Consider the following 72,089-nt stretch of genomic DNA (forward strand, 5'->3'; position numbering starts at 1 on the left):
AGCAGTTGATATGCAGGACAGCATGTCCCAGCTGATCAGCGTGGAGACACGACTTCTGTGCAGCGGTGGGGGCAGCGGTCCCTAGCACTTGCGGTTGCCTAGCACTGGGAGGAAGTTAAAGCCACTTCCTCCCAGTTCTCTATGGTGCATTCACATGGGAAGGAGTGTACTGTACTGAAGGCCAGGTGGGTATGGCTCATGAAATGAAGGAAAAATTTAGATTGTTGTACCATTAGACATTCCCTGAAAATTAACCATAGTGTGTCTTCTTGAGGAAAAATGAATATAAGACAGTGTCTTATTTTCGGGGAAACACGGCAGTAGCGTCACTAGGGGGGGGGGCAGAGGGGGCCATGGCCCCCCCTATATCAGGCCGTGCCCCCCCTTGTGCCCCCCCAATTTAAAATAAACGAAGTCAGGGGTCGGCAACCCAGGGCACTCGTGCCACACTCATGGCATGTGGGGTCCACTTGAGTGGCATGCATGGTAGGATGATGCGGCCATAAGGGCTGGCCACATCACTGTGAGCAGGCCGTTGTGAGGTGAGACTCACTGCGCGCAGGCATTTCTCCTGCGTCCCCTACTCTTCCACACTAGAGGAGAGGAAAGAGAAGAAAACACCTCACCACTGCTAGTGCGTCTCCTCTGGGCCTTTCCCAGTCTGTGATGCTGTGTGTTGATAAAGGGGCCTTGGTGCTGGGCAGCTCCTCTGCCTGAATGATTACTCAAGAACCTACTGCTGTTGCTAGCAAGTTGTCTGCCGGGCAGAGTGAGGGAGAGAGGCCATTCATCTTCTCCCTTGTCAGCACTGAAAAGCCGACAGAGCCCACCACTGAGGAAGTTATCACAGTCAGGTTTCTTATTTTTCTTTCTGTATGGAGGGGATCTCTAAGTAGTTGTGGCTATGAGGTGAATTCATCCCTTTCCTGGCAGCACTTTTCTTGTCAGTAAGGTTTGATTCACCAAGTTTAACCCTTAGCTTGACAGGATCCTGAGTCATATCCTGTAATACTGAGCTGTACTCACTATTCTGCTGGTGAGGTCACTGTTTACATACATTACATTACTTATCCTGTACTGATTCTGAGTTATATCCTGTAATACTCTGGTGAGGTCACTGTGTACATATATTACATTACTTATCCTGTACTGATCCTGAGTTATATCTTGTATTATACTCCAGAGCTGCACTCACTATTCTGCTGGTGAGATAACTGTGTACATACATTACATTACTTATCCTGTACTGATCCTGAGTTATATCCTGTATTATACTCCAAAGCTGTACTCACTATTCTGTTGGAGGTGTCACTGTGTACATACGCTTAACTTTGCCATGCCATTTCAGTGTGCTCCGCTGACCGCTGCCTGCCAGAGCTGCCACTGACACAAGAAGAGTGAGAGAGCCTGCAGCAAGAACAGATTTGGAGGTATGGAAGTGCTCCTGCCACAACTATTAGGTAGAAGTGTAACTTTGTTGTAGACCCCTCTGTCTATCCCTGACCCCTCTGTTCTGCTGATGGAATCTATGTGTACAGCCAATCACTGCACAGTTCACATTCAGCTACGGGGACACAGTCATCTACATATATAGTTATTCCGGTATTATGGTGGGGTCTAATTCTGGGGTCTGTATTATGGTGGGGTCTGATTCTGGGGTCTGTATAAGGGGGACTAAGCAAATAACTTAAGGGGGGTTGAGCTAACAAGGGGGAATGAGCAAGTAAAGGGAGATGAATAAGTAAGGTAAGGGGGGCTGAGCAAGTAAGGGGGAAGCTGTAAGAGGGGGATGAGCAAATAGGGGGGGCTGAGCAAGTAAGGGGGGCTGAGCTAATAAGAGGGGGCTGAGCAAATAAGGGGGGGAAGGCTGAGTAAATAAGGGGGGCTGAGCAAATAAGGGGGGCTGAGCAAATAAGGGGGAAGCTGTAAGAGGGGGATGAGCAAATAAGGGGTGCTGAGCTAATTAGAGGGGGCTGAGCAAATAAGAGGGGGATGAGCAAGTAAGGAGGCTGAGCTAATAAGGGGGACTGAGCAAATAAGGGGGGCTGAGCAAGTGAGGGGGTTGAGCAAATAAGGGGGGAAGGCTGAGCATATAAGGGGGATGAGCAAGTAAGGTAGGGGGAGCTGAACAAGTAAGGAGGACTGAACTAATAAGCGGGGACTGAACAAATAAGGGGGAATGAGCTATTAGAGGAGGCTTAGCTAATAGGGGGCTGGGCTAGTAAGGGGGCTGGGCAAGTAAGGGGGAGCAGAGAACAGAGAAAGTAAGGAGGAGCATAGGAAGTAAGGGGGGACTGAGCAAGTAAGGGGGGTTGAGAAAACAGGGAAGGATGAGCAATTAAGGGGGGCTGAGCTAATAGGGGGCTTATCAAATAAGGGGGTGCTTAGCAAGTAAGGGGGGTTGAGCAAACAAGGGTGGCTGAGCAAGTAAGGAGCAGCAGGGGGCTGAGCAAGTAAGGGGAGCAGAGCAAGTAAGGGGGAGCAGAGCAAATAAGGGGGAGCAGAGCAAGTAAGGGGGGCTCAGCAAGTAAGGAGGGGGCTGAGCAAGTAAGGGGGGGCTGAGCAAGTAAGGAGGGGGCTAAGCAAGTAAGGAGGGGGCTGAGCAAGTTAGGAGGGGAATGAGCCAGTAAGGAGGGGGCTGAGCAAGTAAGGGGGGGCTGAGCAAGTGAGGGGGCTGAGCAAGCAAGGGGGGCTGAGCAAGTAAGGAGGGGGCTTAGCAAGTAAGGGGGCTGACAAGTAAGGGGGGCTGAGCAAGTAAGGAGGGGACTGAGCAAATAAGGGGGGCTGAGCAAGTAAGGGGGGCTGAGCAACTAAGGAGGGGGCTGAGCATGTAAGGGGGGGCTGAGCAAGTAAGGAGGGGGCTGAGCATGTAAGGGGGGTGAGCAAGTAAGGGGGAGCAGAGCAAGTATGGAGGGGTCTGAGCAAGTAAGGGGGTCTGAGCAAGTAAGGAGGGGGCTGAGCAAGTAAGGGGGAGCAGAGCAAGTAAGGGGGAGCAGAGCAAGTAAGGGAGACTGAGCAAGTAAAGGGGGACTGAGCAAGTAAGGAGAGGGCTGAGCAAGTAAGGAGGGGGCTGAGCAAGTAAGGGGGAGCAGAGCAAGTAAGGGGGAGCAGAGCAAGTAAGGAGAGGGCTGAGCAAGTAAGGAGGGGGCTGAGCAAGTAAGGGGGAGCAGAGCAAGTAAGGGGGAGCAGAGCAAGTAAGGAGGGGTGCTGAGCAAGAAATAGGGAGGGGGGCTGAGCAAGTAAGGAGGGGGCTGAGCAAGTAAGGAGGGGGCTGAGCAAGTAAGGGGGAGAAGAGCGAGTAAGGAGGGGGCTGAGCAAGTAAGGAGGGGGCTGAGCAAGTAAGGGGGGACTGAGCAAGTAAGGAGGGGGCTGAGCAAGTAAGGGGGAGCAGAGCAAGTAAGGAGGGGGCTGAGCAAGTAAGGGGGGGGCTGAGCAAGTAAGGAGGGGGCTGAGCAAGTAAGGGGGGGCTGAGCAAGTAAGGAGGGGGCTGAGCAAGTAAGGGGGGGCTGAGCAAGTAAGGAGGGGGCTGAGCAAGTAAGGAGGGGGCTGAGCAAGTAAGGGGGGCTGAGCAAGTGAGGGGGGCTGAAAAAGTAAGGGGGGCTGAGCAAGTAAGTGGGGGGCTGAGCAAGTAAGAGGGAGCAGAGCAAGTAGAGCATTGAGCAGAGCAAGTAAGGGGGGGGGGCTGAGAGCAGAGCAAGTAAAGGGGACCTGGGCAAGAAAGGGGGAGCAGAGCATGCAGACAATGCGGCTAGACCTTACCTACCTGAGATTGCAGAGGGAGACAGTGGAGCAGACAGTACGGCTACACATCATCTACCTGAGAGTGCAGTTTGCAGAGGGAGTCTGCAAAAATCTGGTTAATTTTTTTTAATTAAACATGTTCTGCACAGAGTGTGTGTGTGTGTATATGTGTATATATATATATATATATATACACACACACACGTTTTAAAATTGCCCCCCCCCCCCCCCCCACTTTTGTCACTGGCCCCCCATGTGCCCCCCCTAAATATGAATGCTGGAGACGCCACTGAAACACGATAGGAGTAGCAGGAGCATCTGGACCGACAGACAGCTCCCTTCGGCTGAGGTGGGGGAGCCTTGGCTGGCTCAAACAGGTGATGCAGCAGGCTGGATCACCGCATCGGAGCCACGGTTCTCCCAGGCCGCTTTATGGTGATGCTGCATATGTTAACGCAGGGCCGTGGTAGCAACATTGGGACCCAGGCCACGTTTCACCTTCTGCCGACACATCTTGCATGTGGCCAGGTTAGCATTCTCTGGATGCTTAATGAAAAACTGCCACACTGCCGAGTAGCTGATTTTCCCCCAAGCAGTCCGCACTGACTGACTGCTACTGCCGCCGACTCCAGGTACCCAAAGCAGGTGGTCTACCCCGGGCACATTTGGCTCCAGACTTCCCACTGCTGCCACTATGCTGACTCCCAACCATGATACCACCTTGCTGTCTCAGCTGCTGCCTCATGGGCAACCTGCAACCAACCCTCTTCTCCTGATGATAATGAAGCCCCTTCTGCACCCAGCTCCCAAGTGTGATTGGCTTCACCATCATTGAGTTGTGTATGAACGTCATTGATGTCCTCCTCAAGTTCCTCAACAGTGTCTGCTTCAGGAGCCTGAAGGATCACAACACCACCTCCCACGCCACTCTCCTCATCACTACTTGCCCGCCTAGCGGAGGAAGCAGCAGATGTCTCCTCCACTTCTTGGCTGGGCAGTAGCTGCTGACTGTCCTCTAGTAGATTGTCCTCACTAAATAGTGGACAGCATACAGTACTTCTGTAGGGGAAGGAACAGCATAGGACAGAGGCAACTGGAGGACAGGGACGGCTCCCGGGCCATGCCAACTGAGGGTTGTGGCTGAGGAACCCAACGACTGTTGACAGGGGATGTCAGATGTCACTTGGGATGAAGTGGATGACTGAGTTAACCAATCAATGACGGCAGATGGGTTGCTGGTCGAGACACGATCGCTAGCTGATACTGGGAGCTCAGGCCTCTCGCTGCGACTCCTGCTGCCACTTTCCCCTTGTCTGCAGGGACCTCTGCCTGCGCCTGATGAATTTAGGCCTCTGCCACTCCTCTTTGCATGTCCTGGCACTTCTCTGCCTGACATACTTATACACCAGCTGAGTGTGTATATGTTGCACTTATTATAGGAGGACAATACGCTCCACTACACTTTTAACTGTATTAGGCTACAAAAGCAGGTATGTAGTTTTGGCTAGTGTTGAGTGGCATAGGCCATATTCGAATTAGCGATATTTCGCGAATATATGGACGATTATTCGTCATATATTCGCTAAATTTGCATATTCGTAATATTCGTGTTTTATTTTCGCATACGCAAAAATTCGCCTATGCGAAAATTAGTATATGCGAAAATTTGCATATAAAAATTTACCATAAGCGAAAATTCACATATGCAAAAATTAACATATGCAAATTTTCGCATATGCGAAAATTCGCTCGCCAGTCTCACACAGTAGTATTAGAGCCTTCTTTACAGCACACAAGCTGGAAGCAGAGAGGGGTGATCACTGTGATGTGTACAGTGAAATAAAAACAAAAAACGAATATTCGTAATTACGAATATATAGTGCTATATTCCCGAATATTATAATATATAATATAAAATTCGTATTGCGAATATTCGCGAACAACACTAGTTTTGGCTGGCATTTCAGTGAAACTAGGCCGTGATAACTTTAACCGGAAAAAAATCGTACACCACGTAGGTGTATGTACAGTTTACACTTATGAGAGTAGGACAATACACTCAACTATGCTTAAAACTGTATTAGGCTACAAAAACAAGTGTTTAGCTTTGGCTGGCTTTTCACAGTAACTGGCTCAAATTAGCTTAACAGGAAAAAAAAAACAGTACACCACCGTAGGTGTACATACAGTTTACACTTATGAGAGGAGGACAATACACTCCACTACGCTTAAAACTGTATTAGGCTACAAAAACAAGTGTTTAGCTTTGGCTGGCTTTTCACAGTAACTGGCTCAAATTAGCTTAACAGGAAAAAAAAAAAACAGTACACCACCGTAGGTGTACATACAGTTTACACTTATGAGAGGAGGACAATACACTCCACTACGCTTAAAACTGTATTAGGCTAATAAGCAAGTGTGTAGCTTTGGATGGCCTTTCACAGTAACTGGCTCAAATTAGGTTAACAGGAAAAGAAATCGTACACCACGTATGTGTACATACAGTTTACACTTATGAGAGGAGGACAATACACTCCACTACGATTAAAACTGTATTAGGCTACAAAAGCAAGTGTGTAGCTTTGGATGGCCTTTCACAGTAACTGGCCCAAATTAGTTTAACAGGAAAAAAAAACGTACACCACGTATGTGTACATACAGTTTAAACTTATGAGAGGAGGACAATACACTCCACTACGCTTAAAACTGTATTAGGTTACAAAACAGGTGTGTAGCTTTAGCTGGCCTTTCACAGTAACTGGCTGAAATTGGTTGTTGTTAGTCTCGCTGAATGACCTCATACTTTTGAGATTGAAAGGGGTACTCCAGTGGAAAACTTTATTTTTTTAATCAACTGGTGCCACAAAGTTAAATAGATTTGTAAATTACTTCTATTCAAAAAATCTTCCAGTACTTATCAGCTGCTGAATACTACAGAGGAAATTATTTTAATTTTGGAAAACAGAGCTCTCTGCTGACATCACGAGCACAGTGCTCTCTGCTGACATCTTTGTCCATTTTAGGAACTGCCAGAGTAAAAGGAAATCCCCATAGCAAACATATGCTGCTTTGGTCAGTTCCTAAAATGGACAGATATGTCAGCAGAGAGCACTGTGCTCGTGATTCAGCAGAGAGCACTGTGTTCCAAAAAGAAATTAATTTCCTCTGTAGTATTCAGCAGCTAATAACTACTGGAAGGATTAAGATTTTTTTAATAGAAGTAATTTCTGGCACCAGTTGATTTAAACAAAAAAAAAAAAAAACAAAAAAAAAAAAACATTTTCCACTGGAGTACCCCTTTAAGCTTGGATATATGCTCTGACATTTTCCTTTAGAATTTACAGGTATGATTCAGAATTCTTGTTACATCAATGATGGCAAGCTATTCTGGCCTAGGTGGAGCAAAATAGGCCCAAACCATGCTACTATCACCATCACGTTTCACAGATGGTTTGTTTTTATGTTGGAATGCAGTGTTTTTCTACAAACGTAACACATTTAAACCCCCAAGGTCTCATTACAAAATTGTTCCTATAGCCTTCTGGCTAGTCCAGGTAATCTTTAGAAAACTGCAGGTAGGCAGCAGTGTTCTTTTCGGAGAGCAGCAGCTTTCTTCTTGCAGTCGTGTCATGCACACCAAGGTTTTTCAGTGCCCCTCTGATGTTGGACTTATGAGCATTAACATTAGCTAAATTGAGAACGGCCTTTATTTGCTCAGAGGCTACCCTGGTTTCCTTTGTGATTTTGTGGCTATTATACACCTTTGCCTTTGTTTTGATCTTTGTTAGTCAACCACTCTTGATAGGGTAATAAAAGTCTTCCATTTGTACATAATAGAGGACCTGGATTAAGCTGTGCCAGTGGTGCAAATCCTCAAAAGTCGTGCATTTTTGCACAGAAATGGTGCTGTTTGCTCAAAAGGATATGAGGGTTTGCGCTGCTCGCACCAAGTGACAGGGAAGGAGGCTGCAGAAGAGCAGAAAGATTTCACTTCATGTCTCCTGTGGCCGCAGCTGCGCATGGGTAAAAGATTTTCCAGTGGGGGTGGATGTTTTATTTTACAAAAACACACCTTTGGGAAATAAGACAAGTTGCCCACTCACACCCGATTGTCATCCTATTGATTAAAAACATCTGACTGTAATTTCACCTTTATATTATCTGCTGATCCTAAAGGTTCACTTACTTTTGTAACTTACAGATATGTGATATTGGATCATTTTCCTCAATAAATATATGACCAGGTCTGATATTTTTTTATCTACTTTTAGGACTAGTGGCCACCTCTGTCCATGTTAATGGCGTACACCGCCCCTAGACATCTTATCCCCTATCCAAAGGATCCAGCGTCAGGACCCCCGCGATCTTGGCTGCGGCACCCCAGACATGGATAGGAGAGAAGATGTCTAGGGGTGGAGTAGCCCTTTAAGAACTGTCTAAAGCAGGAGAAGTTTGCTCTGGGGATTTGCTCACACATTGGACAGTTCCAAACATGGACAGAGGTGGCTACAGGGATGCAGGGAGCACTGTGTTGGATGGTAAAGAATGTCATGACTTCCTCTAGGGCAAACAGCAGCTGAAAAGTATTGGAAGGCATGAAGTTTCTAACAGGAGGTAATTTACAAATCTGCATACATTTCTGGCACGAGTTGATTTGAAAACATTTTTCTTTCCTCCGGAGTACCACTTTAATTACCCCTGCCTTGAAGCTGCAGATAAATTGAACACTTACTATTAGATTTCTTTACCGATTACAACTGATCACTGGGGGTTCCACTAGGGCATAGTTTATTGTCGAGGGATTCATTTAGTCCAAAGCTGAGAATTGCTGTAATGAACTATTTTATGGCTACAGAGTTTGCCTGCATAAACTTTAATTTAATCATTTAGTCTTAGTTGCATGCTGTTTGTTCCTCTTTTCATTTTGCAGCTTTATCAGACATCCTAATACAACAACAATGTGCTTGGCAAGCCATAATTCAAAGTAAAATTTAATTACACAGAGTATAATCCCTGTTCACTTAGGGTATTACTGTTCTTTGAACAGTTTACCACAGAGACCCAGTGATTCTCTTTGCTCTTATCTGTTTGTGCTTGTAATAATCCTGCTAATTGAACTGTACAAATAAACCTCTTGCAGTAAACCAGGGGCTGTAATAACCCACACACTAATGTGGATTAGACGTACACTAACTGAGAAGGAGTCAGTGTTGTTTCCATAGAACGCTTCCGTCTGTTGCGATTAGGTGAGTAGCGCCATAAACTATTAATAGACTGTCCCACTAAATTAGTGCTTAGGTAATTACTAGGCATTAAACACTACTGCACATGATTACAGCGCTGTGGGGTGAACATAAGGACATAAACTCCCAACAATGCACTATAAAGGTCAGTCATGCTCAAAAGGAATAATAAAATGACTAATAAAAATCAGTGTGGGTCACTTTTTAATACTTCATTTTGGTATGATGAAGAACTGGAGTAACTGTAGGACCCAAAGTTTACATAGGCCATAAAACATTTATAGGTACAGTATCCATTCACATTTGTTCTGGTCATCTGAACTCATAATACATATACAATTTGACAGCTTGTGAGTAATGATATTTAACCAGTGCATTACAGGAAACCTGTCAACAGATCTATTTTGTGCACAGGGGCATTGCCACATTGCACATTTGCCCATGGAAAGCCAACCCATGGGTTTTATAATTGAAGGTATAGTCACATTTGGCAGATCTGTTGCAGACATTTTCATCTGAAGGGAATTGTTATGGCAACAAGTACTTGGATTTCTGCAAGCCCCATTCAGAAAAAATGAGACTGTTGCAGAACTTTCTGCCACAAAATGCAGCCAGTCCCAGCCCATATTGTATACATTTACCGTATATACTCGAGTATAAGCCGACCCGAATATAAGCCGAGGCCCCTAATTTTACCCCAAAAATCCAAGAAAAGTTATTGACTTAACTATAAGCCTAGGGTGGGAAATACATCATCCCCCATGTAATCATCCAGACCCCTGTCATCATCCCCCCCCTTCATCTTCACCCCGTGTCAATCCCTTCATCAGTGGACATCAACCTGCGGACCTCCAGATGTTGCAAAACTACAACCCCCAGCATGCCCGGACAGCCATTGGCTGTCCAGGCATGCTGGGTGTTGTAGTTTTGAAACCTCTGGAGGTCTGCAGGTTGAAGACCACTGCGTCTTTCGTCATCATCCAGCCCCCCCCCCCTTTGTTTTGTACTCACCTCCCTTCGGCGGGACGTTAGGGTGAGCTGGTCCGGGCCATCTATGCTGCAGGGACCGTCCGGTGGGGATGGTTAGTCGTTGTGGGCTGTCCATTTTCACCGGGGGGGGGCCTATTTTCCACGCTTCGGCCCCAGAGTAGTAATGTTGCCTTGACGACGACGCACAGGGATGTTGCGCATGAACGTCCCTGTGCGTCATCGTCAAGGCAACTTCACTACTCCGGGGCTGGGGCCGAAGTGCGGAGAAAATGGACAGCCCGCAACGACTAACCATCCCCACCGGACGGTCCCTGCAGCATAGATGGCCTGGACCAGCTCACCCTAACGTCCCGCCGAGGGTAGGTGAGTACAAAACAAAGGGGGGGGGGGGCTGGATGATGACGAAGGCCACAGTGGTCTTCAACCTGCGGACCTCCAGAGGTTTCAAAAGTTGGGAGTTGTAGTTTTGCAACATCTGGAGGTCCGCAGGTTGAAGATCACTGATGAAGGGATTGACAGGCGTTCACTCGAGTATAAGCCAAGGGCGGTGTTTACAGCACGAAAAATCGTTCTGAAAAACTCGGCTTATACTCGAGTATATACGGTATATTATCCATGCCAGAAAAACACAAGATGTCAAAGGAGGACCCATTAACTTGCTGCTGAGAGTAACTGTGATACTTTAGTTTCAGTGAAATCAGAAATAGTATAAGACACATAGACTAGACATGTGCAATTCGGTTCGGCACGAATGTCAAATTTACCGAATTTTGCCGTTTTCGTGCATTTGGGCCATTCCGAATGCACGAAAAATGTTTTTTTATATTTCTGAATGGCAACGATAAAACGAATAAATGCCGCATCTAAAGGGTTAATAGTGCGCGGCATCGCGATCAGTGGCCCTGCGTTATAGAATGGGAGCGGACTTAGGACGTACCGGTACGTACTTGGTCCTTAACAGGTTAATAGGTATTATGTATAAAGTGAAACCTCTGCAAAAGACATCCTCTTTGAGAAAGCCACCCCCTTACTCAGTGCAAATTTTCTGTGACAGATTTCTTATGCATTCTTTGAGAAGACATAAAGTGTATTGTGTGTAACAACTGTCCTGAACTGGTTTTGTGAAGTGTTTTTTGTCATATGTCAGCAACCCGGCAATATGCCTAAAGGAATATCTTGTTTAGAAAACACACTAGAGAAAAATAACTTAAACATAGTCGCATTGCTCAGTGCACCCTTAAAGGGTATTCCAGGCCAAAACTTTTTTTTATATATCAACTGGCTCCGGAAAATTAAACAGATTTGTAAATGACTTCTATTAAAAAATCTTAATCCTTCCAATAGTTATTAGCTTCTGAAGTTGAGTTGTTGTTTTCTGTCTAACTGCTCTCTGATGACTTACGTCCCGGGAGCTGTGCAGTTCCTATGGGGATATTCTCCCATCATGGACAGCTCCCGGGTATGTAACATCATCATTGAGCAATTAGACAGAAAACTTCAGAAGCTAACAACTATTGGAAGGTTTAAGATTTTTTAATAGAAGTAATTTTCAAATCTGTTTAACTTTCCGGAGCCAGTTGATATATATATAAAAAGGTTTTGCCTGGAATACCCCTTTAAGACCTTTTCCAGCCAGCACCTACTTTGTAAAACTTATATAATGTTGACGTAATTGAGAACTGTTATAGTTAGCCTGGCATGATAGGCATGTGAAAGGGTTGAGAGGTTTGCGAGCATGAACTGACTAAATCACTATCTGGACATTGCATGGCACTGTTAACCCGTTCAGGACATTAGACATAAATTTATGCCCTTGCTACGTGGACCTTAACACTCCAGTGCGTGCTTGCTTGAAAGAGGGGAGTGATGGGTCAGTAGCCAGACACTCACTACAATCCTGCTGCTTACCGTCATTAACCTTTTAGACTCTGTGATTAATTCCAATCAAGGCATCTAAAGTATTAAATGCCACCTACTGGTTAGCTAAGGGGGCCCATCTAACCCTTGTCAGTGATCACAGAGGTTCCATGAGGTAAAATGGTTGCCAAGGGTTCATACAGGGAAGCAGAAATGCATGGGGTTCAAAGAGGGAAGCAGGAATGCACATGGTTCATACAGGGAAGCAGAAATGCATGGGGTTCAAATAGGGAAGCAGAAATGCATGGGGTTCCTACAGGGAAGCAGAAATGTACGGGGTTCATACAGGGAAGCAGAGATGCACAGGGTTCATACAGGGAAGCAGAAATGCACGGGGTTCATACAGGGAAGCAGAAATGCATGGGGTTCAAAGAGGGAAGCATAGATACAGGTGGTTCATACAAGGAAGCAGAAATGCACAGGGTTCATCCAGGGAAGCAGAAATGCACGGGGTCTATAGAGGGAAGCAGAAATTCACAGGATTCATGCAGGGAAGCAGAATTGCACAGGGTTCATACAGGGGAGCAGAAATGCACGGGGTTCATAAAGGGAAGCAGAAATGCACAGAGTTCATACAGGGACACAAAAATGCACAGGGTTCATAGAGGGAAGCCGAGATGCACGGGGTTCATACAGGGAATAAGAAATGCATGGGGTTCAAAGAGGGAAGCAGAAATGCAGAGGGTTCATACAGGGAAGCAGGAATGCACGGGGTTCATACAGGGAAGCAGAAATGCATGGGGTCTATACAGGGAAGCAGAAATGCACAGGGTTCATACAGGGAAGCAGAAATATACGGGGTTCATACAGGGAAGAAGAAATACACGGGGTTCATACAGGGAAGCAGAAATGCATGGGGTTCATACAGGGAAGCAGAAATACATGGGGTTCATACAAAGAAGCAGAAATCCACGGGGTTCATACAGGGAAGCAGAAATGCACAGGGTTCATACAGGGACACAAAAATGCACAGGGTTCATACAGGGAAGCAGAAATGCAGAGGGTTCATACAGGGAAGCAGAAATGCACAGGGTTCATACAGGGAAGCAGAAATATACGGGGTTCATACAGGGAAGCAGAAATACACGGGGTTCATACAGGGAAGCAGAGATGCATGGGGTTTATACAGGGAAGCAGAAATACACAGGGTTCATACAAGGAAGCAGAAATCCACGGGGTTCATACAGGGAAGCAGAAATGCACAGGGTTCATACAGGGACACAAAAATGCACGGGGTTCATACAGGGAAGCAGAGATGCACGGGGTTCATACAGGGAAGCAGAAATGCATGAAGTTCAAAGAGGGAAGCAGAAATGCACAGGGTTCATACAGGGAAGCAGAAATGCACGGGGTCTATACAGGGAAGCAGAAATGCACGGGTTCATACAGGGAAGCAGAGATGCATGGGGTTCATACAGGGAAGCAGAAATGCACGGGGTCTATACAGGGAAGCAGAGATGCATGGGGTTCATACAGGGAAGCAGAAATGCACGGGTTCATACAGGGAAGCAGAGATGCATGGGGTTCATACCGGGAAGCAGAAATGCACGGGGTCTATACAGGGAAGCAGAAATGCATGGGGTTCTTACAGGGAAGTAGAGATGCATGGGGTTCATACAGGGAAGCAGAGAAGCACAGGGTTCATACAGGGAAGCAGAAATGCATGGGGTTCATACAAGGAAGTAGAGATGCACGGAGTTCATACAGGGAAGCAGAAATACACAGGGTTCATACAGGGAAGCAGAGATGCACGGGTTCAAACAGGGCAGCAGAGATGCACAGGATTCTTACAAGTAAGCAGAAATGCAGGGGGTTCATACAGGGAAGCAGAAATGCACAGGATTCATACAGGGAAGCAGAAATGCACGGGGTTCATACAGGGAAGCAGAGATTCACAGGGTTCATACAGGTAAGCAGAAATGCATGGGGTTCATACAGGGAAGCAGAAATGCATGGTGTTCATACAGGGAAGCAGAGATGCACGGGCTTCATACAGGGAAGCAGAAATGCACAGGATTCATACAAGGAAGCAGAGATGCACATGATTCATACAAGGAAGCAGAGATTCACAGGATTCATACAAGGAAGCAGAGATGCACAGGATTCATACAAGGAAGCAGAGATGCACAGGATTCATACAAGGAAGCAGAGATGCACAGGATTCATACAAGGAAGCATGGGGAGTAAGACCCTGAAGCTCCTTTTGATTCCAAAGGATGTATCCATGTAGAATAGAAATCACCTATCACTTATTTTCTGTGCAATTTTCAAAGCTCTCACCGCATGCTGTTTGGCACAGAAATTGGTGCAACTCCTGAACCAAAAACCATGCAGTCTATGTGAACATGCCTTTAAAGTGTTTGTCTTATAATATTAAGTTAACCCATATCCGCACTATATTGGAAAACAGATAGGTGGGAGTCTGACTGCTGGAACCTCTGCCAAACCCCTGGAGTGAATGATGCGGACCAGACCTGCAAAGTCACTGCTTCCGTCACTGGGACCGCTGAACATTTCCATGGTCCGCACCATTCATTCTTTGGACAATTATAACTCTATCCTCAGGATTGGTGGGGGTTCCAGCAGTCAGGCCCCCACTAATCTGCTTGTTATCCTCTATACTGCGGATAGAGAATAACTTGAAATGGGAATATCACTTTAAACTGCTGCTTTAGCTTATAAAACAGTGGTCTCCAAACTTTGGACCTTCAGTATGCCTGGACAGCCAACAGCTGTCAAGGCATACTGGGAGTTGTGTTTTTACATCTCCCAGCATGCCTTAACTCCCTGTCCCACACACAATGAGACCGTCCACCAACACTACTTAGCAGGAACCATAAATCACCATACACACTGAATTACCATCATACTGTTACTGATCAAACTTTATACTGAGACCAATAATACCAGTATACAAGGAGGAATAGTATACCATACATTTTACCATCATACTGATACTGGCTAAATCCTGTATACTGAGACCAATATTACCAATAATACCAATATACAAGGAGGAATATTATCACCATACATATTACCATCATACTGTTACTGACCAAATCCTGTATACTGAGACCAATATTATCAATAATACCAGTATACAAGGAGGAATATTACCACCTTACAGGTTACCATCACACTGTTATTGATCCAATCCTTTATACTGACCAATATTACCAGTATACAGGAAAGAATATTATCATCGTACATATTATTATTATATTGTTACTGACCAAATACTGCATACTTAGACCAATATTACCAATAATACTAATAATACCAGTATACAAGGAGGAAATATTACCTACATACAGTGACCATATAGTGACAGATATCAGCTCTACACAGGCTCTGATTACATACAGTTCCATCAGGTCACTCACAGGTGACGTCTTCTCTAATTGAAGTTGTTCTCTTTCCTTTTTGTTCTCCATCCGGCCCAGACCGTCATGACGATTTCTTCCAGCCATAACTCGTCTCCACAGAACCTGCAAGATAAACATTTTAGACTCTACACTTCTCCAGCACCTATAGAGCTCCATACAGTAATAATAACCCCTAGACATGTGCAATTCGGTTCGGCACGAATGTCTAAATTAACGAATTTTACCGTTTTCGTGCATTCGGACCGAACCGAATGCACGAAAACATATTTTGAACATTCCCGAATAGCCACGATAATACGAATAGCAAAGTAACGAATGCATTCGTTATTTCCCAACCATAATGCTGTAAATAACGAATGCATTCGTTATCTGTAAACGAACGTGAAGAATTCGTTCTGATGACAAATATAATAAAAAGGATATAGATAGTTTGATTTTTCGGATACATTCGGTATTCGGGTACATTCGGTAAATCTTTTTATTCTTTTTTTGGACTTTAGCGATCCTAAAAAATTATGGAGATACCTTTTTTATAAAAATTTCGTAGGGTATCATAAAAAAATCATAATAAAAAAGATACAGTGGTGATGGAAAAAATTGTATCTAATGAAATGTATGATTTTTATTATGAAATGTTTATTCATTTTTAAACAGGGATCAATTTATGTGAGCGGGTAAAGCACTAAAAATGTAGCCGACAATAATGAAAATGTAGTGTGTGTGTGTTTTTCACTTTTTTTTAAAACATTTTTTAGGTAGTACTACTACTCCCAGCATGGAACACACTCTTCCATGATGGGAGTAGTAGTTACCTGTACTAATTGACAGATTGCAGGGGTCCCTTGCGATCCTCTTGTATAATGTATAGATGCGCCGGCTGCTCTTCTATGGTCCCCTGCACTCACGTATATATACACATATTCATATTTCCCGCAGAGCTGTGATTGGCCAGATGGTTCCAGCCAATCACAGCTCTCTGTGAGAAATAGGAATATGTGTATATATACGGCCGTGCAGGGGACCATAGGAGAGCGGCCGCCGCATTCATACATTATACTGGAGGATCGCAGCGGGTGTCAGGAGTGATACCCGCAGTGATCTTTCCTTTACTACAAGTACTACCACTCCCAACATGGAGCACACTCTGCTCCATGCTTGGAACTGTAGTACCTGTATTAATAGACAGATCGCAGCGGGTGTCAGAAGTTACACTCGCTGCAATATGTCTATTAATGCAGGTACTACAGCTCCCAGCATGGAGCAGAGTGTGCTCCATGTTGGGAGTATTAGTACCTGCAGTAAGGGACAGATCCCAGGGATGTCACTCCTCCTGACACCAGCTGCGATCCTCCTGATGTCAATGTCGGGATCAGCTGTTCTCAGGGCTACAGAGCCGGGAGAACAGCTGACGCTGAGCCGTAGGTATACATCGTATATCTACTGCCCAGCAAGAACTTACAGTGAGCCTGCAATGTGTATATACAGTATACACATTGCTGGCTCACTTAACCCCTTGCTGAGCTGTGCGCTATGCGCAAGCCCAGCAAGGGAAGAGTTAACTTACACTGCTGGACAGTGTAGGTTAACCCTTTGGGCGGTACACACTATATACAGCTATCTATAGATAGCTGTATACAGTGTATACAGAAGGCGAAGTCCAGCTTACTTCCCTCGAGTCCCGGGCGGGTTCGTGTAGCTCCGCCCCCTAGTGATGACGTCATTAGGGGGTGGAGCTACAGAAGGAAACAAGGCTAATTTATCTGAAGCTCTGTTCACATTGTACGTTTTGTATAATGTGAACAGACCCTTCTGGCAGTGTCCACCCAGACAGGGAGACTCCAGCTGTTGCTAAACTACAACTCCCAGCATGCCCAGACAGCCAAAGGCTGTCTGGGCATGCTGGGAGTTATAGTTTTGCACCAATTGGTGCCTCCCTGTTTGGGTAGACATTGCATCATGGGTGCTCTCCCCAGCGGACAGCGCCAAAAATGTCATAACCAATTTTTTGTGTTTTTTTCTTCTCGTTTCAGATCCGTGTATGCAGAGGATTACTGCGGATTCGATGGATTACGGCGGATTATTTATTTTTTCCTTTAATAAAATGGTTAACGAGGGCTGTGGGGGAGTGTTTTTTTTAAATAAAATAATTTTTCCAATGTGTTGTGTTTTTTTTTTTTATTGAATTTTCAAGGTTAGTAGTGGACGCTGTCTTATTGACGGAATCCATTACTAGGCCAGGGCTTAGTGCTAGCCCCAAAAACAGCTAGCGCTAACCCCCAATTATTACCCCGGTACCCACCGCCACAGGGGTGCCGGGTAGAGCCGGTACCAACAGGCCCGGAGCGTCAAAATGGCGCTCCTGGGCCTAGGCGGTAACAGGCTGGCGTTATTTAGGCTGGGGAGGGCCAGTAACAATGGTCCTCGCCCACCCTGGTAACGTCAGGCTGTTGCTGTTTGGTTGGTATCTGGCTGAGAATGAAAATATGGGGAACCCTATGCGTTTTTTTTTATTATTTTTTTATTTAAATTAAAAAAAAAAAACGCATAGGGTTCCCCGTATTTTCATTCTCAGCACAATACCAACCAAACAGCAACAGCCTGACGTTACCAGGGTGGGCGAGGACCATTGTTACTGGCCCTCCCCAGCCTAAATAACGCCAGCCTGTTACCGCCTAGGTCCAGGAGCGCCATTTTTGACGCTCCGGGCCTGTTGGTACCGGCTCTTCCCGGCACCCCTGTGGTGGTGGGTACCGGGGTAATAATTGGGGGTTAGCGCTAGCTGTTTTTGGGGCTAGCACTAAGCCCTGGCCTAGTAATGGATTCCGTCAATAAGACAGCTTCCGCTACTAACCCTGAAAATTCAATAAAAATAAAAAAAAAACACAACACATTGGAAAAATTATTTTATTTAAAAAAACACTCCCCCACAGCCCTCGTTAACCATTTTATTAAAGGGAAAAAAAATAATCCGCCGTAATCCATCGAATCCGCAGTAATCCTCTGCATACACGGATCTGAAACGAGAAGAAAAAAAAACACAAAAAATTGGTTATGACATTTTTGGCGCTGTCCGCTGGGGAGAGCACCCATGATGCAATGTCTACCCAAACAGGGAGCCACCAATTGGTGCAAAACTACAACTCCCAGCATGCCCAGACAGCCTTTGGCTGTCTGGGCATGCTGGGAGTTGTAGTTTAGCAACAGCTGGAGTCTCCCTGTCTGGGTGGACACTGCCAGAAGGGTCTGTTCACATTATACAAAACGTACAATGTGAACAGAGCTTCAGATAAACTAGCCTTGTTCCCTTCTGTAGCTCCGCCCCCTAATGACGTCATCACTAGGGGGCGGGGCTACACGAACCCGGCCCGGGACTCGAGGGAAGTAAGCTGGACTTCGTCTTCTGTATACACTGTATACAGCTATCTATAGATAGCTGTATAAAGTGTATACCGCACAAAGGGTTAACCTACACTGTCCAGCAGTGTAAGTTAACTCTTCCCTTGCTGGGCTTGCGCATAGCGCACAGCTCAGCAAGGGGTTAAGTGAGCCAGAAATGTGTATACTGTATACACATTGCAGGCTCACTGTAAGTTCTTGCTGGGCAGTAGATATACGATGTATACCTACGGCTCAGCGTCAGCTGTTCTCCCGGCTCTGTAGCCCTGAGAACAGCTGATCCCGACATTCACATCAGGAGGATCGCAGCGGTGTCAGGAGGATTGACATCCACTGGGATCTGTCCCTTACTGCAGGTACTAATACTCCCAACATGGAGCACACTCTGCTCCATGCTGGGAGCTGTAGTACCTGCATTAATAGACATATGGCAGCGAGTGTAACTTCTGACACCCGCTGCGATCTGTCTATTAATACAGGTACTACAGTTCCAAGCATGGAGCAGAGTGTGCTCCATGTTGGGAGTGGTAGTACTTGTAGTAAAGGAAAGATCACTGCGGGTATCACTCCTGACACCCGCTGCGATCCTCCAGTATAATGTATGAATGCGGCGGCCGCTCTCCTATGGTCCCCTGCATGGCCGTATATATACACATATTCCTATTTCTCACAGAGAGCTGTGATTGGCTGGAACCATCTGGCCAATCACAGCTCTGCGGGAAATATGAATATGTGTACATATACGTGAGTGCAGGGGACCATAGAAGAGCAGCCGGCGCATCTATACATTATACAAGAGGATCGCAAGGGACCCCTGCAATCTGTCAATTAGTACAGGTAACTACTACTCCCATCATGGAAGAGTGTGTTCCATGCTGGGAGTAGTAGTACTACCTAAAAAATGTTTTAAAAAAAAGTGAAAAACACACACACACTACATTTTCATTATTGTCGGCTACATTTTTAGTGCTTTACCCGCTCACATAAATTGATCCCTGTTTAAAAATGAATAAACATTTCATAATAAAAAAGATACATTTCGTTAGATACAATTTTTTTCATCACCACTGTATCTTTTTTATTATGATTTTTTTATGATACCCTGCGAAATTTTAATAAAAAAGGTATCTCCATTATTTATTAGGATCGCTAAAGTCCAAAAAAAGACAAAAGATTTACCGAATGTACCCGAATACCGAATGTATCCGAAAAAACAACACGAATACCCGAATACCGAATGTATCCGAAAAATCTAACCCGAAAATATTGCCGAACCGAAATTTTTTTCCAAAACGAAAAAACGAAACTAAATTAAACGAAAATTTTTCTAGTGCACAAGTCTCACACAGTAAAGTGGGTAGATAAGTGGGTTGGGGAAGAGTAGGTGGGTCCCCCCATTAGGTAGTCAGCTCACTCCAGTAGGTAGACAGGCTCCTTCATATGGTTTTCCCCATTACTCAGATGCCCGAGTAGGTAGGTGCCTCTTGTAGGTATGTCCCTCTGTAGATAGCTTCCCCCTGTAGGCAGTAGCAGCCTCCTATAGATAGATTCCCCCTGTAGGTAGTAGCCCCCTGTATATAGTTGCAGCCTCCATATATATAGTTGCAGAAACCCCCCTAGGTAGTCGGTCTGTGCTCCAGCGCATGATGACATTATTCACACACTGAAGCGCAGAGGAAGAAACACTTGGGCCTCTTTTGGCAGCCACAAGTGATTGACAGGGCAAGGAGCCAATGGCTCTTCACTCTGTCAATCAGTGAAGTGCCGCATTTAACTATAGATGCGCTTCTAGTTAAGTGAGTCCTGGACCGGCTGATGTAACAAAATGCTGATGGCCTGGCCCGCCATGCCTTGATGGAGCATATTTCAGTTGAGGGGGCACATGGGGGTATAGATCGCTGTAGGGGGGGGGGTCATGGCCCCCTTGACAATGCCACTGCACAGGTCTTTTTATCCTCTTTAACATAAAACACTACCCCATATGCATCAGTTTACTTGAAACGTATTATTGTTTCGTCTGCAAACTTGTCAAATATAAAATTATGGCACACATCCACAGTAAATAACAGAGTGGCTAAAGTTTAAATATCCTGGCGAATAAAAAAATATGACCACATATGAAGAAATTCTGCATAATAAAAAATAGCAATGTCTCTATTTTTGGATGGGAAAACAAATCATCTGGAAGAGTCCGTTATCCAGGTTCAAGAGTCACAAATAAATGAAATGATTCAAGTTTAAATAATCATAAGAAAATTGGCTTATCTTGTCTTAACTCTTGTGTTCACAAAAGAAGTGCTCTGACCCCAGAAAATTAGAAATATAAGCAACATAAAAGATATAACCTGCTGTTTAAAATTACAATAAGGGCTACAGCCTTTCTATTGCTATTTGCTTATAACCAAAACTACACATACCTAGAAAAAGTAGTCAACAGAAATGAGGCTTAAAAACATATACATTAAAGGAATGTTTTCATCTGCCTTTTCCAGGTCATAGCTTTTAGCAGGGAGGCTCTTACACTGTGATTGACACTTCAGACACAGAAGATTTGCTGGTTTAGTGGAAGCTACTATCCCTTTGCATGACTTACTGACACAGTATAGCTTGCACACAAGCAGAAGAGCCTATGCAAGGTATTATGTTTACATAAAAAAAAATGTTTCCGCCTGATAACAGCTCTACGCAGAGAGTGTGTGTGACTGCAGCAGCAGCCCGTCCACTGCTTTAGAGTAAAGAAAGGTGGTCTGTAGATTAGGCAACAAACAGTAAACAAGCGGTAGAAAAAAAAAGCTGTAACATAGAAAGGAGGCAAGTTTAAGAATTATATATATTAAAAAAAAGTGTTTAATATCACATGCTCCATTATATTATTTAGAATACCCCTTTAACAGCCTAATATATTAGAATTAAAACTGCATATCTTTTTATTTTTATTTCTAATTTTTGAGGCAAGCAGAGAAACAATGTAGGGTCTCTAGAATATATGGATAAATATTGCGTGTTTATGAAACTCCATTCTCTGATCAGGAATGTAATATGGTCATGTGTACAAAGCCTAATAGTGATTGTAATTAAAAAATGTTGTTAAAGTTAAAGAGGTGTTCTAGTATACAAGCAGAAAAAAATTATATGTTCCTGGGAAGCAGTAAAAAAAATGATATATATATATATATATATATATATATATATTCCTAACAAAGGATAAGTTGGCGAGCACTATTGATTCCAAACTATTATATGGACCTGGCTTACAGGTGCAAGCTGCTGGCCTAAATATACAGCAACAGAAGAATACAGCAGCACACTGCTAGCACAAAGATATAGATAAAACTTGAGTATATAGATACAACATGAACAGCTATATAGCTATGGTGCAATAAATGGAAATATAAAATTATGAAGTTATGAAATAGTGAGGTACTTAGCTTGCAATTTGGCGGCCAAATAGCTTGAACCGCCCCACCATGGTAAGGTGACCTCATTGGGACGGACCCTAAGCAAGCTAAGTACCTCACTATTTCATAACTTCATAATTTTATATTTCCATGTATTGCACCATAGCTGTATAGCTGTTCATGTTGTATCTATATACTCATGTTTTATCTATATCTTTGTGCTAGCAGTGTGCTGCTGTATTCTTCTGTTGCTGTATATTTATCCCAGCAACTTGCACCTGTAAGCCAGGTCCATATAATAGTTTGGAATCAATAGTGCTGGCCAACTTATCCTTTGCTTGTATTACACATACGGGGGAGTGGCTACCTCCATGTTGGCTCTTGCACCCCACCCACCTCTATCAGGTGTATATAAGGTGTCTTGGATGTTTCAGATCCTGCAATGCCTGCTGAACTGATCACACAGAGGCATATTCATAGTGTAGGTCTGTCCCAATGAGGTCCCCTTACTGTGGTGGGACGGTACAAGCTATTTGGCCGCCAAATTGCAAGCTAAGTACCTCACTATTTCATAACTTCACAATTTTATATTTCCATTTATTGCTCCATAGCTGTATAGCTGTTCATGTTGTATCTATATACTCATGTTTTATCTATATCTTTGTGTTAGCAGTGTGCTGCTGTATTCTTCTGTTGCTGTATATATTCCTATTCACCTACCTTGGTTCTCCACAACTCCCGTTCCATAGATTTCTCGTGCTTTGCTCCTCACTGTCGAAAACCAGCAAAAAGTGGACTAGAGCCAAATAGGCTGGAATGGAAGTTGCAGAGGATTGAGGTAAGTGAGTGTTAGTTTTTGTTTGTTTTTTATGGCTCCCACACAACATATCATTAAAAAAAAAAAAAAAAAAAAAATTACCTCTTTAACCCCTTAAGGCCAATTTTCAACTTAAAGGGGTACTCCGCCCCTAGACATCTTATCCCCTATCCAAAGGATAGGGGATAAGATGTCAGATTGCCACGGTCCCACTGCTGGGGACCCCTGGAATTGCTGCTGCGGCACTGCGCTATCATTACAGCACAGAGCGAGTTCGCTCTGCACGTAATGACGGGCAATACAGGGGCTGGAGCATCGTTACGTTACGGCTCCGCCCCTCGTGACATCACGGCTTGCCCCTTTCAATACAAGTCTATGGGAGGTCGTCATGCCCCCTCCCATAGACTTGCATTAAGCGGACGGGCCGTGATGTCACGAGGGGCGGAGCCATGACGTCACGCTGCTCCGTCCCCCGTATCTCCCGTCATTACGCACAGAGTGAACTCGCTCTGTGCTGTATTGACAGCATGGTGCCACAGCGGGGATCCCAGGGCTCCCCAGCAGCGGGACCGCGGCGATCTGACATCTTATCCCCTATCCTTTGGATAGGGGATAAGATGTCTAGATGCGGAGTAGCACTTTAAGCACTCTTTTTTTTGCAAATCTGACTACTGACACTTTATGCATTAATAACTCTGGGATGCTTTTCCTAATCCTTCTGATTCTGAGAAAGTTTTTTTGCGACATATTCAACTTTATGTTAGTGGTAAATTTTTGGTCGATACTTGCATCATTTCTTGGTAAAAAAAAATAAAAAATTTGTTGAAAATTTAGAATTTTTCTAACTTTGAAACTCTCTGTTTGTAAGGAAACATACCAAATGGACATACCAAATGGATTATGTATTGATTCACATATAAATTAGGTCTACTTTTTGTTGGCATCATAAAGTTGACATGTTTTTACTTTTAAAGACATCAGAGAGCTTCAAAGTTTAGCAGCAATTTTCCAAATTTTCACAAAAAAATTCTAAATTGGAATTTTTCAGGGACCAGTTAAGTTTGAAGTGGATTTGAGAGGCCTTTTTGTGAGAAATACCCCATAAATGACCCGATTATAGAAACTGCACCCCTCAAAGTATTCAAAATGTCATTCAGAAAGTTTGTTAAACCTTTAGGTGTTTCACAAGAATAGCAGTAAAGTATAGGAGAAAAATCTAAATCTGCACATTTTTACACTAACATGTTCTTGTAGCCCCATTTTTTATTTTTTTTACAAGTGGTATAAGGAAAAAAAAGCCCCCCAATATTTGTAACCCAATTTCTCTTGAGTATGGAAATACCTCATATGTGGATGTAAAGTGCTCTGCAGACTTGCAACATGGCTCAAGGGGGAAAGAGCAACTGTTGGATTTTGGAGAGTGAATTTTGCTGTCATGGTTTTGGGGGCCATGTTGCATTTAGAAAGCCCCATTGGTGCCATAACAGCAAAAAACGTAAAGTCCTCTGCGGGCACAATACAATGCTCAGAAGGGAAGGAGCAAAATTTGGCTTTTGGAAACAAAATTTTGCTGAAATGTTTTTTTGGGGGGCATGTTGCATTTAGAAAGTCCCCAGGGTGCCAGAACAGCAAAAAAAAAAAAACACACGGCACACTATTTGGGAAACTACACCCCTCAAGGGGTACAGTGAGCCTTAACACCTCAAAGGTGTTTGACGAGTTTTTGTCAAAGTTGGACATGAAAATGAAAAATTAGATTTTTAACACTAAAATGCTGGTGTTACCCCAAATTTTTCATTTTCACATGGGGTAATAGGAGAAAAGGGCCCCAAAATGTTAAGCCTAATTTCTCCTGAGTATGGAAACATCCCATATGTGGATGCAAAGTGCACTGCTGGCGCACTACAGGGCTCAGAAGAGAAAGAGCTCCATTGGGCTTTTGGAGAGAGAATTTGGCTGGAATTGAAGTTGCGAGCCATGTGCGTTTACAAAGTCCCCATGGTGCCAGAAAAGCAGAAATGTGACACCATTTTGGAAACTACACCCGTCAAGGACCATTACAAGGGTTACAGTGAGTACTTACACTTCACAGGTCTATTGAACAATGTGCCGTAATAATAAAACAATGTATTTTTAACACTAAAATGCTGGTGTTACCCCCAATTTTTCATTTTCACATGGGGTAAAAGGAGAAAATGGCCCCAAAATGTGAAGCTCAATTTCTCCTGAGTAAGCAAATACCCCATATGTGGATGTAAAGTGTTGGCGCACTACAGGTCTCAGAACAGGAGGATCACCATTGGGCTTTTGGAGAGAGAATTTGGCTGGAATTGAAGTAAGGGGCCATGTGTGTTTACAAAGCCCCCATGGTACCAGAAAAGCAGAACCCCCCTACATGTGACCCCATTTTGGAAACTACACCCCTCACAGAATGTAATAAGGGGTGCAGTTAGCATTTACACCCATTGGGTGCTTTTTTTTTTTTTTGCGTTTATGTCTGAACTACTGTGCAAATCACCAATTCAGGCCTCAAATGTACATGGTGCGCTCTCACTCCTGAGCCGTGTTGTACCTCCACCTCTTGGAAAATTAAAAGTATGGGGAAACACCAGCATGTTAGTGTAATTTTTTTTTTTTACACTAGCATGCTGGTGTAGCCCCCAACTTTTGCTTTTCATAAGGGGTAAAAGTAAAAAGAAGCCCACAATCTGTAACACAATTTCTCCCCAGTACGGAAATACTCCATATGTGGCCCTTAACTGTTGCCTTGAAATACGACAGGGCTCTGACGTGAGAGAGCGCCATGTGCATTTGAGGCCTAAATTAGGAATTTGCATAGGAACGGACCCGGATGCAAGGGTTACAATTGCCTCTGCCACCACAAAAATACCATACGGCAGTGTTTGCCTCCAGCTGTTGCAAAACTCCCAGCATGCCTAGACAGTCAATAGCTGTCCGGCAATGCTGGGAGTTGTTGTTTTGCAACAGCTGGAGGCTCAATTTTGGAAACAGTGCTGTTTTAAATTTTATTGGGGGGGGGGGGGAGTGTAAGGGGGTGTATATGTAGTGTTTTACCCTTTATTTTGTGTTAGTGTAGTGTAGTGTTTTTAGAGTACATTCACACGGGCAGGGGTTTACAGAGAGTTCCGTGCTTGGAGTTAGAGCTGTGGCAGAAAATTTGCCGCAGCTCAAACTTGCAGTAAAAAACTCACCGTAAACTAGTGATGAGCGGCATTGCCCATATTCGAATTTCGCGAATATATAGACGAACATTTATCCTATATCAGTGAATTTCACGTATTTGTTATATTCACATATTTGCATATGTGAATATTTGCATATTTGCGTATTCGAGGAAGAAAACAGTGAGGGGGTGGGCAACTTTACTATTGGCTGCTAAGGACGTTGTTGATAACCTCTGACAAGTGTATTTGTATCATTCTAATTGGCCCACAAGTGAAAAGAAGGAATATGCAAATATTCACATATGCAAATATGCGCATATGCGAATATTCACTAACGTGAATATGCAGAAAAAAGTGAATATTCATAATTTTTAATATATAGCGAATATATTCGCAATATTTGCAAATTCGCAAATTTGCAAAAAATTTTTGAAATGCGAATATTCGCGCCCAACACCACTGTAAACCCCTGCCCGTGTGTGTGGGAGTATGGGATGCAAACCTCCAGCTGTTGCGAAATCACAACTCCCAGCATGCACTGACAGACCGTGCATGCTAGGAGTTGTAGTTATGCATCAGCTGGAGGCACACTGGTTAGAAAACACTCAGTTAGATAACAGACCCTAATTCAGCGTTTCTCAACCCGTGTGCCTCCAGCCATTGCTTAACTACAACTTCCAGCATGCACAGTCTGTCAGTGCATGCTGGGAGTTGTAGTTTTGCAACAGCTGAAGACACACTGGTGCGGAAACACCGAGTTAGGTAACAGACCCTTACTCGGCATTTCTCAACCAGTGTGCCTCCAGCTGTTGCAAAACTACAACTTTTAGCATGCACTAACTGCTGAAGGGCATGCTAGGAGGTGTAGTTATCCAACAGCTGGAGGTACACCACTACAACTTCCAGCATGCCTTTTTGTTTTCCATGTATAGAAATAGAGAAAAGAAGACCAGAGGATGATGCCTCCTGTATTACCCTAGACCAGTGGTGGGCAACCTTTTTTTTCAACTGAGCCAAATCTCGCCAAAACCACAATTTAAATTTATTTTGAGAGCCACATTTTTAAAACCGAAAATACATAGGATGGTACATAGGATGTTTTTAGTTTCAATAAGTTTTTATTATATGTGGGGGCACATGACAGGAGGGGGGGGGGGGGGTCCTGTCATTTGCCCCCAAATATAATGCCCCTCTGCCATGTGCCCCTCATATATAATGCCCCCCTGCCATGTGCCCCTCATATATAATGCCCCCCTGACATGTGCCCCTTATATATAATACCCCATGTCCTGTGCCACTCACAATATAATGCCCCCCTGACATATGCCCCTCACTTATAATGCCCCCTGTCATGTGCCCCCACATATAATGCCCCCTGACATGTGCCCCTCACATATAATGCCCCCCTGACATGTGCCCCTTATATATAATACCCCATGTCCTGTGCCCCTCACAATATAATGCCCCCTGACATGTGCCCCTCACTTATAATGCCCCCTGTCATGTGCCCCCACATATAATGCCCCCTGACATGTGCCCCTCACATATACCGTATATGCCAGCGTATAAGACGACCTGCAACTTTCACAGATAAAATATAGAGTTTGGGATATACTCGCAGTATAAGACTACCCCTCCTAGCGTGATGTACGGTACCTTATAGTCCCCCCCCCCCCATTAGGTAGGCAGTATAGTTCCCCCCACATTAGGTAGGCAGCATGTTCCCCCACAATAGTAGACAGCTCCCCCACATTAGGTCAGCAGTTCCCCCACATTAGGTCAGCAGCTCCCCCACATTAGGTCAGCAGCTCCCCCACAATAGTAGGCAGCTCCCCCACAATAGTTGGCAGCTTCCCCCCCCCCCCCCCACAATATTAGGAAGTTCCCCCACAATAGTAGGCAGCTCCCCCCGCACAATAGTTGGCAGTATAGTTCCCCAACAATGGTAGGCAGCTCCCCCCCCACAATAGTTGGCAGTATAGTTCCCCCACAATGGTAGGCAGCTCCCCCCCACAATAGTTGTCAGTATATTTCCCCCACAATAGTTGGCAGTATAGTTCCCCCACAATAGTTGGCAGTATAGTTCCCCCACAATAGTTGGCAGTATAGTTCCCCCACAATGGTAGGCAGCTCCCCTCCCCCCCACAGACATACAGCTTCAAGCCATATACAGTGTACGGCTGGAGGCTGTATGTCTATATACTGCCCCCCACAGTGTTCCGGTCACCACTCCTCCGGCCCGGGGTCACCATCTACTGCTATGGCCTATGGATCATAGCAGTAGGTGTCGGGACCGGAGGAGCGGTGACCGGAACACTGAAGATGACGTGCCGCCGGTCACTTACCAGGCTCCGACCGGCGCGCGTCTTCCTCCGGTCCTCCTGGTACTCCTGCGCCTCTATGGTTGTACGCACGGGACGTCACTGCGTACAACCATAGAGAGGCGGAGGATCGCAGAAAGACCGCAGGAGGATCGGAGGAGGACACGCGGCGGGCGGGGAATGGTTTGTGACCCGCGGACATCCTTATGTCCCGAAAAGATTTTTCGGGACACAGGGATGTCCGGCATAGGAAAACCTATGATTATCTGCCCGGGCCGGCTCCCGTGTGCGGCTCCAGGCGGGGGCCGGCCAGAGCAGGTAAAAACTAATACTGTAAACTAAAAACCAGGGGTCCTCCAGCTGTTGTGAAACTACAACTACCAGCATGCCCGGACAGCCTTTGCCGGTCCGGGCATGCTGGGAGTTGTAGTTTCACAACAGCTGGAGGCACCCTGGTTTTTTAGTATACAGCAGTGGTCGGCACTATGCGGCCGCTGCTGCTCTGCATACAAGGGCCTGATACTAGTATCAGGCTCTTGTATGTTACCAGTGTGCATGGGCGGCCGCCGCGGCCCGACCGCACTGCAAGAGCCGCATTAAAGTGCGTGAAGAGCCGCATGTGGCTCGCGAGCCGCAGCTTGCCGACCACTGCCCTAGACAGTATATCAACAATAATTATTGGGATTTAGAATTCACACAACAAAATTTTGACAATAATGCTGAATTTTTGGACGTCTCTGTATACCACTCTACTGACAATAAAATTTGCACAAAAACCTACTTCAGAAAGGTAGATAAAAATAGCTATCTGCATTTTGAAAGCTCCCATTATAAAAAATGACTGCTCAACATGCCCTACAGACAATTTAAGCAAATTTGCAGAAACTTAACGCTCAAGTCTGATAATAAAAAACAAAGCAGCACTTTAAAATCTAGATCCATAGCTAAAAAGTACCCATCGAGCATCATCAATGCTGCAAGTAGAAGAGTAAGTTCACTCACCCAAGTTGAATGTCTATCTTAACCCACCATCAACACCACAAACAGTCAAGATGCAGTTAATGAAAGATCCTGCAATTTCATTACCACCTTCTCTAATGGCACTCAGATTAAAACCATTTTCACCAAATACTTGGATATCCTATTAAATAACCCATAACCCCTTCCTCCGGTCTGTTCTTCCATCTAAACTCCGGGTTACATACCGCCGAGCAAGATCCTTGAAAAATATTCTTGCCCCTAGCAACCTTTAAAATCTTTATGAAAAGAACCCCACATTCCTCTTTAAGGCTGGGTTCACATCACGTTTTCTCCCATACAGGAGCATATACGGCAGGGGAGAGCTAAAACCCTGCGCTCCCCTATGCCTTTCTATGCGCTCCCGTATGTAATTAATTTCAATGAGCTGGCCGGAGTGAAACGTTCGGTCCGGTCGGCTCATTTTTGTGCCGTATGCACTTCTACAACCGGACCTAAAACCGTGGTTGACCACAGTTTTAGGTCCGGGGAAAAATCGCATACGGTGCAAAAATGAGCCGGCCGGACCGAACGTTTCACTCCGGCCAGCTCATTGAAATGAATTACATACGGGAGCGCATAGAAAGGGATACGGGAGCGCGAGGTTTTAGCTCCCCCCTGCCGTATGTGCTCCCGGATGGGAGAAAACGTGATGTGAACCAGCCTAAGACAGGCTTTTTTACATGCAATTACCAACGGTGCAAGTGTTGTTCCACACTTGCACATGCTAATACTGAATTTACATCTAACAGCACAGGAGTTAACTTTGAGATAAAAAGTCATATGACCTGTGACTCCCAATATGTTATTTATTTACTTGAGTGTACCTGCGGCCTTCAGTATCTCAGAAACCGTATTATCAAACATCACAGTAATACAAATCAACTGCACAGTGTTTCGAGACACGCATCGACACACCACCACAGCAATTTTTCAGATTTTTCAGTGACAAATCCATAGACAAGGATATCCCGCAAAGGTTCATTTTGCAGCGACAGCGGGAAAACTTTTGGATCTTCAAATTACGCACCTTGGGGGAGATTTATCAAAACTTGTGAAGAGGTAAAGTTGTCCAGTTTCCCATAGCAACCAATCAGATCACTTCTTTCATTCTTAACAAGGCCTATGAAAAATGAAAGAAGTCATCTGATTGGTTGCTATGGGTAACTGGGCAACTTTACCTCTCCACAGGTTTTGATAAATCTCCCCCTTTATTTCCTTCAGGCCTCAATGAATGCACAGAAAGCAATTTATAATCTGTTCTCTTCACTTTTATCCATGATTATATAAGTACATTTATTTTATTTCTTGATGTATTAATATGTTTTTCAAATATAATCGGTACAGATATATTTTATATATATTTCCTTTCTTATATATATATTCATATTTATATCTTAAGCAATTGTATATTTTCATTTAGCCTGTTGCAGTTTATATATTTTTACTACCAATAGGAATACCTACTCTTTATCATGCCCTGTCTATATTTACAGTACAGAGCAAAAGTTTGGACACACCTTCTCATTCAGAGTTTTCTTTTTTTTTTATGACTATGAAAATTGTAGATTCTCACTGAAGGCATCAAAACTATGAATTAACACATGTGGAATTATATACATAACAAAAAAGTGTGAAACAACTGAAAATATGTCATATTCTAGGTTCCTCAAAGTAGCCACCTTTTACGTTGATTACTGCTTTGCACACTCTTGGCATTCTCTTGTTGAGATTCAAGAGGTAGTCACCTGAAATGGTTTTCACTTCACAGGTGTGCTGATGTGGAGGAGGAGGTGTGATGGTGTGGGGGTGCTTTGCTGGTGACACTGTTGGGGATTTATTCAAAATTGAAGGCATACTGAACCAGCATGGCTACCACAGCATCTAGCAGCGGCATGCTATTCCATCTGGTTTGCGTTTAGTTGGACCATCATTTATTTTTCAACTGGACAATGACCCCAAACACACCTCCAGGCTATGTAAGGGCTATGTTAACACATGTGATGGGGTGCTGCGCCACATAACCTGGCCTCCACAGTCACCGGACCTGAACCCTATCGAGATGGTTTGGGGTGAGCTGGACCACAGAGTGAAGGCAAAAAGGGCCAACAAGTGCTAAGCATCTCTGGGAACTCCTTCAAGACTGTTGGAAGACCATTTCAGGTAACTATCTCTTGAAGTTCATCAAGAGAATGCCAAGAGTGTGCAAAGCAGTAATCAAAGCAAAAGGTGGCTAGAACCTAGAATATGACATATTTTCACACTTTTTTGTTATGTATATAATTCCACATGTGTTAATTCATAGTTTTGATGTCTTCAGTGTGAATCTACAATTTTAAAAGTCATGAAAATAAAGAAAACTCTGAATGAGAAACTTTTGGTCTGTACTGTATAACATATTTCTACGCCTCCCTAACGTGCACCTCCATGACACTCACGAACTCCGCAGCCGCGCGATCCAAGCCTTGCTTTTATGCTATCCCGGACATAATACTGTGACTTCTGTTTTATACAGTACTTTCCCTGGCCATACTAAGTATTTTATGTTTTTTTTTCCTCTAGTACCCTGGTCTTCCATCATATGCATATTTGAATGAATTTACATTACTGTGTATGATCATGATCTTTTCCCTTTGCACTGTCCTCCATTTTGTTTGCTAATTACTGTGCCTATTTAAACCCCTCAAGTTTTATGTTGTGCATGTACTCTGTCAATCAGAAGAAGGGGTAGATTAACCCCGAAATGCGTTATTGCTGTACATCAATAAAGTTGCTGAACACTTTATTCCCGTGACCTGAGTATGATACCTCATTTGTACTACTGATCGCCTGCTGCCAAGGTCATTTTCTACCCTCTTGCCTTTTGTTGTCCGTGCAGTAGCTGTTGCATAACTACAACTTCAAGCATGCACAGATAGCCAAAAGGGCATGCTGAGAGTTGTAGTGTAGTGCCTCCTGCTGTTGCATAACTACAACTCCCAGCATGCTCTTTGGCTGTCAGTGCATGAAGGCACACTGGTTGAGAAACGCCTTATCATGGTCTGTTACCTAACTCAGTGTTTCCGCACCAGTGTGTCTTCAGCTGTTGCAAAACTACAACTCCCGGCATGCACTGACTGCTAAAGGGCATGCTGGGAGTTGTAGTTATGTAACAGCAGGAGGCACACCACTACAACTCTCAGCATGCCCGTTTGTGGTCTGTGCATGCTGAGAGTTGTAGTTATGCAAAAGCTACTGTTGCATAACTATAACTCCCAGCATTCACAGACAACAAATAGGCATGCTGAGAGTTGTAGTGGTGTGCCTCCTGCTGTTACATAGCTACAACTTCCAGCATGCCCTTAGGTTTGTGCATGCTGGGAGTTGTTGCTAAGCATCAGCAGGAGGCACAGCCTTACCTCCTGCTGCTGCTATCAGAGATTGCCGCCGCATCCTTCAGTCCTGGGCCCCCGATTCCTCTGCCAAATCCAGGGATTGGGGCTCACTGCTGTCGGTCTTCACTCCCAGCACCTTACCGTTAGTGACACCCCCAGCAGGATCCCTGATTCGTAGCTGGTAATGGCCAACAAATCAGGGCGGTCATGAGGTGGCAGCAGTGCTACCTCACTCTTGCTGGCTAAGGGTAATTGGGGCTGTCTCGGACTGCCCAAATCAACTTTTTTTTTTCTAGGTTACCGGAGACGCAATTTACCTGGAATTGTGGTCTGAATTGACCAGCCGGGATGCCTGCCGAATGATTTTCCGGTCAATTCGAGTTACGGGGACCAGAAAACCGCAGAGAGTACCTGTATGCCCTGAGTCGTTAAGGACTCGGAATCAGGGACCTACAGGTATGCCCTGTGTCCTTAAAGGGGAACTCTGGTTGAAAACTTTTTTTTTTTATCAACTGGTGCAAGAAAGTTAAACAGATTCGTAAATTACTTCTAGAAAAAAATCTTAATACTTCCAGTACTTACTAGCTGCTGAATACTACAGAGGAAATTATTTTCTTTTTGGAACACAGAGCTCTCTGCATACATCATGACCACAGTGCTCTCTGCTGACACCTCTGTCCATTTTAAGAACTGCCCAGAGTCGGAGAAAATCTCCATAGAAAACATATGCTGCTCTTGACAGTTCCTAAAATGGACAGAGATGTCAGCAGAGAGCACTCTGCTCGTGATTCAGCAGAGAACACTGTGTTCCAAAAAGAAAATAATTTCATCTGTAGTATTCAGCAGCTAATAAGTACTAGAAGAATTAAGATTTTTTAATAGAAGTTATTTACACATCTGTTTAACTTTCTGGCACCAGTTGATTTAAAAAAAAAGTTTTCCACCGGAGTATCCCTTTAAGTGGTTAATGCTGTATGTTCACCTTTAATGTACAATGAATGTACAATGTGCCCATCGCTTCCTTAAATTTTAGCATTCTATGATGATATTAATGTGTATTAATACAGTACATGACTATGTATATGCTTCTTAATAATGTTTTCCCGTTTGGATGATTACCTGTTTTAGAGAAATAAATAATAATGCATATTCCTGTTGCAGCACCAATGGATATGTTCTCAAACGCTAAAGCAGTTAACAGCATTTAAATGCTGAAGACTCCCTTTAATAGCATTGTAAATTGATTTCACTTGTAGCTGACTGGTGTTAACCGGTGGCATGGTAGGAGGTAACCTAACGTGTCCTTTCATCTTTTATTGATTCTTGCAAATATAGTCATCACCCAGAGAGTGACAGATGCCCTCAAGGTATCCTTTAATACATTAGCAATTTCATTTCATAATTAGAAATGCCTGTGGCCTTTTTATCGCCTGGAAACTGACAAGCACCTTCAACATCAAACAAAAGAGACGCGTTATCAACACCAAACACAGCCTTGGATCCCGGGCAGTCGTGTTGATTTAAATGCAGCAGAGTGGAAGGTAAACAATACGGAATTATAGCAAGGAATGCACCTCTGCATATACAGCGTAAGTGATAGTGCTTTATATCAGCTCGGCTTGGTCCAGGTACCATTAGAGAAGTGGATATATTTTATGTTAAGCATCAGAAGTCTGCGGGACAATGGGACACGTAGATATGGCTTATTAATGTGACAAAAATAGACTGGACTATATTTCAAAAATATTCCTAGACTTATGAGTAAGATGGTTCATTTATTTTCATTAAAGGATAGTAAACAGAGAATTTACACTATATGTGTGTGTGTGTATATATATATATATATATATATATATATATATATATATATATATATGCAATAACCTAAATATTTCTATTATTCATTTTGGACCTCACTGTGGTCACTTTTTTTCCACCAAAACCAGGCATTGAAGCGATGGAGCATATATATATATATATATATATATATATATATATAGCAACAGGAGAATACAGCAGCACACTGCTAGCACAAAGATATAGATGGTTGTTTTTTATTTGGTTGTATTACACATACGGGGGAGTGGCTACCTCCATGTTGGCTCCTGCACCCCACCCACCTCTATTAGGTGTATATAAGGTGCCTTGGATGTTTCAGACCTTGCAATGCCTGTTGTACTGTTCACACAGAGGCATATACACAGTGTAGGGTCCGTCCCAGAATGAGGTCACCTTACCGTGGTGGGACGGTCCACGCTATTTGGCGCCAAATTTGCATGCTAAGTACCTCATATTTTCATAGTTTCATATCTTCATTTATTGCATTACAGCTGTATAGCTTTTCATGTTCTACCTATATACTCATGTTTTATCTATATACTCATGTTTCATCTATATCTTTGTGCCAGCAGTGTGCTGCTGTATTCTCCTGTTGCTGTATGTTTAGCCCAGCAGCTTGCACCTGCAAGCCAGGTTTTTACAATAGTTTGGATCAATAGTGCTGGCCAATTTATCCTTTGGTTGTATTACACATACGGGGGAGTGGCTACCTCCATGTTGGCTCCTGCACCCCACCCACCTTTATTAGGTGTATATAAGGTGCCTTGGATGTTTCAGACCTTGCAATGCCTGTTGTACTGTTCACACAGAGGCATATTCACAGTGTAGGGTCCATCCCAGAATGAGGTCACCTTACCATGGCGGGACGGTCCACGCTATTTGGCGCCAAATTTGCAAGCTAAGTACCTCATATTTTCATAGTTTCATATCTTCATTTATTGCATTACAGCTGTATAGCTTTTCATGTTCTATCTATATACTCATGTTTTATCTATATACTCATGCTTCATCTATATCTTTGTGCTAGCGGTGTGCTGCTGTATTCTCCTGTTGCTGTATGTTTAGCCCAGCAGCTTGCACCTGCAAGCAAGGTTTTTACAATAGTTTGGATCAATAGTGCTTGCCATTATAATGGAAGATTTGCATCTCTAATCCTTGTTGTCTAAGAGTACATTTAGCACCTGAAACGTGTCACTTTACTTTTCACTGTGCTTTACTCTTGTTTTATAAAATGACCTAAACGAAACTTACACTTGCACATTAACTGCACTGGATTCTCTTCTGTTGAAATTTGTTTGTGACGTTGTTATCCCACAGCTATCCATCCATGTATGGGGTGGATTCGTTGAGCTGTTTTTTATCCTTGATGGTTTCATTTTTTGGTAAAATATAGTGATCAAAAATGAGGAAGAAAATACTGTGTGAATATAGCCTAAGGGAGTATCTACATAAACATCAGGTGTATTTTCCCTATATACATCAATAATACACCACAAACAAGGTGTAAGTAATCCCTACAGAATGTGTAGTGTAGGAGAACTTTTACTGAGATCTGGGCAGATAGCTTTAGAGCTCAGCTGGCCTATGGATATGGATACTGTATGAATACCAGCTAGAATCATAAGACTATGTTCACACCTCGCAGCCATGGATTACCAATCATGTGATAGTTGTTTTGAGATTTTAACTGATGTACAGACAAATTCATATTTGTCATACTCATTTTATTTAACTTTTGGCCACGTCACCACAAATGTTTACAAACCATACAGATAAATGTTGTCAGATGATAGAAAACAAACAAGGTAATGGTGGACCAAAGATCAAAGGAAACAGATCAAACGTTTAGTAGATTGTCTGGAAAATGGCTATTTACGTGAAAGAATGTAGACAATTAACCCCTTAAGGACCCAGGGTATACAGGTACACCCTGATGTCCTGGGACTTAAGGACCGCCGGGCGGGGACCAGACAGGGGTGCCTCATGGAATCATTCAGCAGGCACCCTGTGCAAACCCAAGGGATCAATTCAGATCGGCGATTTGCAACGATTCTGGGTCAATCGGGTTCCAGGTGACCCGGAAAAAAAGTGTGATAGTGCCGTCCAAGATGACACCTATCACCCTTTAGCAGCAGGAGTGAAGCAGCTCCGCCCCTATTCCAGAGGGCAAGAGCGGGTGCCGGGAGTCCTCACCTGGAGCTGGGGTTCCTGATCCCCAACATCGGCAGCGGGATCAGGGCCCCAGGAGTGGAGACAACGACAGCGGCGTCAGGCAGGATACGGCAGAGCAGCCGCAGGAGGTAAGGCTGTGGCTCCTGCTGTTGCATAGCAACAACTCCCAGCACGCACAAAAGGTCATGATGGGAGTTGTTGTTATGCAACAGCAGAAGGCACAACTACAACTTCCAGCATGCCCTTTGGTAGTTTGTGCATGCTGGGAGATGTAGTTATGCAACTGCTGGAGGCACATTTTTTCCATGAAAAAAGTGTCCCCCCAGCTGTTGCATAACTACAACCCTCAGCATGCACTGACAGCCAAAGTGCATGCTGGGAGTTGCAGCAGTGTGCCACCAGATGTTGCATAACTACAAGGCCCAGCATGTCATTCGGCGGTAAGTGCATACTGAGAGTTGTACTTTTGCAAGAGCTGAAGGCACACTGGTTGAGAAACACAGAGTTTGTTACCTAAATTAGTGTTTTGCAACCAGTGTGCCTCCAGCTGTTGCAAACTACAACTCCCAGCATGAACTGAAAGACCGTTCATGCTGGCAATTGTAGTTTTGCAACAGCTGGAGGCACACTGGTTGTGAAACACTGAGTTAAGTAACAAACTCAGTATTTTGCAACCAGTGTGCCTCCCGCTGTTGCATAACTACAACCCCCAGCATGCACAGACAGCCAAAGGTCATGCTGGAAGTTATAGTAGTGTGCCTCCAGCTGTTGCATAACTACAAGTCCCAGCATGCACTTTGCCTGTCACTGCATGCTGAGAGTTGTAGTTTTTGCAACAACTGAAGGCACACTGGATGCAAAACACTGAGTTACGTAACAAACTCTCAGTGTTTTGCAACCAGTGTGCTTCCAGCTGTTGCATAACTACAACCCCCAGCATGCACGGACAGCCAAAGGGCATGCTGGGAGTTGTAGTTTTGCAACAACTGGAGGTTTACAGCGAGTTTCTCACTGCAAGTTTGAGATGCAGCAAATTTTCTGTTTCAAATTCGCTGTGAACCCCGCCTGTGTGAATGTACCCTAAAATCACTACACTTACACACACAAAAAAGTAACACACTACATATGCATATATCCCTACGCAGTTACCTCTCTCCCTCAATAAAAATGATAAAACGTCTGGTACGGCACTGTTTCCAAAACGGAGCCTCCAGCTGTTGCAAAACAACAACTCCCAGTATTGCTGGACAGCCATTGACTGTCCAGGCATGCTGGAAGTTTTGCAACAGCTGGAGGCCCCCTGTTTGGGAAACACTGCCGTAGGGTAATTTTTGTATCAGAGGCAAGTGTCATTCTTGCATCCGGGTCCGTCCCTATACAAATCCCTAATTTAGGCCTCAAATGTGCATGGTGCTCTCACTTTGGAGCCCTGTTGTATTTCAAGGTAACAGTTTAGGGCCACATATGGAGTATTTCCATATTCGGGAGAGATTGCCTAACACATTTTGGGGGGCTTTTTCTCCTTTTACTCCTTATGAAAAGGTAAAGTACTCCAGAAAACTATTGTAAAAATTAATTTTTTTACACTAACGTGCTGGTGTTGCCCATACATTTAATTTTCACAAGAAGTAAAAAGAAAAAGACCCCCAAAATTTGTAACGCAATTTATCCTAAATACGGAAATACCGCATATGTAGACGTAAAATGCTCTTCGAACGCACAACATGGCTCAGGAGTGAAAGCGCATCATGAACATTTGAGGTGATTTGCACAGGGGTGGCTGATCGTTACAGCGGTTCTGACATAAACGGAAAAAAAAACACCCACATGTGACCCCATTTTGGAAACTTCACCCCTCACAGAATGTAACATGGGGTATAGTGAGCTTTAACACCCCACAGGTGTTTGAAACATTTTCATTAAAGTTGGATGTGAAAAATGCTTAATTTTTTTAAACTAAAATTCTGGTGTTATCCCAACTTTTTCATTTTCACAAGGGGTAATAGGAAAAAAGCCCCCCATAATTTGTAACACCATTTCTTCTGGTGTGTGAACGTAAAGTGTGGTGCTAGCGCAGTACAGGGCTCAGAGGAGAATGAGCGCCATTGGGCTTTTGGAGAGATAATTTGGCTAGAATTGAAGGCCATGTGCATTTACAAAGCCTCCATGGTGCCAGAACTGTGGACCTCCCCCCCCACATGTGACCCCATTTTGGTAACTACACCCCTCAAGGAATGAAACAAGGTGTGCAATGAGCATTTACACCCCACTGGTGTTTCACAGATTTTATGAACAATGGTCCATGAAAATGAAAATTTTTTATTTGCACAGCCCAGTATTCCAAAAGTCTGTCAAACACCTGTGGGGTGTAAGTGCTCACTGCACCCCTTACTACATTCTGTGAGGGGTATAGTTTCCGAAATAGGGTCACATGTAGGGCGGGTTCCACTGTTCTGGCACACATGGCCCCTGACTTCCATTCCAAACAAATTATCTCTCCAAAAGCCCAATTGTGATCCTCCTGTTCTGAGACCTGTAGTACGCCAGCACTTTACATCCACATATGGGGTTATTTGCTTACTCAGGAGAAATTGGGCTTCACATTTTGGGGCCATTTTCTCCTTTTACCCCATGTGAAAATGAAAAAATTGGGGTGATTTCTGAGAATTGGGGGTTTACTTGCCAAAATAGTTTGTGTTTTTCTTTTTCTTGCCATTCCGGCACCATAGGGGTTTCCTAAATGCGACATTCCCCCCCCCCCCCAAAAAAAAGTGTGATAGCCCTTGGGGGGGGGGGGGTGTATGGTAGGGATGGTATGATGTTGGTATATGAGGGGTTAATATTAAACCAGTCACTCGCCAGGTATGCTTCCCAGAAGCGATAGGTGCAATGAAATAATTGAAGGTCCACAAGTAGATTTAACTTGAACTTGAATAACTGTACTGCAGTGCTTGCAATATCCAATACGTAGTAACAGTCTCATATAACAGTTCTTAGGTTGCTTAGCGACTGGCAGAAGTTGCGGACCTTGCATGAAACTTATAGTCTCTGAATTTAGGGAATGATGTGCAGATCCGTCCGGATTTAGGGGAAAAATTGAGTCCGGTGATACTGCAGAGTGCTTAGGGGATGGTGCACTCTATAATTTAGATCTTTCAGACGTTGCCGCAAGGCTCAGGCCTAACTCACTGCGATTACTGAGATATAGGTTTTCTATCATCAAGAGCCAGGAGAAAGAGAGCCATAAGATGGCCGCCGCTCTCTTATATGGGCAGGGGGCGTGGCGATTTTGATTGGTCCGAACGTCTGCCACTCACTTTACATGGTATCATGGGATTGCTTACATCACAGGATCTATATACATTGCAAAACCCAAAATGAGGCTAGAGATACCAAAGTGAGGCCTGGAACGCATCCAGAACATCCAGACCCGAAGGCCCTGCGACACCATGGAAACCAGTAATTAACCATTTATATACAGAAATAATACTATTTACGTTATTCTATGGATAAATTAGGAATATATACACTGTAATTGAGGCAACTAGGGGCGGACTGACTAACAGATATTACTAAGTCCTAGGGACTCTGACTACGGGGACCCATAGATAAATAAGTACCGAATGAAATGCGGTACTGGAACACCACAAAAGCACTTCAGGAAAACGTGACTCCTCTTATGAGCATTGTAGTGTGCATGCAGAGCACTTTACATCCACACATGGGGTGTTTCCATACTCAGAAGAAATGGGGTTACAACTTTTGGGGGGCATTTTCTCCTGTTACCTCTTATAAAAATAGTAAATTTGGGGAATACTGGAAGGATTAAGATTTTTTAATAGAAGCAATTTACAAAGCTGTTTAACTTTCTGGCACCAGTTGATTAAAACAACAGTAATAGGTCTGATATTGCAACTTCTATACGTTTCTGTAATTATATCTTCTAGTTATGATTAAAATCTAAAACCTTTAATGCTGTTTTTAAACTTATACATAGTTACTTATTTTATAGAAAGTTAATTTATTATCTGTGGCCTTTGCAGGAAGTATTTGGAGGATTATTCCATACAAATGCATATTTTATCCATATCCAGGGCCACCATTAGGACAATACAGTACTGCTGTCAGGGGCCTGGGCCAAACTAAACATAAAAAGAGGCCCATTGCTGCTGGCTCTTCCCCCTTCCTCTGTACTGTCTGAGGGGCCCAGACAGTTCGGTAGTATAGGGCCCCAAAATTTCTGATGGGGATCCTGTCCATATGCTCTCCTCGCTACTTGGAATACATCTTTCGTTCACTATATTTTTGTACAACTGTTTAAAACAAAACTACACTTATAGTTGTGAATTTCATGAAAAATCGCAGTGATTCTATCGCAGGAATCGCTTCATTAAACTCCAGTTAGTGCAGTTCAGGCTCCAGGGCATCTAAAATGGTGAATCCACATGTGAGGACATGGGGCAAGGAACTTTTAGAAGGCGGGAACAAGGGTAGGCAGGATGACTCTGAATCACATGCAGAATGCGGCCTATCAGCAGCCAGTCACTCCTGTGATGTCCCAGCCCTATCGGCAACCATATCCTGGCTCGTCACTCCATCCTTTCACTGCAGAGTGATAGGACTGTCAGCGCTTTGTGTGTTACACAAAAAAGTTTTTTCCAGCAGTATTACACCTCCTAGTCACGTCAGTGTTCTGGTGGACAGAGAGCAGTGTGTTTTTCACTGAAAATAATTTTTACTGCAGCCATTAACCTCCCAGTCACTTTCTACAGCATTGTATTACAGAGAGGGGCATAGAGCTCAACTCTGTGTTTTTGTTCCACAACAAATGATCTGCTGGTTATACTAGTTTGTAGATGGATTAATACCCAGCAGTCCATTCCTAATAGTCTTTGAGAGAGTTCAATTTTAAGTTTGACAAAAACCTAACCCCAGGGCAAAAGCCCGGGGTAAAAAACCCCTTTAGAATCATCCCCTTAAAAATTTACTTTTATTGTATACATTTAAAACACTGCTTAGTGCCCCCAATGGGTTAAAATATTCTCAGGACAGACCGTGTATACTATGAATGTATATGGAGTTAACACTCCCTTTCCCTAAGTGGTATGGCTCTGCAGTGCCATCATTATAAGGTCCATACTGGTATGTTAAAATCACTCAATTGCCCGCCTCTACATGTTTCGCCATCTCCATGGCGTTTTCAAGAGGCAAGAGTGGCAATCATTGCTGATGCTGATGCTGCCACCTCCAGGCTCTCTCATTGTGCTTCTCTATGGTCTCCTCATGCTGATGCTGCCACCTCCAGGCTCTCTCATTGTGCTGCTCTATGGTCTCCTCATGCTGATGCTACCACCTCCATGCTCTCTTATTGTGCTGCCATGGATACTGCAAAACATATTTAAGGTGTTGGTCCCCAGTTTCAGAAATTCCTCTGCATTAGACCACAAGTATTGAGGATATGCATTAGCTAAAACTTAACTTTTCTTAGGATAAAATATATGGACCTAATTTTTTTTTGAAATCTAACAAAATGAAAGGTGTGCAAAAAACACCATGTGCCACCAACTCCACCATTGTAACAGCCTTACCGTAACAGCATAGAAGTGGATCCGCTGTCCAGTGTTAACAAGGACTGAACCATACCAGGGACTGGAGTCTAAGGTGCCACTGGTTTTCACCAGAGCCCGCCACAAAGCGGAATGGACTTGCTGCCACAGACGCACCAAGATCGTTACCCCTGGCACGATCCATTCACACAGGTTGCCCAGGTGAAACTTGGTACGGATGATGAGGCATAGTCAGACGATGCACGGGTCAGGAGGTAGGCATCAGAGGAGCATAGTCAGGTCATAGAAACAAGGTCAGAAGGCTGGCAGCAAAGGAGCATAGCCAGATCACGGCACAAGGTCAGGAGGCAGGCGGCAAAGGAGAGCAAGGTCAGGTCACAAGCAGGAGGTCTGAAACACTAAGATAACACTTTCTCAAAGAAGCGGAACCATAATAGGGAGGTGCCGGATTAATATAAGGTCCGCCAAACAGCGGACTAATTATGGGCATACTGGCCCTTTAAATCTAGAAGTGCCAGCGCACGCCCTAGGGGGAGGGGATGCGCATGCCAGCAATGTACAGGAGGAGAAGGATCAGAGAGGGAATGAGGTAAGGGGATGCCCGGTACTCGTATGCAGGCACGTAGAAGGAAGTCAGGGAAAGAGAATATGTGCCGTCTTAGAAAAACGATGAACGACCACCCAAATGACGGTATTGTTATTGGAAGGAGGAAGATCAGTAATGAAATCCATGGCAATATGAGTCCACGGGGCATCTGGAATGGGTAAGGACTGTAATAATCCTGCTGGTTTAAATTGTGGAGTCTTGTCACAAGCACAGGTAGTACAAGAGCTAACGAAGTCAGTGATATCCCGTTTGAGATGTGACCACAAATATAGTCAGATTATCTGCAAAGACTTCTTGATTCCGGAGTGACCTGCCACGAGTGAAGACTGTTCCCATCTGAGGGCACGACGTCTGAGATGGGGAGGTGCGAATGTCTTCCTAGGTGGGACTTGAGAAAGAGAAGCTGGGGCTGCAGTAACAAGACTCTCAGGAGGAATAATATGACATGGAGTAAAATCCTGACCAACAATATCGGAGGATCGAGAAAGAGCATCGGCTCTGATATTTTTTTCAGCAGGACGATAATTCATGATGACATTGAATCGAGAGAAGAAGAGCGACCATCTTGCTTGAAGGGGATTGAGGCGTTGTGTAGATTGTACATATAAAAGGTTTTTGTGATCAGTGAAAATGCTGACCGGATGTCTTGAACCCTTTAGAAGGTGGCGCCATTCTTCTAAGCCCAGGTGAAACTTGGCACAGATCAGGATGTAGGCAGAAGAGGAGCGTAGTCAGGTCATAGGCACAAGGTCAGAAGGGTGGCAGCAAAGGAGCTTATTCAGGTCAGGAGGCAGGCAGCAAATGAGCATGGTCAGGTCACAAGCAGGAGGTCTGGAACACAAATAGGCACACACAAGATAATGCTTTCTCTAGGGCACAAGCACAAAGATCCAGCATCATAATAGGGAGGTGGCAGATTAATATAAGGTCCGCCAAACAGCGGACCAATTATGGGCGTACTGGAACTTTAAATCTAGAAGTGGCGGCGCTCGTGCGCCCTAAGGAGAGGGGATTTGCATGCCGGCAATGTGCAGGAGGAGAAGAACCAGAGAGAGAGCAAGGTAAGGGGATGCCCGGGACTCGTATTCGGACGCGTCCCGCAAAGCGAGTCCTGGAGTCACCAAAGGTAGAGAAGAGAGTGCGCTCCCAGCCAGACTGAATGGCAGAAGCATTACTAATAGCAATGCCCAGGACACGCGTGCAGGAGCGTCCCACACTGTGAGTCTCGGGGCTGCATAGAGCAGGGAGGAGGGAGCGCTCACGGCCAAAATGAATGACCAGAGCGTTGTCCTTAACAACCAAGTATTTATGCGATGCAAAGACCTCTAAAAGGTGGAAGGGAACAACGTATGGTCCATTGTAACAGGTGGGGGTAAGAACTTCCCCTGTAAGGCCCTACTTTCGCACTATTAATTCCCATCTTGGCAAGTGTTACTTGTGCTAAAAAGTCCTATTTCCAACTAGAAACCATGGGAAATGGCAGTGTTTTTAGGTGGAAATAGGGAAAGGTTCCTGTGTGTGGGCCGCCCTTTTTAGGACGAGTAACACTTGCCAATAAGGGAATTAATAGGTGAGAATAGGGCCTTACATGGGAATTTTTTACCCCCACCGGTTACAATGAACCATACATTGTTCCCCTCCACCTTTCAGAGGTATTTGCATTGCATAAATACTTGGTGGTGTTGGTGGCACATGGTGTTTTTTGCACGCCTTTCCTTTTGTTAGATTTCAAAAACTTTTGGGTCCATATATTTTATCCTAAGAATAATGTTAAGTTACGTTTTATGTCATGCATATCCTCAATACTTACTTGCGCACACCAACACTTTGACAAAAAAGAACGTTTTCTTCTGCCTACCTGCCTCAGCTACTATTCTGATCCTGCCACCCGCCTGATGCCACAGATCTGATGCCAAGTTCTCCTTCTTTCACCCACCTTTGTCACAGGGTACTGGTATTAAAAACCCCCACCTCACTCTACCAAAGTGCACCAAAGTGAACGGCAGCGCCGACGTGTGGAGCTGTAACTATGGTCAGGGACAATACATGTCCTTTACGGCCCACTGGCTGAATGTGGTTCCTGCACAGCCGCAACTTGGACAGGTCACGCCACTTCTGCCTCCACACTCTCAGGCCATTGGTCCTTCGACAGTGTGTGACTCCACCTCATCATCCTCCACCGTGTCCCATAGTCACCCCAAGGAGAACTCATCTGTCCACAAAAGATGTGGAGAGACTGATCTTTGTGAAGATGAATCAGGCATGGATCAGCCAGGATTTCCACCCACCAATGCCTGATGCATCAGAGTAGATTGACCATGGTGCCACACCAACACTTCACAAATATGGATAGTGCCAAACAGATTTAAGGCGCTGCTCCCCAGTTACAAACATTCCTCTGAATCAGACCTTTTTTCACCCACCTTTATCACTGTGTACTGGTATTGCCACCCACCGCACCACTCTGTTACCGGGTAACTTTCAGGACTCCTGATGCTGCTGCTGCCATCCTCCATATGGTCTCCTCATGCTTCCGCCAACTCCAGGTTGTGCCATTCAGCCACTATATGTTCTACTCATGCTGCCGCCAACTCCAGGCTGTGCGATTCAGCCACTATATGTTCTACTCATTCTGCCGCCAACTCCAGTCTGCGCCATTCAGCCACTATAGGGTTTACTGATGCTGCTGGGCCTGGGACATTACCTAAAAAATGTTATGGTAGCACTAGCTACCATAAATCTTCAGTTTCAATTTTTTAATTCCTCTTTTAATTTTAGGGATGGTAGGGCCCTATGGTCTCCTCATGTTGCCGCCAACTCCAGGCTGTGTCATTCTGCCAGATTATGGTCTCCTCATGCTGCTTCCACCTCTAGGCTCTGTCACTGTGCCACCATGTGACTCCTCGTTAGATTGGGTTTTGTGGTCATACAGTATTAGTTCAAAATAAACACTGAGACATTAAACTTGGGAATCTAATATAAATGTTTAATTGAAATTTAAAAAAATCAATGTAATTTTTTCAAGAGTGAGGCCCTATTGTCATCAACGTCATATTACCTGTGGAATTATCACAATAATCCAATGAAACAGCTTGGAGCAATAACAATGAACCATAAATGATTAAATGAAACATTCGCACTTTCACAGTCAAGGGGTTGCTGAGAGGCAGGGGCTGGAACAGGTGATAGCTCGCCTCGCGGCGGACCGCCAGCTCGTTGCTCACCAGAATGGGTAATCAAAAAATTTTAATAAATTCAAATAAAATAAAATAAAAATTACATAAAAAATCTGCCACATCCAGACGCTCTGCGGCAGTGATTCTAATAGTGATCCCTGTGATCTGCATGTCATACTGAATAACAGTATTATTTCACAAACACAGCACACTCCCTATGCATGTTATGAGGAGGCAAAGTGTTCTACACCCCTATTGAGCCTCTCTGTAGGCCAGAAAAAGCCTTTTTTTAATATCGATTTGTCGCAAAAAAAATTCAGGCTGAACCAATTTTTTTAGGAAAATTGGCCGAATAAAATTTTCCTAAAATTTGCTCATCTCTACTTATAGTCTACATGATAGTATTGCAAAAAAAAAGCTAAAAAAAAATAGTAAAAAAGAATGTAGCTTGTAAAGAGAACTTTATAGATGGTTCTCCCAGAAACCACTTATATTATTGGTTTGTAGACCATTGATGAATTCTGGTCTATGATATTAAAATGCTTCTGAAAAGGAGTTCTACAATATGTTTTTATATAATCCTCATGTTCATTTTAGAAATATTCCACCATAGTGTGGATAAAAAAGATTTCAGTATAGGTTTCCCTTTGTGTCAATATTGGAATTTATTATCTTTTTAAATGAAATATTGATCTGGCCTCATCTGCTCCTAAGCCCTTGTGTCAATAAACTTTCATATGGGCAAAGCAAAGGTAAATTCTTATAAGAGATATGAGGAAATATCTTCAAATACAATATATACATTCTGAATCCATATGTCTAGCTCATACAAATGAGCTTTGCTCTTTGTTATTCAAGTATATGAAGAAATACACATGTAAAATAGCTTTTACTGTATGAACATCAATCATAGGACCCAATTAGAAAGAGGTAATCCATGCATAGGTTCACCCATCTGACCCTTTTCACTTACATATATTTATGTGCAGATAAGCATCTAGAGAGAGACTCTTGACTCAAATGGAGCCTGTAATTGGACACTGTGCTCCGGGCTGTTCATTTACTACAGACCTCCTTTACAGAATGATTTGTGACATAGGCACTATTTTCTCATGGCAGTATATTTATTAGGCTGGGAAGGTTTGATCTTCTAAAATAGTTCAGTGCTTGGGACATTCCATTAGCCAAGTCAATTATGTTAATTCACCCAGTGGTCCAGGTATCTTGCAGATAACCAGAAGCCATGCAATTTGGCATAGTATGTTCCCAATAAAACACTAATTTTGTTACATAGCTTTATTTATAAGCTTGTAGTTGCAGTGATACCAATATAGAAAACAAAGAGTTGATACTGAAATGCTCTAATTTCATTCTTTATCTACCTTACATTACTCAAATGTGTTCATAGTTGAGTGGCCACCGGCATTGTAAAACCTAAACCCACTGACATAAAAAGTTAATCTAAACAGTATACTGATAATGTGTGTTGATGACTGTTTTTTAGTAGAAAGAGCTTTAAAAATGTATAATAGAATTGTTCAGCTTAGTTCATCACATCTTTAAGGAGTTAGGTTGGGTTCATAGATATTCGGCATCCGGCATAGGTGAACTCAGCCTAGATCTCGAGTCAACTGATGTTACAACTGATGACAAGTTGTCATCAGTTGTATGACATCCGATGTTCGGCCTGTTTAACCTGTTCGGCCTGTAAAAAATGAGACGCTGGATGATTGTGAACTGTCCCATTCAAATGAATGAGATCGGTTCTAGCATCAGTTTCCCTCCGGTGCCTGCCGAAGGAAAACTGTGCCAGGCAACTGATATATGTGAACCCAGCCTAACAAAGTGTTTCTCCATGGGTAAATAAGACATTGAGATGGCAGATTAAACACAAGACTGTACTGTAAATACTATTGTCATATAGCTTTACATTATCCTGTAGAAAAAAACATCTTACCTTTTATTTGGCTAAAATAATGATATACAAACAAAACTGTTAATTTGAAATACCCATTTAATGTTCATTCATTTAAAGGATTATTTAAACCAAAAGTATGTCCCTTCTCTCTAAGGGCTTCCACTTTTCTTTACAATGTTGCTTCAGTTTGTGGAGGTTTCTGGGCAACATTTCAATTAGGTTGAGGTCCAGACTTTCAATGGACCCCTGCAACATCTTGATTCTTTCCGTTTTTTTTTGGGGCATTTTGTTATTGGTTTGCCGGTGCTTGGGATCATTTTCATGCTGCACGACTTAGGTTTGGCCAAGCTTTTGCTGTTGAATGGAGACCAAAGTGGAGATGTTTTTACTGGCAAAACACTCTATATCAGCTGTCAATAATAGTGTTGGAGGTGCTATGATTTGGACTTGTTTTGCAGCCACAGAATCTGGGCACAGTGCGTTTACCAAGTCAATCATGAAATACTTTGCATACCAGGATAATCTAGAGTCAAATGCAGGAGCATTCATCATTATTCTGCTGGTACTCTTCAATGCAGAAGCCAGTCCATGGTGCCTTAGACATGTCTCCTCCCACACCCACCCAGACAAGATGCATACTCCAGCCCTGTCTTATTGTCATCTTGTTGTGAAGACAATGATATATAGAGGGGCTGGCTGGCCAACTGGAATTAGATCAGTGGGAAATAACCCACTGAACAAACTGTGGCTGCATAAGCTATTAGTTACATATAGCGATGAGCAAACTTTTCAAAAATTCGATTTGGCCGATTCGCCAAATTTTCCGAAAGTTTGTTTCGATCTGAAATTATTCGTGGTGAATCTATATTAAAAAAAGGCTATTTCTAGCCTACAGAGAGCCTCAATAGGGGTATAGAACACTTTGCTGTGTTCTAACACGCATATGGAGTGTGCTGGGGTAGTGAAATAATACTGTTATTCAGAATAACATGCAGATTACCAGCTTTTAGAATCACTGCCGCAGAGTGGCACAATGACTGAGCCTGGAGATGGCATCAGTGTGAGGAGACCATACAGTGGCTGAATGACACAGCGTGGAGGTATTGGCAGCATGAGGAGAAAATATAGTGGCTGGTTGACACAGCATGGAGGTGTTGGCAGCGTGAGGAGACCATACAGTGGCTGAATGCCACAGCGTGGAGGTGTTGGCAGCATGAGGACACCATATAGTGGCTGAATGACACAGCGTGGAGGTGTTGGCAGCATGAGGAGACCATATGGTGGCTGAATGGCACAGCGTGGAGGTGTTGTCAGCATGATGAGACCATATAGTGGCTGAATGACACAGCGTGGAGTTGTAGGCAGCATGAGGAGACCATATAGTGACTGAATGACACAGCTTGGATGAGGCTGAAGCATGAGGAGACCATATAGTGGCTAACTGACACAGCGTGGAGGTTTTGACAGCATGAGGAGACCGTATAGGGGCTGAATGACACAGCGTGGAGGTGTTGGCAGCATGAGGAGACCATATAGTGGCTGAATGACACAGCGTGGAGGTGTTAGCAGCATGAGGAGACCATATAGTGGCTGAATGGCACAGCCAGGAGTTGGCAGCAGCATGAGTAGACACTAGGCCTTCACAATCCCTAAGATTAAAAGATGAATTCAGAAATTTAAACCAAAGATTTTGGATAGCTGGTTTTTCTGGATTTTGCTAAAGCGTTTGATACTGTCCCTCATAGACGTCTGACAGGTAAGTTAAGGTCTTTGGGTTTGGAAATTTTAGTTTGTAACTGGATTGAACACTGGCTCATGGATCGTACCCAGATCGTACTCTGATTGGTCCCCGGTTATTAGTGGTGTACCCCAAGGTTTAGTACTGGGCCCGCTGTTGTTTAATTTATTTATCAATGATATAGAGGATGGTATTAACAGCTCTGTTTCTATCTTTGCAGATGACACCAAGCTTTGTAGCACGGTACAGTCTATAGAGGATGTGCATAAGTTACAAGATGACTTGGATAGACTAAGTGTCTGGGCATCCACTTGGCAAATGAGGTTCAATGTGGATAAATGTAAAGTTATGCATCTGGATACTAATAACCTGCATGCGTCGTATGTCTTAGGGGGGATTAAACTGGCAGAGTCACTGGTAGAGAAGGATCTGGGTGTACTTGTAGATCACAGACTACAGAATAGCATGCAATGTCAGGCTGCTGCTTCCAAAGCCGGCAGGATATTGTCATGTATCAAAAGAGGCATGGACTCAAGGGACAGGGACATAATACTCCCCCTTTATAAAGCATTGGTACGGCCTCACCTGGAATATGCTGTTCAGTTTTGGGCACCTGTCCATAAAAGGGACACTGCGGAGTTGGAAAGGGTGCAGAGACGCGCGACTAAACTAATATGGGGCATGGAACATCTTAGCTATGAGGAGCGATTAAAGGAGTTACAATTGTTTAGTCTTGAGAAGAGACGTTTAAGGGGGGATATGATAAACGTATATAAGTATATTAATGGCCCATGCAAAAAATATGGAGAAAAACTGTTCCAGGTTAAACCCCCCCAAAGGACGAGGGGGCACTCCCTCCGTCTGGAGAAGAAAAAGTTTAGTCTCAAGGGGCGACACGCCTTCTTTACCGTGAGGACTGTGAATTTATGGAACGGTCTACCTCAGGAACTGGTCACAGCAGGAACAATTAACAGCTTTAAAACAGGATTAGATACATTCATGGAACAAAATAACATTAATGCTTATGAAGAAATATAAAATCCCATCCCTTCCCCAATATCGTGCCACACCCCTACCCCTTAATTCCCTTGTTGAACTTGATGGACATATGTCTTTTTTCGACCGTACTAACTATGTAACTATGTAACTATATGTAACCTACCATAACAAAATTTTTATACCCAGGCCCAGCAGCGTCATCAGTAAACCATATATTGCCTGAATGACACAGCCTGGAGTTGGCTGAAGCATGAGTACACACCAGGGCTTCACAATCTCCAAGAAAAAACACAAGAATTGTTTTAATTTAAAATGAAGATTTTAGATAGCTGGTGCTACCTAGTGTTGAGCGGCATAGGCCATATTCGAATTCGCGAATATTCGCGAATATATGAACGAATATTCGTCATATATTCGCGAATATTCGCATATTAGTAATATTCTCGTTTTATTTTCGCATACACAAAAATTCGCGTATACGAAAATTTGCATATGCGAAAATCAGCATATACAAAATTAGCATAAGCTAAAATTTGCATATGCAAAAATTCGCACACCAGTCTCACACAGTAGTATTAGAGCCTTCTTTACCCCACACAAGCTGGAAGCAGAGAGGGATGATCACTGTGATGTGTACTGTGAAAAAAATAAAAAAATAAATAAATAAACAAAAACGAATATTCGTAATTAAGAATATATAGCGCTATATTCGCGAATATTCACAAATTCGCGAATATGCGATATTCGCGAATAAAATTCGCATTGCGAATATTCGCAAGCAACACTAGTGCTACCTATCATAACCAAAAAAATGTATTCCCAGGCCCCACAGCGGCATCAGTAAACCATATATTGCCTGAATGACACAGCCTGGAGTTGGCTGAAGCATGAGGAGACCATTGAAATGTATGATTTTTTTTTTTGAAATTTAGATCAAAGTTTTAGTGTCCCAGACCCCGGCGTGTGGGTACAAAGGACCTGATCTAACTAGCCCCCACAGGGCTCATGTTACCGTGAGATGTAGGCACAACGTCTCCATTGCCCTGACCACCATTGTTTCCAAGACTTTTCGCCAAGGCAAACCATGTGAAGAACAGCATGACACCGCCGTGCCCTGCACACATGGTATGCTGAAGGGCCACTGGGACTTGTCCGTGCAGTGGAGGCTTAGGACACAATGGAGGATGTGGAGGCAGAGTCGCACACTGTCACAGGACCAACGGCCTGACAGAGTGGAGCAGGAAGCAGCATGAGTGCAAAAGAGGGGTTCACAACCCCTAAAATTAAAAGGTGAATGTTGAAATCTCTATTGAAGATGCATGTTAGGTAGCGCTAAACTTCCAAAAATTAAAGATCCAAGGCCAGAAGCATTAGTGAGGCAAGTAGTTCCTGAAAGACACAGGATGAGTCAGGAGCAGGCATTTGCAGTACCCCAGAGGGTTTCATAACCCTAATTGATAACCCAAGAGGGTTTCATAACCATAATTGTGAAGTGTTGGTGTAGCAGCTGTCACGATGCCGGCTGGCAGGAGGTGGATCCTCTGTGCCAGAGAGGGATTGGCGTGGACCGTGCTAGTGGATCGGTTCTAAGTCACTACTGGTATTCACCAGAGCCCGCCGCAAAGCGGGATGGTCTTGCTGCGGCGGTAGTGACCAGGTCGTATCCACTAGCAACGGCTCAACCTCTCTGACTGCTGAAGATAGGTGCGGTACAAGGGAGTAGACAGCAAGGTCGGACGTAGCAGAAGGTCGGGGCAGGCAGCAAGGATCGTAGTCAGGGGCAACGGCAGGAGGTCTGGAACACAGGCTAGGAACACACAAGGGAACGCTTTCACTAGGCACAAGGGCAACAAGATCCGGCGAGGGAGTGCAGGGGAAGTGAGGTATATATATGGAGTGCACAGGTGAACACACTAATTAGAACCACTGCGCCAATCAGCGGCGCAGTGGCCCTTTAAATCGCAGAGACCCGGCGCGCGCGCGCCCTAGGGAGCGGGGCCGCGCGCGCCGGGACAGGACCGACGGAGAGCGAGTCAGGTACGGGAGCCGGGGTGCGCATCGCGAGCGGGCGCCACCCGCATCGCGAATCGCATCCCGGCTGGAGGCGGTATCGCAGCGCACCCGGTCAGTGGATCTGACCGGGGCGCTGCAGTAACGAGAGTGTAGCGAGCGCTCCGGGGAGGAGCGGGGACCCGGAGCGCTCGGCGTAACAGTACCCCCCCCCCTTGGGTCTCCCCCTCTTCTTTGAGCCTGAGAACCTGAGGACCAGACTTTTATCCAGGATATTGTCCTCAGGTTCTCAGGATCTCTCTTCAGGACCACAGCCCTCCCAGTCAACCAAAAAAAAGGTTTTCCCTCTGACCTTTTTGGAGGCCAGTATCTCCTTTACAGAAAAGATGTCCGAAGAACCGGAGACAGGAGTGGGAGAAATAAGTTTAGGAGAGAAACGGTTGAGGATGAGTGGTTTAAGAAGAGAGACATGAAAGGCATTAGGAATACGAAGAGAAGAAGGAAGAAGAAGTTTGTAAGAGACAGGATTAATCTGGCACAAAACTTTGAAAGGACCAAGATAGCGTGGTCCCAATTTGTAGCTGGGAACACGGAAGCGGACATATTTAGCGGAGAGCCATACCTTGTCTCCGGGAGAAAAAATGGGGGGAGCTCTTCTTTTCTTATCAGCAAACTTCTTCATGCGTGATGAAGCCTGTAAGAGAGAATTTTGGGTCTCTTTCCATATGGTGGAAAGATCACGAGTTATTTCATCCACAGCGGGCAAACCAGAGGGCAAGGGAGTAGGGAGGGGGGGAAGAGGGTGACGGCCGTACACCACGAAAAATGGGGATTTGGAAGAAGATTCAGAGACTCTGAAGTTATACGAGAATTCGGCCCATGGTAGAAGATCTGCCCAGTCATCCTGGCGGGAGGAAACAAAATGCCGTAAATAATCACCCAGGACCTGGTTAATTCTTTCTACTTGCCCATTGGATTGAGGATGATAAGCAGAAGAAAAATTTAATTTAATCTTGAGTTGTTTACAGAGAGCCCTCCAGAATTTTGACACGAATTGGACGCCTCTATCCGAGACGATCTGCGTGGGCAACCCGTGAAGACGAAAAATGTGTACAAAAAATTGTTTTGCCAACTGAGGCGCAGAAGGAAGACCAGGAAGAGGAATAAAATGTGCCATCTTGGAAAATCGATCAACGACCACCCAAACAACAGTGTTGCCACGGGATGGGGGTAAGTCAGTAATAAAATCCATACCAATCAGAGACCAAGGCTGTTCGGGGACAGGCAGAGGGTGAAGGAGACCAGCAGGCTTCTGGCGAGGAGTCTTGTCCCGGGCACAGACAGTGCAGGCCCGCACAAAATCAACAACATCCGTCTCCAGAGTCGGCCACCAATAGAAACGAGAGATGAGTTGCACGGATTTCTTGATGCCCGCATGGCCTGCGAGATGGGAGGAGTGACCCCATTTGAGGATTCCGAGGCGTTGGCGTGAAGGGACGAAGGTCTTCCCTGGAGGAGTTTGCCTGATGGAGGCTGGAGAAGTGGAGATCAAGCAGTCAGGAGGAATGATGTGTTGCGGAGAGAGCTCTACTTCCGAGGCATCCGAGGAACGAGAGAGAGCATCGGCCCTGATGTTCTTATCGGCAGGGCGAAAGTGAATTTCAAAATTAAACCGGGCAAAGAACAGAGACCACCTGGCCTGGCGAGGATTCAGCCGTTGGGCAGACTGGAGATAGGAGAGATTCTTGTGATCGGTGTAAATAATAACTGGAAATTTAGATCCCTCCAGCAGGTGCCTCCATTCCTCAAGTGCTAATTTAATGGCCAGTAGCTCTCGATCCCCGATGGAGTAGTTCCTCTCCACCGGAGAGAAGGTCCTAGAAAAAAAACCACAGGTAACAGCATGCCTGGAAGAATTTTTTTGTAGAAGAACTGCTCCAGCTCCTACTGAGGAGGCATCAACCTCCAATAGGAAGGGTTTAGATGGGTCAGGTCTGGAGAGCACGGGAGCAGAAGAAAAGGCCGACTTGAGCCGTTTAAAGGCGTCTTCCGCTTGAGGAGGCCAGGACTTAGGATTGGCATTCTTTTTGGTTAAAGCCACGATAGGAGCCACAATGGTGGAAAAATGTGGAATAAATTGTCTGTAATAATTGGCGAACCCCAAGAAACGTTGGATAGCACGGAGTCCGCAGGGGCGTGGCCAATCTAAGACGGCAGAGAGTTTGTCTGGATCCATTTGTAGTCCCTGGACAGAGACCAAGTATCCTAGGAAAGGAAGAGATTGACATTCAAACAGACATTTCTCCATTTTGGCATAAAGTTGATTGTCACGAAGTCTCTGAAGAACCATGCGGACATGCTGGCGGTGTTCTTCTAGGTTGGCAGAAAAAATCAGAATATCGTCCAGATACACAACAACACAGGAATATAAGAGATCACGAAAAATTTCATTAACAAAGTCTTGGAAGACGGCAGGGGCGTTGCACAGGCCAAAGGGCATGACCAGATACTCAAAGTGTCCATCTCTAGTGTTAAATGCCGTTTTCCATTCATCCCCCTCCCTGATGCGGATGAGATTATAAGCACCTCTTAAGTCCAGTTTGGTAAAGATGTGGGCACCTTGGAGGCGATCAAAGAGTTCTGAGATAAGAGGTAGAGGGTAGCGGTTCTTTACCGTGATTTTATTAAGACCGCGGTAGTCAATGCAAGGACGTAGGGAGCCATCTTTTTTGGACACAAAGAAAAATCCAGCTCCGGCAGGAGAGGAGGATTTGCGGATAAACCCCTTTTCTAAATTTTCCTGGATGTACTCAGACATAGCAAGAGTTTCTGGGGCGGACAGAGGATAAATTCTGCCCCGGGGTGGAGTAGTGCCCGGGAGGAGGTCAATAGGACAGTCATAAGGCCTGTGAGGGGGTAGAGTCTCAGCTTGTTTTTTGCAAAACACATCAGCAAAGTCCATATAGGCCTTAGGGAGGCCGGTTACAGGGGGAACCACAGGGTCACGGCAGGGAGTACTGGGAACCGGTTTAAGGCAGTCCTTGAAACAAGAGATACCCCAGCTCTTGATCTCCCCCGTGGACCAATCCAGGGTTGGGGAATGGCGTTGGAGCCACGGTAGTTCAAGGAGAATTTCGGAAGTGCAATTGGGGAGGACCAAGAACTCAATTTTTTCTTGATGAGGTCCGATGCACATTAGAAGGGGCTCCGTGCGGTAACGTATGGTGCAGTCCAATCTTTCATCATTAACACAATTGATGTAGAGGGACCTGGCGAGACTGGTTACCGGGATGTTGAACCTGTTGATGAGAGGGGCCAAAATAAAGTTTCCTGCAGATCCGGAATCCAAGAAGGCCATAGTAGAGAAGGAGAAGGTAGATGCAGATATCCGCACAGGCACAGTAAGGCGTGGAGAAGCAGAGTAGACATCAAGAACTGTCTCACCTTTGTGCGGAGTCAGCGTGCGTCTTTCCAGGCGGGGAGGACGGATAGGACAATCCTTCAGGAAGTGTTCGGTACCGGCACAGTACAGGCAGAGATTCTCCATGCGGCGTCGTGTCCTCTCTTGAGGTGTCAGGCGAGACCGGTCAACTTGCATAGCCTCCACGGCGGGAGGAACAGGAACGGATTGCAGAGGACCAGAGGAGAGAGGAGCCGGGGAGAAAAAACGCCTCGTGCGAACAGAGTCCATATCCTGGCGGAGCTCCTGACGCCTTTCGGAAAAACGCATGTCAATGCGAGTGGCAAGATGAATGAGTTCATGTAGATTAGCAGGAATTTCTCGTGCGGCCAGAACATCTTTAATGTTGCTGGATAGGCCTTTTTTAAAGGTCGCGCAGAGGGCCTCATTATTCCAGGATAGTTCAGAAGCAAGAGTACGGAATTGTATGGCGTACTCGCCAACAGAAGAATTACCCTGGACCAGGTTCAGCAGGGCAGTCTCAGCAGAGGAGGCTCGGGCAGGTTCCTCAAAGACACTACGAATTTCCGAGAAGAAGGAGTGTACAGAGGCAGTGACGGGGTCATTGCGGTCCCAGAGCGGTGTGGCCCATGACAGAGCTTTTCCAGACAGAAGGCTGACTACGAAAGCCACCTTAGACCTTTCAGTAGGAAACTGGTCCGACATCATCTCCAAGTGCAGGGAACATTGTGAAAGAAAGCCACGGCAAAACTTAGAGTCCCCATCAAATTTGTCCGGCAAGGATAGTCGTAGGCCTGAAGCGGCCACTCGCTGCGGAGGAGGTGCAGGAGCTGGCGGAGGAGATGATTGCTGAAGCTGTGGTAGTAGACCAGGTCGTATCCACTAGCAACGGCTCAACCTCTCTGACTGCTGAAGATAGGCGCGGTACAAGGGAGTAGACAGAAGCAAGGTCGGACGTAGCAGAAGGTTGGGGCAGGCAGCAAGGATCGTAGTCAGGGGCAATGGCAGGAGGTCTGGAACACAGGCTAGGAACACACAAGGGAACGCTTTCACTAGGCACAAGGGCAACAAGATCCGGCGAGGGAGTGCAGGGGAAGTGAGGTATATATATGGAGTGCACAGGTGAACACACTAATTAGAACCACTGCGCCAATCAGCGGCGCAGTGGCCCTTTAAATCGCAGAGACCCGGCGCGCACGCGCCCTAGGGAGCGGGGCCGCGCGCGCCGGGACAGGACCGACGGAGAGCGAGTCAGGTACGGGAGCCGGGGTGCGCATCGCGAGCGGGCGCCACCCGCATCGCGAATCGCATCCCGGCTGGAGGCGGTATCGCAGCGCACCCGGTCAGTGGATCTGACCGGGGCGCTGCAGTAACGAGAGTGTAGCGAGCGCTCCGGGGAGGAGCGGGGACCCGGAGCGCTCGGCGTAACATCTGCTAGTTGCGGCCATAAATCAAGTTTGGCTGCCCAGAAGTCCAGCGGATCTTCAATGTTTGTTGGCATGGCCATGTCAAGGTATGCCACCACCTGCTGGTTCAGGTCCTGCTCCATGTCTACCTGCTGCTGAGGAGTTGCTTCACTATGCGGGTGAAGAAAGCTACTCCTCATCGACTGTAGACTTAGGCTGTTGATAATGGAGCTGGTACTGCTCCTGCCATCCCTCCCATCCCCAGTAGCCATGGCAGTGGAAGGTGAGCGCAGAGGGCCCCCCGAGTCAGACCTGCGAGTGGATGGACCATGTCGCCGATAGGCATCGGCCAACTGACTACGTAGGATCTCTCTGTAGTAGGTCAGTTTGTCCTCCCTCTCAGTGGGTGTAAAATAGGCCCCCATTCTGTGACGGTAGCGAGGGTCCAATAAGGTGGAGAGCCAGAAGTCCTCTCGCTGAAGAATTCTGACAATTCGGGGGTCATTACGCAGGCAACTGAGCATGCATCGTGCCATTTGCGCCAGTGACTCGGAGTGACTCCCTGCCTCCATCTCCACTGCATACTGCCACGGTGTGTCTGGGTCCTCTGTCTCGCCTTCCTCATAATAATCCTCTAGCTCCTCTAGCTGATCATGCTCCTCCTCTCCTGTTAGATGACTAGAAACACGGCCCATCTCATTAAACCTAAACTGTGCTTCACTCTGTCCCTCATCCTCCTCCTCCAGTTTAGCCCCCACAGGGCTCATGTAGCCGTGAGATGTAGGCGCAACGTCTCCATTGCCGTGACCAGCCATCGTTTCAATCATTTGTTGTAGGCAATGTAGGAGTGGAATTACGTCGTTCATCCCATAATACAGGTGACTTACAAATAATGTGGCTTCCTCAAAGGGCCTCAGCAAACTGCAGGTGTCACGTATGAGCTGCCACTGGTTCACCTTCACGTTACACAGGGGAGTACCCCTATTTGCTTGGATCATAAAGAAATAGGTGATGGCTTTTCTTTGTTCATTTAGTCTGTCCAACATATGGAGGGTGGAATTCCAACATGTGGCAAATAATGTTGTGGGATACTGTTCTGACGCTGCAGCTCAAGGAGGGTGTGCTTGGCGGTGTACGAGTGACTGAAGTGCATGCACAGTTTCCTTCCTATTGTTAGGATGTCTTGCAAATGGGGTGAAGACTTGAGGAAGTGCTTGACAACCAGATTGAACACGTGTGCCATGCAGGGCGCATGTTTCACACTTCCTTGTCGCAGCGCGGACACGATGTTCTTCCCGTTGTCAGTCACCATGGTTCCCATTTCCAGTTTTCATGGAGTAAGCCATACTTCGATTTCTTTACAAATGAATTTTAGCAGTTCCTCCCCTGTGTGACTCCGTTCGCCAAGGCAAACCATGTGAAGGACGGCTTGACACCGCCATGCCCTTCACACATGGTACGATGAAGGGCCACTGAGATTTGTACGTGCAGTGGAGGCCGAGGACACGGTGGAGGATGAGGAGGCGGAGTCGCACACTGTCACAGGACCAACTGCCTGAGAGCAAGAGCGTGGAGGAGGAAGCGGTGTGACCTGTCCAAGTTGCTGTTGTGGCTGTGCAGGAAGCACATTTACCCAGTGGGCCGTAAAAGACAAGTATTGTCCCTGCCCATAGTTACAGCTCCACATGTCGGCGCTGCAATGCACTTTTGAACACACCGTCAGGCTCAAGGACTGACACACCTTCTCTTGTACAAAATTATGCAGAGCTGGTACTGCCTTCTTCGCAAAGAAATGACGGCTTGGGACTCTCCACCTCGGCTCGGCACAAGCCATCAATTCTCTTAAAGGTGCAGAGTCCACCACTTTAAATGGGAGGGACTGCAGCACCAGCAACTTGGAAAGGAGGACATTCAGCTTCTGCGCCATTGGATGAGTGGGTGCATACTGTTGTCTCTCCGACATGGCTTCGCCTATGGATTGTTGGCGGAATGGCTGAGGAGCAGAAGCATCTGGAGCGACAGAAGGAGGGTATGACACACAGCTTCCTTCGTCTGAGGTGGTGGACCCTTGGCTGGCTGAAGGAGGGAGTGGCGTGCCACCACATCTGAGCCACGGTTGACCCGCTTTATGGTGTTGCATCATATATTCACGCAGGGCCGTGGTGCCAACATTGCTACCCTGTCCATGCTTCACCTTCTGCCGACATATCTTGCATGTGGCTGTGTTAACTTCCTTCGGATGCTTAATGAAAAACTGATAGACCAGTATCTGATTTTACCACCAACAGTGCGCAATAACCCCTGTTCCACTACCTCCGGGGAAGGTAGGCTGCCGCGAAGCAGGTAGCCTACCCCGGGCACGTTTGACTCCTGAATTTCTACTTCTGCCCCTATGCTGACTGCCAACCATGCTACCACCTTGCTGGCTCATCTGTTGCCTCACGGGCAACCTGCAACCCTCTTCTGCTGATGATGATGAAGCCCCCTCTGCACCCGGCTCCCAAGTGCGACCGGCTTCATCATCATAGAGTTCTGTCTGCAGGTCACTGATGTCCTCCTCAGGTTCCTCAACAGTGTATGATTCAGGACCCTGAATGCTGGAAACACCACTTCCCACGTCACCCTCCTCATCAATAATTGCCCGCCTAGGATAGGAAGCGGCAGATGTTTCCTCCACTTCTTGGCTGGGCAGTAGCTGCTGACTGTTGTCTAATACATCTTCCTGACTGAATAGTGGAGCTTAATGCACTGCGTAAGATACTTCTTTAGGGGAGGGAACAGCATAGAACAGAGGCAATGAAAGGACAAGGACTGCTCCCGGGCCATGCCAACTGAGGGTTGTGTCTGAGGAACCCACAGACTTTTGACTGGGGGTATCAGAGGTTACTTGTGATGAAGTGGATGACCGCGTCAACCAATTGACGACGACAGATGGGTTGTTGATGGAGACACGAACGGTAGCTGATACCTGGAGCTCAGACCTCCTGTCTCCACTCGCCCCTAGTCTGCTGCGACCTCTGCCTGATAAATTTAGGCCTCTTCCACTCCTGTGAGCACGTCCTGGCACTTCTCTGCCTGACATACTTAGTGCGTATACAAGAGGAGTACATATGCTTCACTACATGCCTTTCACTGTATGTGGGCTTGTTGCAAATTAACAGGTTCAAAAAAGCACACTACTTAGATGTAGCTATGTGGTATGCACGTACGACAGAAAAAAAAAGGCTCTATAATACACTTGGAAAACGTATTTTCGTAGCACACCAGCCGGTGGTTACTATTCCCTGGCCTTTCACTGTATGTAGGTTTGTTTCAGATTAACAGGTACAAAAAAGCACACTACATATTTGTAGGTATATGGTATGCACATATGACAGATAAAAAAAGGCTCTATAGTACACTTGGAAAACGTATTTTCGTAACACACCAGCTGGTGGTTACTATTCCCTGGCCTTTCACTTTATGTAGGTTTGTTTCAGATAAACACCAACCGGTGATTACTTTTGCCATGACTTTCCCAGTATCAAGACTTGTTACAGATTTACAGATACAAAACAGTAGACTGCTTTGATGTAGGTATGCACTGATGAGGGCAGAAAAATGCACTACAATACGCCAAAAAACTCTGTATTTTTGTAAAACACTAGCCGGTGAGTACTGTTGCTTGGACTTTCACAGTATGTAGGCCCTTGACAGATGAACAGGTACAAAATGGTATACTTATTACATGTACGTATGTGGTATGCACATATGAGGGCAAAAAAATGCGCAACAATATGGCAAAAAACTCTGTAATTTTGTAAAACATCAGTCGGTGATTACTTTTGCCAGGACTTTCCCAGTATCTAGACTTGTTACAGATTTACAGATACAGAATAGTTGACTGCTTTGATGTAGGTATGTGGTATGCACATATGAGGGCAGACAAATGCACTACAGTCCACTGAAAAAAAAATATTTTTGCACAGCAGCAGGACACAACAGTGTAGCACCACAAAAAAAAATGGGGATTAAACCCTAAATTGCACTCTGCACAGAGTATTAAAAATGGTGTGAACTGGTTTTTATACAGTCTACAGACAGCAGATAATTTCTTGTGGAAAAAAATACACAGAATTGCGCTGAAAAATCTTCCCTGCCTCCTGTGATAAGGTTTATAAAGTTCAGGCAGCTTGTTGAAATGTATGAGGCAACGAAAAACTATCTGCCCCTCTCTGATGAAATGCTGAATGAAGTCACTGGAAGCTAATGGCTGGCGTAAAAATCCTTCAGTCAGTACAAGCAAAGCAATGCACTTCTCTCTGTCCACAACGCTGATGTAAATAGCAGTTGGCAGTGGAACGCTGTGGTATAAGCAATTCAGCATTTCTGTGTAACACACACAGACACGCAGTCCTTCCTATCTCTGCAGTGTATATGGCATGAAATGAGCACCTGCAAGATGGCTGGTGATTATATAGGGCTGAGACATCACAGGGGTCAATGAATGCTGATAGGCTGCATTCCGCATGTGATTCAGGGTAATCCCGCCTACCTCCCTTCCCACCGTACTTTCCTGACCTCCCATAATCCCCTGCCCCATGTAGTGACATGTGGATCTGCCATTTTAGGTCTCCTTTAGCCTGGAACGCTGTAAAATGCAGTTTAATGAAGCGATTTACGCGATAGCATCGCGGCGATATTCGCATTCGTTGCGAATCGAATATTTCATGAAATTTGTAGGTTCGTCAGCTTCAATTCGCTCATCTCTAGTAGAGATGTCACGAATTGTTCGCCGGCGAACAGTTCCTGGTGAACTTAGCAAGTCCGCCTTCGCATCGCCGGGCGAACATATGTGAAGTTCGATTCGCCCCTATACTTTAACATTGCGGTAAACTTTGACCCTGTGAGTCAGAGTCAGCAGACACATTACAGCCAATCAGCAGCAGTCCCTCCCTTCCAGACCCTCCTACCTCCTGCACGGACGCCATTTTACCTTCATTCGGCATGCTGCAGGCTTAGAAAGTGGAGGGACAGAGAAGCTGCTCCTGCTGTATAGGGAAAGCCATAGCTAGGTTGCTGCTAGGTGGTGTATTCAGGGTCCACTTTACTCCTAAAGCACTAGTCTAACATCTGCTTTAAGGAAAGCACCCAAAAAAGCCCTTTTTAGGGCTCAAATATCAGTCAGTGTGTCTTGCAACAACTGGAGGCACCCTGGTTGGGAGGGAACCGCTGGTTAAAAGGGTACTCCAGTGTGAAACTTAAGTTCCTTCAAGCAACTAACTACAGTATTAAAAGGACTATAAGTTCAGTCCGTGTCTTGCAACAGCTGGAGGCACCCTGGTTGGGAGGGGACCGCTGGTTAAAAGAGGTACTCCAGTCAGGGGCGTACCTAGAGCATTTGGCACCCGGGGCGGACCCTTTGTTTGGCACCCCCCACCCGCACCCCCCCCCCCCCCTTAATTACACCCCCTCCCAGGAGCGGACTGACAACACTCAGGGCCCACGGACCAAAAAAAGCAAGGGCCCCTGCTAGGCTCTGCAGCTCTTCAATCTGCTGCCACACTCCTATTCCACCCAAATCCCACACACAATAAACTAAAATTTATATATATAAGAAACACTTTAACATTGGTAAATTTCCATGACCAATAATACTGGTATACAAGGAGTAAATATATACCACCACACAATAACTGGATAATACCGCCATACGCCGTACTGAATAAAACCACTATATACAGACCAGTATACTATAAAGAATCTGTATACAATATAAGTGATTATATACAGGACCATATGGCGATGGATATCAGCTGTACACAGGATGTGTATACCATATAAGTGATTGCAGTTACATTTTGGGACTCACAATTACGTATTTTCTGATCAGCGGCGTCCTCTTTCCTTTTCTTCTCTGTCCGGATAAGACCGCCATCTGGATCTCTTAACATCTGCAGGAAAAACATGTCAGACTCTGCATTTTTCCAGTGTCCTCCCCTTCTCTACACAACCTTTCCATCTATAGGCCCACAAACTGTAATAATGCCCTCCTTGGTGTCCTGCACAGTAAAAGGGCAAGTAGGTAGGTAGCCAGGTAAATAGGTAACTAGGAAGGTAGATCAGGAAGCCAGATATGTAGGTAGGTGACAAGTTAGGTAGGTAGGAGGCTAGCTAGGTAGTTAGGCAGCCATGTATGAAGGCCAGGTATGTACATAGTTAGGTAGCTGGGTATGTAGGTAAGTAGTTAGGCATCCAGGTATAAACTTAGGTACCCCCCCTTCCCTGTAGGTATAGGCAGCAGAGTTAAACCCCCTTCCCAATAGGTATAGGAACAGAGTTAACCCCCCTTTCACCTTAGGTATAGGCAGCAGAGTCCCCCCTACCCCCTTTCCCCGTAGGTATAGGCAGAGTTGAAAAAAAAACCTCCCCCCGTTTCCCATAGGTATAGGCAGATCCAACCCCCCTCTTCCCAATTGGTATAGGCAGAGTTACCCCCATCTTCCCCATTGGTATAGGCAGTTGCCCTACCCCCCCCCCCCTTTCCTCCCCTTTCCCCATAGGTATAGGCAGAGTTACCTCCGCCCCCTCTTTCCCATAGGTATATGCAGGTACACCCCCCTCTTTTCCATAGGTATATGCAGTTACACCCCCCCCTCTTTCCCATAGGTATATGCAGTTACACCCCCCCTCTTTCCCATAGGTATATGCACTTACACCCCCCCTCTTTCCAATTTGTATATGCAGCTACACCCCCCTCTTCCCTATAGGTATATGTAGAGTAACCCCTCTCCTCCTCTTCCCCATAGGTATATGTAGAGTAATCCCCCCTTCCCCATAGGTGTATGTAGAGTAACCCCCCCCTCCCCTTCCCCATAGGTATATATAGAGAGTACCCCCCCCTCCCCTATAGGTATATGTAGAGTAACCCCCTCCCCTTCCCCATAGGTGTATGTAGAGTAACCCCCTCCCCTTCCCCATAGGTATATGTAGAGTAACCCCCCTCCTCCCCTATAGGTATATATGTAGAGTAACCCCCCCCTCCCCCATAGGTATATGTAGAGTAACCCCCCCCCCCCCTATAGGTATATATGTAGAGTAACCCCCCCTCCTCCCCTATAGATATATATGTAGAGTAACCCCCCCTCCCCCCTATAGGTATATATGTAGAGTAACCCCCCCTCCTCCCCCATAGGTATATGTAGAGTATTCCCCCCCTCCCCTTCCCCATAGGTGTATGCAGAGTTGAGAAAAAAAATTAAAAAAGGATGCTCACCTGATATCCCAGCTGCAGGGCCCGGCTGCAGCGATCTCCTCAGCTGCAGGGCCCGCGTCTTCTCCCCTTCGCAGTACCGGCGCCGGATTAGTGACGTCACCGGCGCCTGTACTGCGTGCTGCGTGGGGGCGGAGGTCACGTCTCCTCTGTGTAGCTGCCAATACGGCTCACACAGAGGGGACGCCTTCTCCTGTATGTGCGTGTATCGCGCAGACAGGAGAAGGCACCGCTGTCTGCTGGGGATCTGGGATGAGTGTCCCGGATCCTCAGTAGTGGCGGCTGTGGCGGGTCAGTCCGCCCCTGGCACCCCCCTTGTGAGTGGCACCCGGGGCGGGCCGCCCCCCCCCCCCCCCCCCTTAGTACGCCACTGACTCCAGTGTAAAACTTAAGTTCCTTTAAGCAACTAACTACAGTATTAAAAGGGCTATAAGTTCAGTCCGTGTGTCTTGGAACAGCTGGAGGCACCCTGGTTGGGAGGGAACCGCTGGTTAAAAGGGGTACTGCGGTGTAAAACTTAATTTCCTTCAAGCAACTAACTACAGTATTAAAAGGGCTATAAGTTCAGTCCGTGTGTCTTGCAACTGCTGGAGGCACCCTGGTTGGGGACCTCTGCTTAAAAGGGGAACTCTACTGGCAACCTTTTTTGCTCACTGTCACACTAGTGCAAATCACATTTGGTGTGATAGTTGTTCAAATAAAAAATAAAAAAATTCCTTTTTTGGCTGTGAAATAAAACCAGTGCTGCCTAAAGGGGGGCTCTAACTATGTGCTGCCTAATATGGGGGAATCTATGTGCTGCCTAAAGGGGGCATCTAACTATGTGATGCCTAAAGGGGGCTCTATGTGCTGCCTAAAGGGGGCTTAAGCACGTTATTCCAAAGAATTTAGGAATAATAGGTGATTTATGCCCTTTATGGAATAAAACCAGACTCTGCATCAACTGTGTAATTTTCCATGGATCCTCCTCCAGCACGCCACAGTCCAGGTATTAGTCCCCTTGAAACAACTTTTAAATCACTATTGTGGCCAGAAAGAATCCCTGTAGGTTTTAAAATTCGCCTGCCCATTGAAGTCAATGGCGGTTCGCCCAGTTCGCCGGTTCGCGAACATTTGCAGAAGTTTGCGTTCGCCGTTAGCGAACCGAAAATTTTATGTTTGCGACATCACTAATCTCTAGTTACATACATGATCAAGTCACTAAGACGCAAACTCTAGGAATAACTAAGCCAGTGACTCAGATGTCCATGTCTACCTCTTCAAAGATGAGATCAGTAAAATACAGTATATAAAAAAGAAGAACACGCAAGAAGCACAGCTATGTGCCGTTTTCACTAGTGGTTTAGTAATCTGAAAATCGACAGGTCTGCTCACCTGGAGGTGTTGTACTTAGAGCAGAACACCTTAGGGTGCTTGTATCACCACTTCATGGTGCATTAAAGCAGTGCAGCCGGCAATGCTTCCGTCACTCATGGACATGGGGACGACATCCAAGTAGATATTCCTGGTATGCAGGTAAAGAATGATGCTTTGCGGCGCTCTACCTTGGCAGTGATAATTAAAAGCAAACACATAAAATAATAAATAAATGGTGTTTTACTGACCATATTTAAGGCCATACCATATTAAGACACAAACAACACGTCCACAGAGGGGGAAAATTATTATTAATAGTTGATATTATGGCCCATCTTCGTCATTATAATCGGTGGCGATTATTCAGTACTAATTAGGCATTCATACATATCTTAATGATTCATATACAAGGAATATATATATACAGAGTAAATTTACCAAACCATAGGTATTTTTTTAATAATTGTATGTCCGATTGCAGTTAATTATCACTGCCACGGTAGAGCACCGCAGAGCATCGTTCTTACAAAGATGAGGCAAAGATGAGGCACACATGTATGATAAATAAATATTTCCTAAGTGCAGTATGTATTTAAACCTACAGAAATATAAGCTAGCAGATATTCTGCAGTTTAACCCCTTAAGGACCTAAGGCGTATGGATACGCCCTAGCTTTCGGGTACTTAAGGACCCAGGACGTATCCATACGCCATTGGGAATTTCTGTCCCCGCCGCATGCCGGGCGGGGACCGGACCGGGGTGCCTGTTGATATCGATCAGCAGGCACCCCGCGCAAATGCCCAGGGGGGTCATCAGACACCCCCCCATGTCGGCGATCGGCGCAAATCGCAAGTGAATTCACACTTGCGATTTGCCCCGATTCGGGTCTATGGTGACCCTATGACCCGGAATAGAAGGGGGATCGCGGGTGTCCATGACACCTACGATCCCCCTGAAGCAATAGGAGTGAGGTGGCAGGGGTGCCACCCCTCCTATCCCTGCTATTGGTCATCAAGACGCGATGACCAATAGCAGATCGGGGGCGGGGGGCTTTACTTTCGGTTTCCCCGTCCTGCCCACCCACAATAGGTGGGGCAGAACGGGGAAACGACACAGGACCAGCGCCGAAGATCCACTCACCCATCGACGGCGGCAGCCGGCGACGATCGTCGGAAGAAGAGGACGGCGACGCAGCTCCGTGGATCCTACAGAAGCCGGTGAGTTGCTTAGCAACATCTGGAGGGCTACAGTCTGAGACCACTATAGAGTGGTCTCTAAACTGTAGCCCTCCAGATGTTGAAAAACTACAACTCCCAGCATGCCGAGAGAGCTGGTTAGGCATTCTGGGATTTGTAGTTTTGCAACAGCTGGAGAGCTACAGTTTGAGACCACTGCACAATGATCTCTATACTGTTGCTCTCCAGATCTTGCAAAACTACAACTCCCAGCATGCCCACATCGCAGTTTGCTGTCTGAGCATGCTGGGATTTGTAGTTTTGCAACATCTGGAGGTAAACAGTTTGGAGATCACTGTGCAGTGGTCTCTAAACTATAGCTCTCCAGATGTTGCAAAACATGCTCAGACAGCAAACTGCTATGTGGGCATGCTGGGAGTTGTAGTTGTGTACCTCCATCTGTTGCATAACTACATCTCAGTACATTCTGGTAGTTGTAGTTTTGCAAAATCTGGAGGCACACTGGTTGGAAAATGCTGAGTTAGGTAACTGAAGGTTTTCCAACCAGTGTGCCTCCAGCTGTTGCAAAAGTACAACTCCCAGCATGCACGGTCTGTCAGTACATGCTGGGAGTTGTAGTTTTGAAACAGCTGGAGGTTTGTCCCCCCATGTGAATGTACAGGGTACATTCACACTGGCGGGTTTACAGTTTTCTGCTTCAAGTTTGGGCTGCGGCAAATTTTTCGCCACAGCACAAACTCCTAGCGGTAAACCCAGTGTGAACGTACCCTAAAAACACTACACTACACTAACACATAATAAAGGGTAAAACACTACATATACAACCCCTTACACTGTCCCCCCCAATAAAAATAAAAAACTTATTGTACCGCAGTGTTTCCAAAACGAAGCCTCCAGCTGTTGCAAATCACCAACTTCCAGCATTTCTGGACAGCCACTGACTGTCCAGGCATGCTGGGAGTTTAGCAACAGCTGGAGGCACCCTGTTTGGGAATCACTGGCGTAGAATACCCCTATGTCCACCCCTATGCAATCCCTAATTTAGTCCTCAAATGCGCATGGTGCTCTCTCACTTCAGAGCCCTGTCGTATTTCAAGGAAACAGTTTAGGGCCACATATGGGGTATCTCCGTACTCGGGACAAATTGCACTACAAATTTGGGGGGCTTTTTTTCCTTTTACCCCTTATGAAAAGGAAAAGTTGGGGTCTACACTAGCCTGTTAGTGTAACATTTTTTTTATTTTTTAAACTAACATGCTGGTGTTACCCCATACTTTTTATTTTCACAAGCGGTAAAAGAAAAAAAAGACCCCCAGAATTTGTAACACAATTTCTCCTGAGTACGGAAATACCCCATATGTGGGCGTAAAATGCTCTGCGGACGCACAACAAGGCTCAGGAGTGAGAGCGCACTGTGTACATTTGAGGCCTAAATTGGTGATTTGCACAGGGGTGGCTGATTTTACAGCGGTTCTGACATAAACACAAAAAAAGAAATACACACATGTCACCCCATTTTGGAAACTACACCCCTCACTGAATGTAATAAGGGGTATAGTGCGCCTTAACACCCCACAGGTGTTTGACAAAATAGTTGGATGGGGAAATGAGAAAAAAAAAATTTCGCTAAAATGCTGGTGTTACCCTACATTTTTCATTTTCACAAGGGAAAATAGGAAAAAAGCCCCCCAAAATTTATAACCCCATTTCTTCTGAGTAAGAACATACCCCATATGTGGATGTAAAGTGCTCTACGGGCAAACTACAATGCTCATGTCACGATTCGGCTGGCTGGAGGTGGATCCTCTGTGCCAGAGAGGGATTGGCGTGGACCGTGTTGGTGGACCGGTTCTAAGTTGCTACTGGTATTCACCAGAGCCCGCCGCAAAGCGGGATGGTCTTGCAGCGGCGGTAGCAACCAGGTCGTATCCACCAGCAACGGCTCAACCTCTCTGACTGCTGAAGATAAGCGCGGTACAAGGGAGTAGACAAGAGCAAGGTCGGACATAGCAGAAGGTCAGGGCAGGCAGCAAGGATCGTAGTCAGGGGCAACGGCAGGAGGTCTGGAACACAGGCTAGGAACATACAAGGAAACGCTTTCACTGGCACAATGGCAACAAGATCCGGCGAGGGAGTGCAGGGGAAGTGAGGTATAAGTAGGGAGTGCACAGGTGAACATACTGATTAAGCCTGCTGCGCCAATCAGCGGCGCAGTGGCCCTTTAAATTGCAGAGACCCGGCGCACGCGCGCCCTAAGGAGCGGGGCCACGCGCGCCGGGACAAGACAGACGGGGAACGGATCAGGTACGGGAGCCGGGATGCACATCGCGAGCTGGCGCCTCCCGCATCGCGAATCGCATCCCGGCTGGGAGTGATATTGCAGCGCACCCGGTCAGCAGGTCTGACCGGGGCGCTGCGAATGAGAGGATGCTGCGAGCGCTCCGGGGAGGAGCGGGGACCCGGAGCGCTCGGCGTAACAGTACCCCCCCCTCTTCTTGGAGCCTGAGAACCTAAGGATAAGACTTTTGTCTAGGATGTTGTCCTCAGGTTCCCAGGATCTCTCCTCTGGGCCACAGTTTTCCCAATCCACCTCTGACAGTCTTGGAGGCCAGAATCTCCTTCACAGAGAAGACGTCAGATGAACCGGAAACAGGAGTGGGAGAAACAACTTTGGGAGAGAAGCGGTTAAGGATGAATGGTTTAAGGAGAGAGACATGGAAGGCATTGGGAATACGGAGAGAAGGAGGAAGAAGGAGTTTGTAAGAGACAGGGTTAATCTGGCACAAGATTTTGAAAGGACCAAGATAGCGTGGTCCCAGTTTGTAACTGGGGACACGAAAGCGGACATATTTAGCGGAGAGCCATACCTTGTCTCCGGGAGCAAAAATGGGGGGAGTTCTTTTTTTATCAGCAAATCTTTTCATCCGGGATGAAGCCTGTAAAAGAGAATTTTGGGTTTCTTTCCATATGGTGGAAAGATCACGAGTCACTTCATCCACAGCGGGCAAACCAGAGGGCAAGGGAGTAGGGAGGGGAGGAAGAGGGTGACGGACGTACACCACGAAAAATGGGGATTTAGCAGAAGATTCGGAGACTCTGAAATTGTATGAGAATTCGGCCCATGGTAGAAGATCTACCCAGTCATCTTGGTGGGAGGAAACAAAATGCCGTAAATAGTCACCCAGGACCTGATTAATTCTTTCTACTTGCCCATTGGATTGGGGATGATAAGAAGAAGAGAAGTTTAATTGGATCTTGAGCTGTTTACAGAGGGCCCTCCAGAATTTAGACACGAATTGGACGCCTCTATCCGAGACGATATGCGTGGGCAAACCGTGAAGGCGAAAAATGTGTACAAAAAATTGCTTTGCCAACTGAGGCGCTGAAGGAAGACCAGGAAGAGGAATAAAATGTGCCATCTTGGAAAATCGATCAACGACCACCCAAACAACTGTGTTGCCACGGGATGAGGGCAAGTCCGTAATAAAGTCCATTCCAATCTGTGACCAAGGCTGTTCAGGAACAGGCAGAGGATGAAGGAGAGCAGCAGGCTTCTGGCGAGGAGTCTTATCCCGGGCACAGACAGTACAGGCCCGCACGAAATCAACAACATCAGTCTCCAGAGTCGGCCACCAATAAAATCGAGAGATGAGTTGCAAGGATTCTTTGATGCCCGCATGGCCTGCGAGGTGGGAGGAGTATCCCCATTTGAGAATCCCGAGACGCTGGTGTGGAGAAACGAAGGTCTTCCATGGAGGAGTTTGCCTGATGGAAGCTGGAGAAGTGGAGATCAGACAGTCCGGAGGAATGATACGTTGCGGAGAGACCTCTACTTCAGAGGCATCAGAAGAACGAGAGAGGGCATCGGCCCTAATGTTCTTGTCAGCAGGGCGAAAATGGATTTAAAAGTTAAAACGGGCAAAGAGCAACGACCACCTAGCCTGGCGAGGGTTCAGTCGTTGGGCAGACTGGAGATAGGAGAGATTCTTGTGATCAGTGTATATGATAACTGGAAATTTTGATCCCTCCAGCAGGTGCCTCCATTCCTCAAGCGCCAATTTAATGGCCAGTAGTTCTCGATCACCAATGGAGTAGTTTCTCTCCGCCGGAGAGAAGGTCCTAGAAAAAAACTACAAGTAACAGCATGCCCGGAAGAATTTTTTTGTAGAAGGACAGCTCCAGCTCCCACAGAGGAGGCATCTACCTCCAATAGAAAGGGTTTAGATGGGTCAGGTCTGGAGAGCACGGGAGCAGACGAAAAGGCAGACTTGAGATGTTTAAATGCGTCTTCCGCTTGGGGAGTCCAGGACTTAGGATTGGCATTTTTCTTGGTTAAAGCCACGATAGGGGCCACAATAGTGGAGAAGTGTGGAATGAATTGTCTGTAATAATTGGCGAACCCCAAAAAACATTGGATAGCACGGAGTCCGGAGGAGCGTGGTCAATCTAAGACGGCAGAAAGTTTATCTGGGTCCATTTGTAGTCCCTGGCCAGAGACCAAGTATCCTAGGAAAGGAAGAGATTGACATTCAAAGAGACATTTCTCCATTTTGGCATAAAGTTGATTGTCCCGAAGTCTCTGAAGAACCATGCGGACATGCTGGCGGTGTTCTTCTAAGTTGGTAAAAAAAATCAGAATATCGTCCA

The sequence above is a fragment of the Hyla sarda genome, chromosome 2 (genome assembly GCF_029499605.1).
Source record: "Hyla sarda isolate aHylSar1 chromosome 2, aHylSar1.hap1, whole genome shotgun sequence".
In the NCBI taxonomy this organism is placed as follows: domain Eukaryota; kingdom Metazoa; phylum Chordata; class Amphibia; order Anura; family Hylidae; genus Hyla; species Hyla sarda.